Genomic DNA, 70,636 nt, shown 5'->3' with positions numbered 1-70,636 from the left:
GATATGTTTTCATCATCAACTTCAGGAAACAGAGGCAGTTGAGACTCTGGATCAAACCAGCCCTCGCTTCCTTTACCAATTCTTGGTGGGAATGTTTAGCTGACCAAAGAGCATCCCTGGCTGTGCTGGGAGGGTAGGCAAGCTCTCCTCCACTTCCATCATCCCAGGACGTCCTTGGAGGATGCAGGACCCTCAATGGCAGGTGAGATTAAGAAACAGGGCTCCAAATTGTCATTATATACAGATGACATGATACTATACATAGAAAACTTTAAAGACTACACATAAAAACTACTAGAACTGATAAATGAATTCAGCAAGGTAGCAGGATACAAGATTAACATACAGAAATCTGTTGCATTTCTTTACACTAGCAATGAAATATCAGAAAGGGAATGCAAACAATCCCTTTTAAAATCACAGGAAAAAAATAAAATACTTAGGAATAAACCTCACCAAGGAGGAGAAAGACTTATATGCTGAGAACTACAAAACATTAATAAAGGAAATTGAAGATGATTCAAAGAAATGGGAAGTTATCCCATGCTCTTGGATTGGAAGAATTAATATTGTTAAAATGGCCATACTACCCAAAGCAATTTAATGCAATCCCTATTAAATTACCCATGACATTTTTCACAGAACTAGAATGAATAATTCTAAAATTTATATGGACTCAAAAAAGACCCAGAATTGCCAAAGCAATCCTTAGGAAAAAGAACAAAGCAGGAGGCATAACCCTCTCAGACTTCAGACAATACTACAAAGCTACAGTAATAAAAACAGCATGGTATTGGCACAAAAACAGACATATGGCTCAATGGAACAGAATAGAGAGCCCAGAAATAAACCCACACACCTATGGACTATGAATCTTGGACAAAGGAGGCAAGAATATACAATGGGGAAAAGAAAGCCTCTTCAGCAAGTGGTGTTGGAAAAGTTGAACAGCCACATGTAAATCAATGTGTTAGAACACACCTTCACACTATACACAAAAATAAATTCAGAATGGCTTAAAGACTTAAATATAAGACATGACACCATAAAACTCCTAGAAGAGAACAAAGGCAGAACATTCTCTGACATAAATCATACCAATGTTTTCTTAAGTCAATCTCCCAAGGCAATAGAAATAAAAGCAAAAATAAACAAATGGGACCTAATGAAACTTACAAGCTTCTACAGCAAAGGAAACCATAAACAAAACGAAAAGACAACCTATGGACTAAGAGAAAATATTTGCAAATGATGCGACCGACAAAGGCTTAACTTCCAAAATATACAAACAGCTCATATAACTCAATAACAGAAAAACAACCCAATCTAAAAATGGGTAGAAGACCTAAATAGACATTTCTCCAAAGAAGACATACAGATGGCCAATAGGTACATGAAAAGATGCTCACATCACTAATTATTAGAGAAATGCAAATCAAAACTACAATGAGGTACCACCTCACACCGGTCAGAGTTGCTGTTATTTTTTTTTTTTTTTTTTTTTTTTTGCGGTACGCGGGCCTCTCACCGTTGTGGCCTCTCCCGTTGTGGAGCACAGGCTCCGGACGCTCAGGCTCAGCGGCCATGGCTCACGGGCCCAGCCGCTCCGCGGCATGTGGGATCTTCCCGGACCGGGGCACGAACCCGTGTCCCCTGCATCGGCAGGCGGACTCTCAACCACTGCACCACCAGGGAAGCCCCTCAGAGTTGCTGTTATTAAAAAGTCTACAAATAATAAATGTTGGAGAGGGTGTGGAGAAAAGGTAACCCTCTTAACTGCTTTTGGGAATGAAAATTGGTGCAGCCATTATGGAAAACAGTATGGAGATTCCTCAAAAAACTAAAAATAGGTTTGCCATATGATCCAGCAATCCCACTCCTGGGCATAGTCCCAGACAAAACTATAATTTGAAAAGATACATGCACCCCTATGTTCATAGTAGCACGATTTACAATAGCCAAGACATGGAAACAACCTAAATGTCCATCGACAGATGAATGGATAAAGAAGATGTGGTATATGTATATACAATGGAATATTACTCAGCCATAAAAAAGAATGAAATAATGCCATTTGCAGGAACATGGATGGACCTAGAGATTGTCATACGAAGTGAAGTAAGTCAGGAAGAGAAAGACAAAGACCATATGATATCACTTATATGTGGAATCCAAAATACGACACAAATGAACATATCTACAAAACAAAAACAGACTCACAGACATAGAGAACAGACTAGTGGTTGCTAAGGGGGACAGAGGCTGGGGGAGGGAAGGACTGGGAGTTTGGGATTAGCAGATGCAAACTAGTATGTATAGGATGGATAAACAACAAGGTCCTACTGTATAGCAAGGAAACTATATTCCATATCCTGTGATAAACCATAATGGAAAAGAATGTGAAAAAGACTATATATATATGTATAACTGAGTCACTTTGCTGTACGGCAGAAATTAACACAACATTGTAAATCAACTATACTTCAATAAAATTTTAAAAAATGAAAAAAGAAACAGGGCTTCAAACCTTTGGACAAAAAAAGCAGGAACCTGAATCTGCTCTGTGGACCCCAGCAGGCCTGCTGGACAAGAAGAATGGATTCAGCCAGACCTCCAGATGCCACTGATAACTCTGTGAGCACAAGTGAGGACACAGCTGCGAATGGGGCCCAGGCCAGGACAGGAGCTGGAGGCTCACCTGGGGACACCAGTGGGTCACACAAATTCCATCAGGCTGGGTCAGAAGTTCCTGTGCTGAACTGGGACACTGATTCCAGATTCAAGGGAGGTGTGGCGGAAGCCTGAGTCAGAACCTTGATGACAGCTGGGGGAGGGCATGGTTTGGGGCACATGTTAAGGATGGAGATTAGTGAGGTGGGGGAATAGGGAGCCAGAAATAGCCACAGAGTTGTGAAGACTGGGAAACAGGGATGAGAATGGGGATGGGAGTTGACTACCTACTAGGGTTATTGCTAAAGCTTCTGAGTGAGCTTGAGCTGTGATGAGGGTCAGGGGTGGGGCTGAGGAAAGATCTGGGGGAGACTGGGTCACTGGGGAAGACAAGGTGATGGGAGGGAGGAGGAGGGCAGGGCAGGAGGACAAAGACCAAGAGGGCAAACCCCAGGTCCGTACAGATGGACACTCAACAGGTGAGGGTGTCAGAGCCAGGAGAGTTCATGACTAGCCCCCAAATAGAGGTCTGCGGGACAGAGGGGCAGGGCAGAGGAGGGTGGGGTGCGGACATGGGGAGAGGTCAAGAACTCCTGACCTCCTCGGTGGGTTGGAGGGCTGGTCTGAGACCTGCTCGGAAGAAGGCTTGGCTCTCGTCACCAGCTGAGCTCACTGAAGCTGTTGACCCTAGTTAACACACTGCTGTCCAATCCAAGCAACATCGGAGCGTCGTCTTAAAACTCGGGTCTAAAACATTCTGTTCCGACCTGGCAGAGCGCAGGCCCCAGGGGCGGCCCCGGGCGGCCACCCAGCCGGCGGCCCCGCCCCTCGCGGCCTCCGGGTCCAAGCGGGCGCCCAGTCTCCGCCTAGTCGGTGGCGACGGAACAGGCAGTGCGAGATCCGCTTTGGAGCTTCAGGCACGTTCCCGCCGGCTCAGCGCCAGAAGGCGGCGCTGCGAGCGGACAGAGCGGAAACCTTGACCCTGGCCCGTCCCCGGGGGAGAGCGCGCGGGGCCGGGGAACGTGTCCCGGCTCACTCTCCGGCTCTCATGGTGGGGAGTCTGGGCGGCTGGCGGGCGTGAGGCCAGAGTCACGAGTAAGGGGCCGCAGCGCAGAAGGCTCGCGGAGCGCACAGGGTCCTGTCACCCGCCCGGGTTATGGGCCCCTGTGGCCAGATCCCGGAGGGGGACCTGGAGCTGCGCGGCGCACGGGAGTCACACCAGGCCGCGGCGGGGCGCGACAGCTGGGAGGTTGCTCGGTGCTCCCTGCCCAGCGCCTCCCACCAGCCTGAAGCTATGTAGGAGGGAGTAATTTGTACTCCAAAGAGGGGTTTTGCTGGTCCACTGGCGAGGCAGAACCGGTGCCTGCTGTAGCCACATCCCCACCGCCTGCGCGCCCACCTGGAGGTGCAAAGACACCCTGATTGTTACAGAAACATTTGTGTTGGAGCACTAACCCGAGCCCACAGCGCGGAGTGAGGCAGGTTCTTCCGCCAGGCGTGTACACACGCGTAACACGGCATAAAATGTGTCGTTTTTTTAAGCGCGTTACCTGAACCCAGGACTGTGCAAGGCGCATGGGTAACCCAGATTTGGATGTTTGCAGCCTATCTTTCCTCCCTGTGTCGCTCTTGAAGCAGGACTTAGCAATTCCTCTCACCCCTCTCCAAAAAAATCCACTTACACAAGAGCTTTAGTAAATCTTGTAGGGTTTTTTTTGACGGCTTACAGGGGAGACCAAGGAAAGAGGGGATTTTATACATACAGCACAGGGTGCAGCATTTCATTCCGTTAGACATCTCTTCCCTTAGTTGCCTTTTTGGCTGTTCCTCATCCACCCTTTCTCTGAGAGGCCTCTGAATCTTGCCCAACCCCAGGCACTCCCTCCAAGACCTTCCTCTGGGCTTCTGCATCTCTCCCCCTTCCTCAGGCAGAGAATAGCTGGGTAATGCCTTCCTTAACTGCTCATGGGAACACATGCTTTCAACCACACCAGACAACCTGCTCAAACAAGACCCTCTCATCACCAGCATTCACGCTCTGCAGAGATCAGCAACGGTTTTTATTTCTGAAACACATATCTTCTCTCATCCAGTTGTTCCAAAAATCCACATGGGGTTGTTCCCATTCTACAGATAAGGAAACTGAGGCTTAGAAAGATTAAATAACTTCCTCAATAGCATATGTAATAAAAGCTGAACCAGGACTTCCCTGGTGGCACAGTGGTTAAGAATCTGCCTGCCAATGCAGGAGACACAGCTCAGAAATCTGTACGTCTTCATCTTTTGTGTTTGGGGCAGTTTAAGGCTCAATTGGGAAAAGAAAAGAGTAAAATGTATATTATTTTCTGAACCCTCAGAGGGAAGCTGACCTGACCTTAGATGCCACACTCATTTCTGAAGGATCTGGGGGCACGCTGATGCAATATTTGAGATAATGTAAGTGAAAATACTTTGCAAATTAAAAAATAAAATGTAACCATGAAGTTCTATTCACATACTGTCCATGATTTCAGCAGCAGTATCTTCATCTGATACCATGGGACTCTCAAAATCAGTGTTAATGCTATGATGTAAACTTAGGTTAAGTCATATTCCCCTAAGACCTTGTGTTAAAATTCAGGTTTTTATTTCCCTCACTGATTTTCATTTTGAATAATTTCTTACTGAAGTTTAAAATTCTGTTAGGAAGAATAATATTAAGAAGAGCTAACACACAGTACTGACCCTGTGCCAGGCACTGTTCTAAGTGCTTTATACATAGTAACTCATTTAATGCTCATAACAACCCTATAAGGTAAGAGGTACTACTCCTGCTTTACAGAGCAGGAAGCTGAGGCACACACAGGTTACTCACCCAGAAACATACAACCAGTAAGTGGCAGAGCTCCTATCCCCGGTGTCAAGCACCATCCTGCTCTTTGTGGCAGAATGCCCTCTCCTCCTTTCTGCATCCAGCCCATCTGCAGATACTGTTCTCCTTTGGTACAAAACCAGACCCCAGAGGGAGCTCAATGGTCTTTCAACTCCTAAAGCACGTTGTCACTTCCACTCATCTGGCTCTTTTCTTATGCTGCCTCGTTTTGTTAGGTATGTCTACATATATATTTGTCAGCTCTCCCCACCTAGTTCTGAGGACCAAAAAAAGGCTCTAAAACGTCTTTACATCTCCCCTCCATGCCTATGACATCAAGCACAGTGCCTTCATAGTAGATGCTTAAGAAATTCATTCATCTGGTCTACACAAATTTGAGTGTCTACTCAAATTTGACAGAAATATGACAGAAACTCTGTAAGGCAGTGGAGATTGATAGGTAAGAAGACTTGGTTCCAGTTGTTGATTGATTACTACTTTCTCAAGCACAGTGTGTACTTAAAAATGAATACAATAGTTTATTCTCAACTCTGCTCAACCTGTGATCAAGATGTAGGTGGGGGGGGGCTTCCCTGGTGGCACAGTGGTTAAGAATCCGCCTGCCAACGCAGGGGATACGGGTTCGAGCCCTGGTCCGGGAAGATCCCACATGCCACGGAGCAGCTAAGCCTGTGCACCACAACTACAGACCCTGCGCTCTAGGGCCCGCGAGCCACAACTACTGAGACCACGCGCCTAGAGCCCATGCTCCGCAATAAAGAGAAGCCACCACAATGAGAAGCCCGCGCGCCACAACGAAGAGTAGCCCTCGCTCACCGCAATTAGAGAAAAGCCCAAGTGCAGCCACAAAGACCCAGCACAGCCAAAAATAAATAAATAAATAAATTTATTTTTTAAAAAGCTGAACCAGCCTTCAAACCAAGGCCGTCAAGCTCCTTCTCCTGTCACAAGCAGCCTCTTAGAGGGGCAGTTTGAATAGCTACATCTGATGTGATGTCTTTTGGTGCATCTATGAGTATTTGTCATGGAATTCTTGCATGTGTGATGTCCCTTGCATCATTCTGTGGTTCTTTGATATGTGGACTTGAAGCAACATTTCTCAGATATAGAAATTACATCAGAAAGTTAAACTGGGTGACTTAACTATCTGTATTTATATTATTACTCAAATACAAATGTAGCTGAGATACACGGCCCCATTTAATCCTCACAACTCCCTACAAGGTTGGGACGGTGGTAAAGTGATTCCACCTCCTCCAGTGTGAATTCCTCTATAGAAAATTCTGTTGCCTCCAAGTTTAACAGTCTCTTCTGGTGCTAAGGATGAATACCTGAATGAACGTGATGTCCTATACAGTAGCTATTATCCACATTTGGCTGTCGAGCCCTTGAAACATGGCTAGTGTGACTGATAAACCACATTTTAAATTTCATTTTATTATATTTAATTTACAGTTAAAAACTGATACTTGATACAACTCTTGGAGAAATTTTAAGCCTCTTTGGAGCAACTTAGATATGTGAATCTGCTTTTTCAACTGTACCTTTTATAAAATCTACATACAGATTAAGTATTTGTGATGAAAATTTAGTATCCAAATTGAGATGTGATGGCAAAATACACACAGGATTTTGAAGACTTATGAAAAAAGCATGTAAATAGCTCATTAATAAGTTGATGTTGATTACATATTGAAATGAAAATGTTTTGGATATATTGGGTTAAATAAAATATATTAATAAAGTAAAAAAAATTCTGACATATAGTACTTTAAAATAAAATGTCTTTCCCACAATGCCACAGATATCAGATTAATTATTAATACTATATATAAATGCTACATGTATATACTACTATAAATACTATATAAATACTTATATGGTAATATCCATGTGCCAAACATTGCTCTAAACACTTTACATATTCACTCATTTAATAATTACAACAACCCTGTAAGGTAGGTCCTATTATTTTTCCAAAGATATTTTTAACTTGAAGTTTAATTGACATAAAATACAACACACAAAATTTAAAGTACAATTATATGATTTTTGACTAATGTATATACTCAGGTAACCTTCACCTCAATCAAGATATAGAACATTTCCATCACTCCAGAAAGTTCCCTCTGCCCTTCTCAGTCTTTACCATCCAAAGAAACCACTGTTCTGATTCCTTAGACCATAGATCCACTTTGCTTTTTCTAGAAACTTCCTATAAATGGAATCATAGAGTCTGGCTTATTTAGTATAATCCTTTTGAGATTCGCTCATGCTGAACCATGTATCAGTAGTTGTTCCTTTTATTGCTGAGTAGTATTCTATTGCATGAATACATTACAATGTGTTTCCAGTTTACTCGCTGATGGACATTCGAGTTGTTTCTAGTCTTTGGCTATTGTGAATTAAGCTGCTATGAACATTTGTAGACAAGTGTTTCAGTGAACGCAGATTTTAGTTTCTCTTGGGTAAATACTTAGGAGTTGAATAGAGTAAGTGTATATTTAACTTTATAGGAAACTACCCAATAGTTTTCTAAAGGTTGTAAAGTTTGATATTACTATAAAAAAACAGGAAACTGAGTCCCAGCCAGATTAATTAATTGACCCCAAATAGCTTGCCCGAGCATATGTGTTCTAGAGTTTCTCTAGTGGGAAATGAATTAGAAAAAGGGAACCCTGGGGCTGGGAAAAGAAAAGGTTGTGAAGTGGGAGGGAAGAGGGTGCTAAAACCTGGGAATCCAGCCCTGAGCGCCCTCTTTCTGCCCTGGCGGAGGGGCCATGTGCGGCCAGGGGACTGGGTTGTCCAGGCTGAGCCCTGAGGATCCAGCCTGGGGGGTGGCAGATGACATCCTTCTCACCACACTTCTCTGCCCCCCTGGCTCGCTACTGCTCGCCCAGACTCCCCCACCAGCAAGCAGCGGGCGGGCAGGGCTGTAAGCTGCCCTTTACACCCGGACTCCGGAGACGCACGAGGCTAGGACGCTTTGCCTAGAACGATTCTCTGCGGATCCTGAGGGCGGGACCCACTCCCTCCACCAAAGGTAGAGGGCGGGTTTCCACCTCTTGGAGGGGATCCGGGAGCCCCCTCCGCCCGTGGCGGGAGTATTTCAGACTTGGCTGCCTCTGCCGCCGCCAAACCCAGCGGTCAGCACAGCACTTGCTGGACTCTTCATGACTTTTTCTCTTTGCTCTACTAAGTGATTTTTCAGGAAGCAGCTCACACGGAGGAGTGAGATCACATTTATATCGTAAAATCAAACATCTCATCTGAATTATCTTTTGGCTGGAAAGACACCAACTTGCAGATTCTAACAATAGAGTTGTCGACATTGAAACAGGAGCGGAGGAAATAGATTTTTTATTATAGCGAGGAAATAGATTTTTAAATGTTGGCATTTGATATAGACAGCTATTTGAACCAGAAAATACCATCCAACATACAATAGGTAATTGAACAGAAAGCAAACACATTTTCATCAGTGAGATGGAGACTGCCCTTATTTTTAACCTGAAGATATACACTGAGGAGGCCAAATTTACCGGGCAACTTTCTACGTCACTTGTCCTTTCACTCTAATATTTTGATTTACTTGAAAGGAAGAAGTGGAAACGCATAACAGGTGCTCATGATGAAAAAAGACGAAAGTCAGAGGCCTAATCAATGGACAAGTTGTCCTCAGATCCCGGACGGGTGCCTAGGTTAGACCCTGTAGAGGCTCCAGAAGAGGCGAGGGCCGTGGGTTTCACTGGGGAGACAAGATTTGAGCAGAAGAAGTGATCAGTGAGCCATACAAGACGGTCTGTACCACACAGTTATGTCACTAGTCATGAAAATTCACATTTTCCTTAGACCATCATCATCCCACCAAAGCTGAATTAAAAGTTCACTGAGATCTCGTTACTTCTAAAAATTTAACTTATTGCATAGACAATACATTAACAAGGCTAAAACATCAGGAGAAATTTGAAACATTTTCACAGAAGTCTCCCTTCTATGGCATCTCTTAGCCACCGGTTCCCATCTGTTCTCCTCCATTGTTATTAGTCTGAGTTTCTTTATGTGCCAATAAGCACATAGGAATAATCTGTCTTTTACACAGTGTAGCATACAGTTCACACTGGTCTGCATCTTGCTTTTCCCCCTTAATATATAGGTTGAGGATCTTTCTGTATCAGCTCACAGAGAGCTTCCTCATTAAAAAAATGTTTTTTCATAATATGAGAGTGTTTCACTGTATGAATGAGCCATAAATTAATTATCCAGTCCTCTTATCTATGAACATTTAAGTTGTTCCCAACATTTTTGCTGTTACAAACAATAATGCAATGAATAACCTAGTATACATGTCACTATGCACATAAGTTATATCTCTAAGGTAAATTCCTAGAAGTAGAATTGCTGGGTGGAAAGTTAAATGCATTTTCAGTTTTGAGAGATATTGTCAAGTTGCTCTCTGCAGAGGTTGTCCCACATTATCCTCCTAATTTTCTCCACACCCTCACCTACAGCGTGTGTTATCATAAGTTTAAAAGTCTTAGTGAAATATGTTTTCAGTGTAGTTTTAATTTACACTTATTTGATGAATGAGATTGTACATCTTTTCATACATTTAAGGCCCACTGTATTTCTTTTCTCTGTGTGGTCTTTTATATTCTTTGCTCATGTTTCTATTGGGTTATTAGTGGGGTTTTGTTTTTGTTTTATTTCTAAGAGTTCTTTATATAAGAGTTCTTTGTTGCATTTTGCAACAATGCAAGTTGCAAAAATTTCCCCAAATTTTACATTGTTTTATGACTTTGCTTATAGTATTTTTGTCATGTGGGGATATTTTCTTTTCAATGTGGTTAAATATACCAATCTTTTTGGTGTGTGTGGCTGCTGGAATTTAGTTATAGATAAAAATATTTTCCCACTTTAAGACAGGAGCTTATTAAAACAGCTCAACATATTATATTTTTATAAGACTATTTACAACAAGGCATTTATTACGTAAAATTGATCCCCTCCCCTGCCCCACGTTAGTACATTAGATAAATAAGAATGATATGATCAAAAGTGACTACTATTTAAAATAGAAAATGTCTGTATTCAGATATTTTTAGACATTTTTATTTATTATAGTCTAGTCATATATAGAACAGAAATTTAGTACCTTAACTAATTGTCACATTCAGAGCTGGAGAGCAGATTCAAAACTAGAGACAATGAGAAGACCTTAATTTAGGGTACATTTTCAAAAAAATAATAATAAATTAAATTTTAAAAATAAGTAAAAAGGGAATTCCCTGGTGGTCCAGTGGTTAGGACTGTGCGCTTTCACTGCTGAGGGCCCAGATTCAGTCCCTGGTTGGGGAACTAAGATCCCACAAGCCACGCAGCCTGGCCCAAAAAATAAAACTAAAAATTAAAAAAATTTTTTTAGTTAAAAAATAGGGTACAGGGCTTCCCTGGTGGTGCAGTGGTTGAGAGTCCGCCTGCTGATGCAGGGGACGTGGGTTCATGCCCCGGTCCGGGAGGATCCCACATGCCGCGGGGCGGCTGGGCCCATGAGCCATGGCCACTGGGCCTGTGCGTCCGGAGCCTGTGCTCCGCAACGAGAGAGGCCACAACAGTGAGAGGCCCGCGTACTGCAAAAAACAAAAAACAAACAAAACAAACAAACAAACAAAAAAAAATAGGGTACATTTTCACATCAAAGAAAGAGTGTCCATGAAGGGGATTGCTGCCTATAATATATACAAAAGTATTAAAATAAATATTTTAGAACAGAATACTCAGGTAAGGCACAGTCATAGCAAACTCTGGATCCACCTTAATCCATCAAAAATCAATATCTACTTAGCAGGGGCCTGCCGTGGCAAGGCACTGCCAGGCCCTGTGGGGAATATAAAGAGATTGAGACGCATTGTTCATGTTTACCCTTCAAAGTTTCACATTATTTTTCACATATGTATATGATCATTTAGGTATTAAGGCATCTTTCTAAGGTATTTAGCTGGCAAGTCATCCAGAAACTTTGGCCAAAAGAGAACAAACATGAGTAACCATGTGATTTTTGTTACTAAAATTAAAAAAAGAAAACAGTTGACATTTCACTTCTTCTTTATCAACTTGAAGGGCCACAAGAAGGAGACCAGACTGCTGCCTCCCTCACACTGATTTATCTTGCCCTCTCTCTGTATCTGCCCCCCACAATGGAGTGAAGAGAGGTGAAGGTTGGTCATCTTGCCACTCTCTATGGCCAACTCTTTCCATCCTAGGGGTACAGTTTTATGACCATTGCCTTTCATGCAATAGTGTAGTATCCCTATAAAACATAAATGATTACACAGTCTTTTATTATTTCTATTATTTTATGCCATGCATTTTAAGTGTTATTTAATGTGTTTTGTGGGCAGTGATAATGGGTAAAGATTTGTGAAGTCTGAAAATACATCTAGATTATTTTGCATGCATTTTTGCAGCCTTATGGAAATAATTACCATTTAGAAGATAGCAGAGATAGAGAGCTATAGACCAGACTTCATGCTCCTCTTTCATAGTGTAATATATTTCTAGAAAGGGGCTTCCCATCCTGGATCTGTATTTCCAGCTCCCCTTATGGGAGGGACCACGTGCTAAATTTGCATTGGTAGAATATGAACAGAAGTCATTTTATACCATTTTCAGGCCAGGTTTAAGAAATGTGGGTGCCTTCTCCAAGTTCTTTCTTTGCTGATTGGCTGCAGGGAGTGACAAGGCCCTGGGAGATGGCAGAGCCACGTGAGGGAAGGAATCACCAGAGGAAAGACAGGTACCCACTGAGCAGGAACGTTAACACCAGACTGTTTTATGAGGAAGAAATAAACTTCTGTTGTGTTAAACCTCTGAGATGTTGGGATTTATGTGTTACAGCAGCTAGTGTTACCCTAAATAAAACAAAAATCCTTTCATTATAAGTTGAGTTTTTTTTGTAATATAACTCCAGTATGGAATGTAGATCACTCCTCTATTTTGGCTATGTAAGTTTGGTCCCTCTGTCCTTATGGAGGTTATAATTTAGTTGACTGTTCTGTCTTTAGCCATGTTCTCATTTAGTGACCTCAATGAACAATACAGGGTCTAAAAAGAAATTTGCAGACAGACGCAAAGCTGAAAGGGATAGCATGATGTTCAATGAAAGAATCAAGATCAAAAAGTTATCTAGATTGATCAAAAGGAACAAGATGAAATTTAGGCATGCATTAAAATGATATACTTTCATAGACAGTGGTTTGAAACAGTTGTAATGATTCAGACATTATTATGAATCGGGATAGGGAATATTTGATAAGTAATGGAAGAAAAAAGGGATCATTTCTATCATGTGTAAGGAAAAAGCAGCTCTTGTGAGATGCAGCTTACTCTCCAGTTACCTGAATAAAAAATCTGGGGCAGAATGTTTTAAATTGTCATCTATATACTTTAAGTGTATATGGCTCAGACATAGAGACTTCCCTCCACTTGGAAGACCTTGTTTACTTGAAAAACAACAATAAAACACACATCAGAAAGACTGGGTTCAAAAGATTCAAACCTACAGTTTTTAAAATTCATTAGAACTCACGTTTGTAGAAAGAGGAGAACTCATTCTAAGTCAGACTCTGTCTAGGTGTCTAGGGGAAATGGAATAGAGTTCTGTGTGAAATTACCATAACAATAATCACTCATCTTTATAGTACTCCAGAGCAGGGATCCCCAGACCTTGGGGACTGGTACCAGTCCGAGGCCTGTTAGGAACCAGGCCCCACAGCAGGAGCGAAGCTTCATCTGCCGCTCCCCATTGCTCGCGTTACCGCCTGAACCATTCCCCCCATGCCCGCCTCCCAATCCGTGGAAAAATTGTCTTCCACAAAACCAGCCCCTGGTGCCAAAAATGTTGGGGACCGCTGCTCTAGAGCAGTTCTGTCCAGTAGAAATATAATGTGAGTCACATACGTAATTTTAATTTTTTTAGCAGCCACATTAAAAAAGTAATAGAAACAGGTGAAATTAATTTTAGTGTTAGCTCTTATTTAACTGGTCATTTCCACATATATTCCACATACAAAATTATTAATGAGATATTTTGCATTCTTTTTTTCAGACAAAGTATTCAAAATCCAGTGTATATGTTACGCTAGCAGCACATCTCAGTTCAAACCAGCCACATTCCAAGAGTTAGTAGCCCCGTGTGGCGAGTCGCCGCTGTATTAGCACAGTTCTGAAGAGTTCATTGTCTTGTTTAATCTTCACAGAAAGCCTCCACCATAGGTATTATTATTCACATTTTACAGATAATAAAACTTTTACAGGAGTGAAGTAATTACCCCAAGACACCCAGCCATAAGGGAAGATTCACTTTCTGATGGGCAGCGTATCTCAGGGTTAAGTGGGCCAGTGTGAAGTCAAACAGAACTCCGGCTTCAAATCCTGGCTCTGACATTTTCTTAGCTGTGTTACCTCAGGCACATTTCTTTCAACATGTGATTTCATTAATCGAAACCTGGTGATAATAAGAACCCTCATAGGCTATTGTGGGATTAAATGAGATAATGCCTGCAAGGTCCTCAGCCCAGCACCCACCATAGCAAGTGCTCCCTGGATGTTAATGGTTATCACCTTGACAACAAGCCCATTGCTCCTCCCACCTTCCCACACTGCTTCCCGGGAGCCTCATCTCCATTCACCCAGGGTTCATTCTCCATGTGTGCCTTTTACCAGGAGCCAGGGAACCGAATGTTGGTTCTGACTCCAAGACCAGACTCATCCCAATACATCACAGCTGCTTTGTTGTCGTTTTTTTGGTCAAACATATTGTTGTCATCTTCCAACAGCACAGGGTGTGATGACTTGACAAACCACAAAGTAAATCCGGAAATGTTGAAAGGCAGCCACGGAGTCTCATTCTGAGACCCCTCCAAAGCAACCCCTCACAACGGCGGGCATTGTAGGAATACCTGTCACTTGGTTCTGGGACTGTTCCACCCCTCTTCATGCCCTTTGCAATCTGCACAGCTGAAGGGAGGAGATAGAATGTCTCTAGGCAGGAGCTGGGGCGTTCTCACAGCCTCCTCCCTGCCTGGCACCAGTATCCCCACTTATCTGTAGTGTCGTAACATGACCCCTTCCCCCAGAGCCAGGTTGAACTTCCCGCAAGCCAGTAACAGAGTGTTTTTTACCACCCTGAACGAAATACTTTAATAAAATATGGGGTTGGAGTATTGAACCCACAAATAGTAATATGGTGGCGCTCACACATGCAATGCACGCGGGTTAGTGACTGCCCCCCAAAGTGCTTTCTTTGCCGTCGTAGAGCAATGGTTTCACTGAAGACAGGCTCTCAAAAGATTGACACATAATGAAGTGAATCTTAGTTCATTCACTCATTCAACAGATATTTATTGAGCCCCTACCACGGACCAGGTGTCGTGCAGGGTGCTGGGGACGCGATGGTGGGCAAAAAAGACAGAATTACCGCCTTCAATGAACTTATCTTCTAGAGGGGGATGTAGATAGAAATCAAATATAGAATTACAAACTGTAGTAAGAGCTGGAGGAGAGGGAGCAAACCGCAGAGAGATCTGATCTGGTCTGCAGGTCAGAGGAGGCTGCCCTGAGAAAGTAAGGACTGAGCTGAGGAGGCTTAGACTGTGTGAGAGCCTGAGGGGATAGGGGAGGTATATTGGCAGAGGGGAAAGTGTAGCAAGGATTATGCTGGGGTCATCTCAGGTCTAGGATAATGGAGCTGGCTATCAAGAACCTCTTTTATATATATATATAGTTGTTTTTGTTTTTGTTTTGCAGTACGCGGGCCTCTCACTGCTGTGGCCTCTCCCGTTGCGGAGCACAGGCTCCGGATGCGCAGGCTCAGCGGCCATGGCTCACGGGCCCAGCCGCTCCGCGGCACGTGGGATCCTCCCGGACCGGGGCACGAACCCGCATCCCCTGCATTGGCAGGCAGACTCCCAACCACTGCACCACCAGGGAAGCCCAAGAACCTCTTTTATACAAAGGCCCACTGTGTATCCTGCGGAAATGGCAGAGGGATTTGGGGGTTCAAGGTTGGACTCCGGAGGTTCCAAAATCATCTCTCCTATGGAATTCCCTGGTGATTCAGTGGTTAGGACTCCACATTTCCACTGCAGGGGGCCGGGGTTCGATCCCTGGTTCAGAAACTAAAGTCCTGCAAGCCACACAGCGTGGCCAAACAAAACAAAACAAAACACAAAATCAACTCTCCTAAATAAGAAAGAGAAAAATGCTGCCCCAAACTTCTGAGAGAAACAAACCTGGTGGGCAGGTATGAGAGGGTTAGGCCACTTGAACACACCATCCCGGGGCACTAGCTGTCCCACTCGGTTCAGGGTTTGCCCAGACGTGAGAAAGCTGAGCGTGGTGACAGTGGAGGAAACATCCTCCCACCCCTGCCTTGATGGCAGCAGCAGTTGAATGTCATGAGGGCCAGGGTGGTGGCCCTGGCTTCTTTTTGTCACCGGGTGGCTGGAGCAATAAGGAAATGGCAGCTACAGAATGTAGTAGGGTGGGAGAGGCAAGCACAGCGGGGGCAGCTTCAGCTGAGCTGAAGAGGGTGGATCAGAGGTGCTGGGATCTCACCCAGTGATGTCAATGTATTGGGAGCTTGTCACGAGAGATCATTGCATTTTTAATGCCTATGACTGACCTCCAGGTTGTCAGGTTGTGAGAACATAATGATAAAGCTCAAAAAATGTCCAGACTCGGGAGGTGTATTCCTCTTCTCCCCCGCTTCTCTCTTTCTCTTCTCTTCTTTTCCCTTCGCTTCTCTTTTCTTCCTCCTTCTCCTTTTTCTTAGGGAAAAACCATGAGTTTTGGACATGTTGAGTTGGAAGTAGCTTTGAGACATCCAAGTAGTGATGTTAATTACCAGCTGGACATGTAACTCTGTAACTTAGAGGGCGAGACCTGGGCTAGAGATCTGTGTGTGAGCTCATTGACATACATGGTATTTGAAACACTGGGCATGAATGCATGGCTGCGGGAGAAAGCAAGAGAGAAAGGGGCCCAGGAAAGGTCTTGAAGAGCCTCAACGTGCAATGACTGAATGAAGATGAGTCCACAAAGCAGCCAGAGCAGTAGGGTCAGAGAGTGAGGAGGGACACCAGTAGAGGGAGTTGTCCAGAAATCTAAGGGAGGAGTGTGTTTCAGGAAAGAGTGTGGTCCACAGGGTTGAATACTCCTGGGAGGTCAAGAATGGAGCCTGAAGATGCCCACTGGATCTAGTGAGTCAGAGGTCATTGGTGATCTTGGGGAAAGATGTTTCTATGGAGTTATGGGGGCTGGAGTTTAGGAATAAATAGGAAGTCCGGAAATGGAGACAACAGGTGTAAACAACTCTTTCTAGAAGCTTGATTATTCTGTTAGAGTGTGCAGTTGTGACGTTGAAATCTGTGCATTAGGATTCACTGAAGGAGGTACCATATTTCAGTGGAAAGAGAGTCATCATTTGTCCATGGGAAATCACATACTAACAGAATTGGCGCCCCCCTTAATGAATCTGTGGAGCATCGACTCTGGTGGGATTGCTACATATATCATGGCAGCAACAAGACAAATGTTCTTCACTTTGGGTATGCACCTGTAAACCTAAACAGCATGATCTGTACGTGCAGATGGTTTTGTAAACAATTACTGATATAGGGACATTTTTAGCCCATTGATCTACTAGGAACAGGAAGTGACAGGAAAAGAGACTCATCACGGTGACGGATGTGTGCATCAGAATTCCTGACTCACAGCATGCATCAGCACCCAGGTCTCAACACCATTGCCTGTGACACTTCAAACGGCACTGAGGCCACCTTAAAGCCAAGGGGGAGGGTCTGCCATGGCAACACAGGCATGTGGCATTCATTCAACTCTGACAAATGCGAACTGCGAAGGCGAGAGTGTGGGACCAGATTTTTGGAGACTGAAACATTTACTAACACCCACAGCTTTGATGCCCAAAGTCAAAGGCAGAGGATTATTTCAGTCATTTTTGATCGCAGTACTTCAGACATTTTGACCTATTTGAAGACACTGACAACACTCGCTTGGTTCTGAATAGGAATCAGCACTTTTTAAAAATCTGTGTGCATACGCCTCAAATCTCTTAACTCTAATTTCTGACACCCAAAGCGCCCATTTTAGAGGAGGATACTCCTCTTTCTATTTTATCCTTTTTACCTGGAAAGGATTGGATCCTGAAAAGTTGAAATACATGTCAGAAGAAGGGAGAATGTTTGAAACTTTCAAATCAGTGTTCATTAAGGTAAGTATCTTGACGGCACATCATACTGACGGCAGAGACGCCATACACTGAGAGCGTTGGTACTCACTTAAAAATGGCTTCGGGCACATTTGAAATGTACTTATTCATAGACTGTGCATAAATTAAAGGGAAGGGTTTTCAGAAACAGTTATCTGATGGTGACAGTTATCTATGTTCAGACATCTGGTGCTTGTCTCTCCTCATGCCTGAGCTCCTCGTTGGGTTTAAGAAAGATGCCAAAGCTGCCAAAATCTCTCTTTTGCGCCCAAATTCACTTTAATAAATACTTACGTCTCCATGTCTGCGGGAGGAAGGGAATGAAGCAGGTGGGCTGAGGCAGGACACCAACGTGGGCAGCACCAGAGGAACCTGGGGTCTCCTTATTACCAGGGAGAGAAGGTGACCTCCTGCCTGGGGTGATTTTAGAATGCCTGGCAAGGACCCTCGGTGGGGGAGGGTGTGAACGATGACGGACTGCAACCACAAAACTCCCCCACCTGTAAGTCAGGAATCCCTCTAACAGGAGCTAGAGATAGAATGTAAATGCTTATGGCTCTGCAAGAGATAGTTCAGAGATTTTAATTCACCCTCAGGTGTAAATGGTGCTTCCAGAAATCTGGTCAAGCCTGAAGGAAGGAGCGTGGGAGAAAGACCCAGGCAGTAGGGCAAGGGCCGAGGTGTCCTCCGGGGGCAGGCAGACAGGATCCCCATTTTGGCTTTGGTTCAGGGCTGGGTCTGACTGGGAGGGAGGCGGAGACAGAGAGAAACTGTGAGAGATAGGAGTGGGTTCTTTGTACTCTTGGGAGCAGGGTGGTGGCTTGTCGGATAGTGGGCACGTCAAAAAGATACCACACTTTGGCTGCCTTCTCTGCAAGCCTCGGGCACTTCTCTCACAAGGACGCCTCCAATGTCTTTTCATCACTCCTGACAACTGCCATGTCAACACAGGACCTTAAAATTTGTTGCAGGACACCATTTTCGGGTATGCTCAGAAGGATCAATCCTGTCCACTACCTTCACTTTCTGAGAGAATCAAAGTGATAGTTGGTGGGGATCAAACCAGATTTAGGGGAAGGACCCCACTGAACTCTTCTATCCCTAGTTTAATATTATGGTTTTAGCATTTGCATATATCTTCTTAAATAACATTTAGGATCGTAAGTGTTTGTGTCAGTGTATACACGGACTTACCATTATTAACTTATAACTTTTATTTCTTTCAAAAAACACTTTTTTCTGAGAGGCAATATAACTTAGTGTTTAAGGGAGTAGGTCCTGGAGCCAGACGGCCAGAGTATAAATTCCAGCTCACATATTTGCTAGCCATGTGACCTCGAGCAAGTGACTAAACCTCTCTGTGCCTCACTTTCCTTATCTGCAAATTAGGCATGATAACTGTACCTGCTTCCTGGGGGTGTTATGAAGATGAAGTGAAATCATACATGGAAAGTCAGGCCAATGCCTGGCATGTAGTAGCACCTAATAAATGTCAGCCAGTTTTGTTGGTGGTTTAGGGTTTTGCTTCCTATATCCTTCCAGCTCCTTAAGCCACAGTTCAAGATGTTCCTCTGTCTCCTGTATTTCCTGCAAATTGGCCGCTGGTTATCTCAGGTTTTGTGATGTTCGTGGCTGTTGATGCTGAGTGCCTAGATCCATTAATTCATTGGGGATAGCGAAATGGTGACATTCTATCACTTATTTTTTATTTATTAATTGGGGTACTTTATTTTAAAAATGCTTCCCTTCCGCTAATACTTGGTTACCCAGTGGTAAAAGTCAATAGAAAGGCAAAATAAATGCTTTATTCTTTCTTTTTATTTACCAGTTTTGAAAAGAACAACTATCATTTTCTGAAGATGACTTTTTTTTAATTTATTTTTTTAAAGGTTTTTTTTGATGTGGACCATTTTTAAAGTCTTTATTGAATTTGTTACAACACTGCTTCTGTTTGGCTGCGAGGCATGTGGGATCCTAGCTCCCCGACCAGGGATCCCCCTGCATTGGAAGGCGAAGCCTCAACCATTGGACTGCCAGGGGAGTCCCTAAGTTCACAGCAATATGAACTCAAGTTTGAACGCATTTAAGTTTTAATCAGTTACAATTATTATCCTTTTTGAAGTTAAAATTGTCCCATCTTTGGCTGGTGGGAGGCTGTTTAAGTTGGCTCCTGGGTCTTTTGACATGACTGAAGTAGACTTTGATCACTTCCTTGCTATCCAATAAAACAAGATGTCCAGGCTGATCTTGTATACCTCTTACCCCAGACCTGGAATCAAACATCTCTCCAAGAAACTGTAGTTTCTTTTAGTAGAAAATGGTATTTCAAGACTACAGTCTGGGTACTATAGATGCTCATTGCTCCTAGGTTGGTCACTGTTTCTAGGCCTCTTCAGTTGACAGAGCTAGGATGGATAGATCAATTGATAGATCAATCAATAGACAGATGTAAACTATCTCATGAGTTCCTACTGATACTTCAAATTCAGGACTAAAGGGTTTTTTTTTTTGTTTGCTTTTGTTTTTGTTTTTTGGCCACACAGCTTGCAGGATCTCAGTTCCCTGACCAGCGATTGAACCTGGGTCAAGCAGTGAAAGCCCAGAATCCTAACCACTAGGCCACCAGGGAACTCCCCTGTTTTTTTGTTTCTTTAATCTTAGGGGGTTTTATTAGTCATGTATACTTTAGTAAGAATTAGCTAGACCCTTTCCAAATTGACAGATGAGAACAAGTTCTCAAGTAAGCTTAGGCAGAAAAGGGAAATTTAGTATAAGGATACACAGAGCCCGAGGACAGAAATGCAGACAGACCTCAGGAAAGTGGTGAAACCAGGGACAAGAAAGTTATCAGGGATCAGGGCAGCCCTTCTCTATGGGAAGCTTCTTGTTTTTCTTTCATCAGATCTACTTTCTCCACTTCATCATCCACGTGGTTGGTAAAAGGTGTCCAAACACTTCCAGGAGATGGGCATTTTCCTGTGTTACAAACATGGCTACTGGGGGTGGAGACTAGGGAAGGAAAAGGAAGGGCTGTTCCTAGGCAAGAGGGAATCTCAATCACCTGGAGTCCATGTCATGAGGGGTGTGAGTACATAAAGGCTGTGGGCACAAGGGAAGGTAACCATGCTCGTGAAAAGAATACAGGATGGGGTTTTCACTTAACCTTTTCTGTATCACATCTGTATCTCTTTTCTTCCACTCCAAGAAGCCTGGTTCACAAAGACACAGGGCAGGATAAAATTAGAATATCACATAATTAATAATCTACTTTAGGACTTCCCTGGTGGCACAGTGGTTAAGAATCTGCCTGCCAATGCAGGGGACATGGGTTCGAGCCCTGGTCCAGGAAGATCCCACATGCCGTGGAGCAACTAAGCCCATGCGCCACAACTACTGAGCCTGTGCTCTAGAGCCCGCGAACCACAACTACTGAACCCGCCAGCCACAACTACTGAGCCCGCATGCCACAACTACTGAAGCCCGCTTGCCTAGAGCCCATGCTCCACAACAAGAAAAGCCATTGCAGTGAGAAGCCCACGCACCACAACGAAGAGTAGCCCCAGCTTGCTGCAACTAGAGAAAGCCCGTGTGCACCAATGAAGACCAGCACAGCAAAAAATAAATAAATTAATTAATTAATTTAAAAAATATATAATAATCTACTTTATCTCACTTCACACACACAATAGTCTCAGAGTAACATTAATACCACCACTATCAATGTAATTACTAAGAACAGTTAAAACTCAGTTTTCACATATGTTCTCCCCATTCTCCCATTTTTACAGTTGTCTGTAGCTACACTGTATGAGCATATGGCCTTTGTGTCCTATATTTTCTGTTTTAACCCTCACTCAGTCTTAGTTCTATGAGTAGCCCTTTATTTAATGCTCACACCAGTCCTTAGGCTGATGTTTTTCTAGTCATTTTTATTGTCTTAATTGTGAAAATTTAAGAATATCCATCAAAATTGTATTAGTATGGTTCTCCAAAGAAATACAACCAATAGAATGTGTGTGTGTGTGTGTGTGTGTGTGTGTGTGTGTGTGTGTATTTATTATAAGGAATTGGCTCAGGCAATTATGAAAGCTGAGAAGTCCTAAGATCTGCAGTTGGCAAGCTGAAGACCTAGGGGAGATGATGGTGTAAGTTCCAGTTCAAAGCCAGCAGGCTCAAGTCTCAAGAAAAGCTGATGTTTCCGTTTGAGTCCAAAGGCAGGAAAAGACCAATGTCCCAGCTTAAGGTAGTCAGGCAGGAGGAGCTCCCCCTTACTCTCAGGAGGGTTGGCCATTTTTTCATTCAGACCTTCAACTGATGGGATGTGGCACACCCACATTAGGGAATGTAATCTGCTTTAATCAGTCTACCAATTTAACTGTTAGTCTCATCCCCAAACACCCAGAATAATGTTTGACCAAATAGCTGGGCACAGTGTGGCCCAGGCAAGATGACACACAAAATTACCCATCACAAAAGTAGAGGGCAGGAAGACTTTTTGCTGCCCCTAAAATCAGTAAGTCATTCATTCTGCCTGCTAGTTCACAAGGCCAGACCTAGTAATGGTGCTGGTATTATATGAAAGGTTGCCATTTACAGAGCATTACATGTATTATACCATGTAAATCTCCAAAACAAACCATAGTCTACAGATCCAGAAACTCAGGCTTCGAGAACTAAAGCAGTTTACCCAATGTCATACAGACAAGTAATGAAGTGGGGATTTGAATACAGATCTCCTTGATTTCCAACCCTGTGCTCTTACCACTATGCTAGATCTCCTGGAAAGAACACAGGCTTATAAGGATAGAACGCGAAGTTTTTTACTCTGTGGCACACAGTTCAGCTGAGTGATATTTACATGTGTTCCAAGCCTCACAGTCTCTTTAAGTATCCTTGGAAAAAAACAGGTTTAAAATAGTAGATAACTGAGAAAAGAATAAACCTGTCATGACCATTTTTTTTTTGGCCATGCTGTGTGGCTTGTGGGATCTTAGTTCCCCAACCAGGGATTGAGCCTAGTCCCTTGGCAGTGAACGTGCCGAGTCCTAACCACTGGACTGCCAGGGAATTCCCATGACCAATTTTTAAATTTGCTTACTACAATTTAAAACTTCAGGAAGCTCATTTCTCCATTTCTAGAGTTCACACAAAATACCAAATAGTGGTATGTGGATTGTAAAAGCTATGATACTTAGAATTAAAGCAAGAGAAAAATAATTTTTGACAAAATATATATATAAAAGAGCATACATAAAATATATGTACAGTTCAAAGAGAAATAAATACTCATGGAGGCATCTTTCTACCTGAATTATATCTACTAATTTCTACTACTTCTGGAAATTAGAAGTAGATGGAAACATTTAGTACATGTGTTTATCTGCAGGAGAGAGTCAAAATTGCAAAGCTGATTTAAGAACTGGTCTGAACTTCCTAGAGACTTGTCTTTCCCAAAATGGACTCAGAGGAACCCCAGACCTATGAAAAAAGGGATTCTATAGTCAAATAAGTTTGGAAGAGCAGTGCGTATTCCCCTGTCTCCACCTTCCACTCAGATCTACAAGGGACACATTAACATATCAGGAAAAAAAGCCCTGTAGTAATCTTTTAAATCCTGTGTAACACTGGATTTCCCCAACATATTTGACCACCAAAACTTTTCAGGAGGCCTGTTACCACCTGAATGCAACTTGTATTCCCCTGGGGAAATGCCAGCACAGGTGCCCACTGGTGACGGGGGCATGAATGGAAGCTTTCCTGACCAGTGATGCTGATGAGAGCACAGTCTGAATGGTCAAATACCTCTAGACTCCTGAGAAAAGTAGAGGTTCAGGAGTTAGTGGGGAATGGGAACAAAGTCATAGCTACTCTAGTCAAAGAGACGGGCAGAGACGGGAGCTAGCACGAGATGAGCAAATTTGCTTTGCTGCTCCAAGTCAACATTACCTTCAAGTTTGCAACTTAGGTGGTGGTTTCCAGGAAGCCTATGAAAAATAAAGCACAAGATCCTGTTATTTGACTTGTGTTTTAACCGGTAAGAGTCTCTGTCTTAGTTCAGGCTACTGTAACAGAAAACAATAGACCACAGGCTTAAACAACAAACTTTCATTCCTCACAGTTCTGGAGCCTGGGAAGTCCAAGTGCTGGCAGATTTGGTATCTGCTGACGGCCCTTTTCCTGGTTTGCAGATGGCCACCATCTCACTGTGTGCTCACAAGGCAGAGAGGGAGAGAGAGAAAACTCTGGTCTCCATCCCATCATGGGGGGCTCCACCCTCATGACCTCACCTAAACCTAATTACCTCCCAAAGGCCCCACTTCCTAATACTATTACATTGGGGATTAGTGCTTCAACACATGAATTTTGAGGGGAGTACAAACATTCAGTCTATAGCAGTCTCATTAGCAATGATTGCATTAGCAATTATTGTACAAAACTTTGTTGTCCCATTATGCAACAAAAACAAAAGCAAAAATAGACAAATGGGACTACAGCAAACTTAAAAACTTCTGTGCAGCAAAGGAAACAATCAGTAGAGTAAAAAGGCAACTTACAGAATGTGAGAAAATATTTGCCAAGCATATATCTGATAAAGGGTTAACATCCAGAATATATAAAGAACTCATACAACTCAACAAACAAACAAACAAAAAAACAAATGACCCTTTAAAATGAGGAAAGGACTTGAATAGATGTTTCTTCAAAGATGATATACAAATGGTCAACAAGCACATGAAAAGATGCTCAACATCACTAATCATCAGAGAAAGCAAGTCAAAACCACTATGAGATATCATCTCACATCCATTAGGATGGCCAATATGAAAAAGGAAACTCACACAAACAAACAGAAAATAACAAGTGTTGGCAGGGACGTGGAAATACTGGAATGCTTGCACACTGTTGTTGGGATTGTAAAATGGTGCAGCTGCTCTAGGAAACAGTATGGAGGTTCCACAAAAGAATAAAAATAGAACTACCACATGACTCAGCAATCCCACTTCTAGGTATATATCCAAAATAATTTAAAACACAATCTTGGGACTTCTCTGGTGGTCCAGCGGCTAAGACTCCATGCTCCCAATGCAGGGGGCCTGGGTTCCACCCCTGGTCAGGGAACTAGATCCCACATGCCACAATTAAGAGTTCACACACCGCAACTAAAGATCCTGCATGCCACAACTAAGACCTGACGCAGCCAAATAAATAAAAAAGTAAATATTTTTTAAAAAATCAACAACCCCCCCCAGAATCTTGAAGAGCTATTTGCACACCCACATCCATTTCAGTATTATTCACAATAATCCAAATGTGGAAGCAACCTAAATGTCCACCAACAGATGAATGGATAAACAAAATATGGTATATACATACAATGGAATATTATTCCACCTTACAAAAGAAGGAAATCCTGGCATACGCTACAACACAGACCTACCTTGAGGATATTATGTTATGTAAATAAGCCAACCACAAAAACACAAATGCTGCATGATTCCACTTATATGAGTTATCTAAAGTAGTCAAATTCATAGAAACAGAAAGTAGAATGGTGCTTACCAGGGGCTGGGGGGAAGGGAAACAGGGAGTAGTTTAATCAGCATAGTTTCAGTCATGCAAGATGAAAAAGCTGTAGAGATCTATTTTACAACAATGTGCATTTATTTGACAAGATTGTATTGTACACCTAAAAAATAAGAGGGTAAGTTTATGTTATGTGTTTTTTACCCACACACAAACAAAAAAAAAAAACGCTTTGTCTAGGAACCTCCTCAGATGCTGCTCTGAGTAATATTCCTCAAGCAGTATCCTCCAGCCAGGCCCCGGGAGACTTATTTTCCAAGTTTCTTCTAGAAAAGGAATGTAAAACTGAGTTTTCTGGGTACTTCAAGAGCCAGAATGATGGAAGAGAAACCATCCTGACCTCAGGGAGTCAGGCAGGGCAGTATGGGGAGCTGTATTTGCAAGTACGGACACGACAGCCCAAGGTACACACTGCTGGGGTGGGGAGGAAGCTGCCCTGAGGAGGGGCAGAGCTGGGGCCAAGAGCCACTCTACAGACTGGTGTGCGGCCTGGAAGCAGAGGAGGGTCACCAGGACAACTGGAAAAGCCCCCGCAGCAGTGGAAAGGCAATGTGAGCAGCTGGGACTCTTAGAGAGGGAGCCTTTAGTTCTGGGAATGACACTGCTAGAATGAATGGGACTCAAGAGTCCAACAAGGGCTACACACCATTTTAAAATGCCAACACTGGTAAATTGCTTGATATTTAATCCTCAAGAGGGTCAAAGTTAATCACCATTTTTGACTCCTTTGAGACAGACCTTAAAGTTGAACCCTTTGACACTGTAGGTTTTCAAATTTTTAGGTCTTACTACAGGGAAAAAAAAAAGTATATATATACACACACACACACACACACACATATATATATATATATATATATATATATACACACACACACACACACACACACACTTTTTTCTGTAGTATATATATACATATATATTATATATAATTTTTAAACTATGGCACTATAGAAAACATGACTTAAATGCCTTCCAAAGTAGATTGGGAAAGGAGGAATATTTCATGTATACCAGATGCTCAGCCCGGCCTACCCCCTTGACTCCATGACAGGAGGGCACCCCCAACTGCCACCCATGATTAGTGCTTACATCACGAGGAAGCCATATCTTGGGAAAGTCAAACTGTCCAAAGCGCTCACCGGAATAACACCACCCACACACTTCAGTCCTCGCAATATGGGAAAGTGACTTTGAACAAATCAAGGAATCATACACTTGACATTTCTAGAAATTACTAGGTAATTTGCTATTTAATCCTGTATCCGGGAAGCCTTTGAAATAGAGTCACTCTAATGCTTGAGACCCTAACTCAGTTACTCTTCAAAAGAAAAAGGGGTAAGCTAGAGAGGGAAACATGAAGAGTTACCAGTAAGTGCCGGAGCCCAGCATTTCCCACCCTTGAGGAACATACCCCCCTTAAAGGAGAAGAAAAATTGCCCAGCTCTCTGGTGTCCACTTGTTACTCAAGGAAGTACAAAACCTGAAGCTGAGGAGACTTATGCTAATACTTATTATACTGATGTTAAAAAAAAAACAAAATTACAAGTTCAAACAAAATCACAACTAAAAACCATTCAAATTAAAGTCATTAATTTTATGTGATAAATGATATTGTGTTGCTACACTGAATTCTGCCCACCTGACTATGGTGCCGACCGCAGGACGCAGGTTCTTTGAGTTTACCTTATTTCCTTCTACCAACTTCCACACCATTTTTTTTCTTTTTTGTTTGTACTATCATCAGGGAACAGTTCTGGTGGAGCTGCTTGCGTCACCTCTGCTGTAAACGCAAACTTGGAAGCTGAGATGACATGGCAGTACTGGATTATAAGGTAGTCATTCAAACCATCAGGAATGTTATATGATAATTCGTGTAGGTTAGCATCAAAGCTGAACATTCAAAATTAGAAGATGTCCCAGAATACATCCTTGTGTCTTAAATATTTTGACAAAAACTCCCAAAGCCTAAACATGAGGCTCTTAACTTTTTTTTTTTTTTTGCGTTACGTGGGCCTCTCACTGTTGTGGCCTCTCCCGTTGCGGAGCACAGGCTCCGGACGCGCAGGCTCAGCGGCCATGGCTCACGGGCCCAGCCGCTCCGCGGCATGTGGGATCTTCCCGGACCGGGGCACGAACCTGTGTCCCCTGCATCGGCAGGCGGACTCTCAACCACTGCGCCACCAGGGAAGCCCGAGGCTCTTAACTTTTTTGTACCACAGCTCCCTTTGGTGGTCTGGTGAAGCCTCAGAATAATATTTTGCATAAAAAATGATAGGATTGCAAAGGAAACCAATTATATTGACATTTGGTTATCAACATATTAAAAAATGAAAATGTGGTATTGATATATGCTTCTTTATGAATATATTATTCACAGGATCTAGTGGCAGATCTGGTAACTCATAATTTCTAGGTAGTGATAAATGTAATTGATAGTTTGTGATCTCTTCAATAACTGTAAAGTGGTATTAAAAAGTGCTATAGGGCTTCCCTGGTGGCGCAGTGGTTGAGAGTCCGCCTGCCGATGCAGGGGACACAGGTTTGTGCCCCGGTCCGGGAAGATCCCACATGCCACGGAGCAGCTGGGCCCGTGAGCCATGGCCGCTGGGCCTGCGCGTCCGGAGCCTGTGCTCCGCAACGGGAGAGGTCACAACAGTGAGAGGCCCACGTACAGCAAAAAAAAAAAAAAAAAAAAAAAAAGTGCTGTATACATTACCAAATGTAAAATAGATAGCTAGTGGGAAGCAACCGCATAGCACAGGGAGATCAGCTCTGTGTTTTGTGACCACCTAGAGGGGTGGGATAGGGAGGGTGGGAGGGAGACGCAAGAGGGAGGAGATATGGGGATATATGTATATGTATAGCTGATTCACTTTGTTATAAAGCAGAAACTAACGCACCATTGTAAAGCAATTATACTCCAATAAAGATGTTAAAAACTAAAATAAAGTGAGACCTCTTGGAAAGTTAAAAAAAAAAAGTGGTATTAAAAATATCTGTGGGCTTCCCTGGTGGCACAGTGGTTGAGAGTCCGCCTGCTGATGCAGGGGACACGGGTTCGTGCCCCCGTCCGGGAAGATCCCACATGCCGCGGAGCGGCTGGGCCTGTGTGCCATGGCCACTGACCCTGCGCGTCCGGAGCCTGTGCTCCGCAACGGGAGAGGCCACAACAGTGAGAGGCCCGCGTACCGCAAAAATAAATAAATAAATAAATAAATAAATATATATATATATCTATGATTTCTATAAATGACAAAGTCACCAATTTTACTAATATTTCATAAAACTATGAATTTATAATATTTTATATATCTCAGAAGAAGTTAGAGAAAATAAAGATGTAACTTTCCCTCAAGTTCTTGAATTCTGTCCACAGACCTCTAAGGGGTCCCAAGGACCCCAGTCAAGGACCCTTGCTCTAAATCTTACCCAAATAAAATGGTTGCAATTATGCACACATATTCAAGATTCACTGCAGGCTTAGATGATTAAGGAGCTGCCCAGGTACATGGATTATCCATCTCTCTCCCTTCACAGAGCAACTGGCCAGGACCCAAACCCAGCAGACCTCTGAACCTCTGTGGCACCATACCATGAGAAGCTGGACTGTCCTGGCATGATGATGTTCTTACCTGGATCTTCTCCTTTCACCCTCTTCTCTTTAAAGATTCACTGCAGGGTGAGATGTGTATCCTCCCCTTAGCTCTCACGAACTCCTCCCTGGGAGGAGCCCCACATTCTATAGTGCACTTGTGTGGCTTCCAAGACAGCAGGAAAGGCCCTAAAGAGATTCTGCTAATCTCCTATGAGGAAGGGAGTAACCACACAGAGCACAAGGACCACCTTAGTCGTTAGGCAACTTAGTCAAGAGGAAGTAGGGTCAGGAGACCTCCTGAGCAAGAGACACCCAACCAGTCACGTGGTTGCCCTCTCTACACACCCTCTGGCTGGGAAGGGCTGAAATGCCCTAGGATTGCTAGGCAATAGGAAAGAATTCACTGATGATGGTACCCGGAAGACTGTTACACCCTTGGTAGTCGGTGGCATGTGGTATGTGTGTGTATGATGTGCCCCATCACTTCCCCTGGAGGTCTAGAAGGGGGCAGAAAGAGTCAAATTTCTAAAACAGCTTAAAGGGGCTTTTGGGTGTTCCAGCCAGGCTATGAAGGCTAGCGTTCACCACAGTATGTTGAAGGTGCCCCTCCCCTGGGGTGTCCCTCTTCTTCCCGTACTATTCTGACTTCCTGTCAAAATCTGCTCTCCATTCATGGTCAAGGCGCTAAAAGGGACTGGTAAACAAATCCATCATAAGAACCCAAGGGATAAGACTTCCCAGCTGCTCCCTGCAATGTGGAGAACGAGCACAGACTGAGAACCAAGCTCTCTGCATCAACCCCGGCTCAGCCTCTCAGTAGCTGTGTCGTGACAGCCCTCTCTGAGCCTCAGCCTCCGTTTCTGTAAAATGGAGCAGTAAAATCCATCAGAGAGTCACTAGGAGCGTCAAGCATGCAGGCAAACCTGAATCTAACCAGGAGGAGACCATCCGAAAATCCAAATTGAGGGACATTCTGCAAACGACTGATTCGAATGCTTCAAAATGTCAATGGCATGAAAGACCAAAGAGGGGGAAGAAAGGTGGGAGACTGTTTTAGATGAAAGCAGACTAAGAAGTCATGACAGCTAAACACAGGGCATGATCCTTGATTTGGTTCAAAAAAGAAAAAGTCAAAAGACATTATCCAGACAATTGGGAAAGTTTGAATATGGATTTAATACTGTTGTATTAATGTAAAACGGCTTAGGTTTGATTGTGGTACTGGGTTACAGAGCAGAATGCCCTTTTCCTTAGGAGATACATGCTGAAATATTTTGAGAGTGAAGTATTACGACGTCTGTAGTCTATCCTGAAATGATTCAGCAAAACTTATATACACAGAGAGATAAAGCAAATGTGGCAAAATGTGAAATGATGAATCTAGGTCTATGGGTGCTAACTGTACTATTTTTTACAACTTTCATGTAGGTTTGAACATTTTCAAAATAAAAGATAGGAGAAGAGGTATACAGACATCTCTTCACAGAGGGCCTGGCACAAGGAAATAGTTAATCAACTATGATTGTTTGACCTTTGCATCTACAAAGGGATGATTTCATAAACCAAAAGAATGACTATAGAAAATGGAATGACAGGCTCTGGCCCGGGATGGTGGCAGGACTCCGTGTGCTGGGGCCTTCCTGCTCTGCCTGCCCCTCAAGGGGTGATGACGGTGTCCCTGACACAGAGTAAGAGCTCCTCCTCTCACCTCTGGGAGGAGGACATCCTGGCTGGCCCAGCCCAGGCCATCGGCCATGTTCACAGCCTGGCCTTGAGACTTCTCTGTGGAAGGTAAGAGATTAGAGCTGGAAAGGACACTTTTAATCCCAGGCTTGATGGCTGCAGCCTCCCAGGTGAGGAACTTGGAGAGCAGACGGTACCTTTGTGAGAATGAGAAAGAGGTGCTCCTTCCTCTGGGAGACCCAGCCCATGTCCAGGCACTGGCCATCCAGTCGCACACAGCAGCCCTGATTAATCCCGTGTATGTAATATTAGCTTCCATTAATTGAACGCCAGGCATGTTCTGTGACTTATTTTGAAACCTCACAACTCTTCAGGACAGATGTTATTTTGCTCATTTCAATTGTGGGGGAAAAGGCTCAGAGGCTTGTTCGCTTGGCCCAGCTAGTAAGTGTCTGAGCAAGAGAGCAAGCATCTGAATCTAGGACTACTGAGCTCTCATCCCACTGCCGCTCCCCAGCCTTCTGTTTGTGCAGAGTTTTATGCCATGTCGAACTCCGTTCCTCGTGTGGTCTGCAAGTCCCCATAACTCCACAAAGTAGAGAAGGTAACAAGTGAGGAAACTGAGAGAGAGGGGACTTGCTCCAGATCATCAGAGGCACGTGGCACAGTCTGGAATGTAGGAATCGGGTCACTCTGTGTCCTTAAGGGACTCCCTCCCAAATAACCATTGGAGGCTGTGACCCACCTCCTCCGGAAGCCTGAATGGGTTAGGAACAAATGAACATGGCCCCCTTTCACCTCTGCTTTAGGGAAGCCATTTGACTGTTGAAAGTTCCTCCCTTTGGGGAATTCACATGGTCACACTTTGACTCCCAGGCTCCTCTCTCCGTTTTACTCTTCATGACATCTGTCCCTCACCTATGTTCCTGCCAGCCTGCATGGCACCCCTTCCCTCCTATATCTCAGCAAGCCCAGGACCCAGCCCTGCCTCAGCTGCTTCCTCCATCTCCCAAACCTGTGCTATTGTTTCCTTAGTGGAACATCTCTCCTCCCTTCCAGGCTTCTCCTTTTATGAAGCAATATGCTAACCACCAGATAGATGTTCACTGTGATTCTTGATTTCTCTTCCTACAGAAGTTCTTCTTCCTCTATTCCCCTTGCTGCCCATCTATCCATCCATGTACTTCCTCATCCATCCATCCACCCATCCATCCATCCAACTACTTATCCTTTTAGCCATTCATCCTCCCATTCATGTATGTACACACACACACTTACTCACACATCTATCCATCCATCCATCCATTCATACATCCATGTATTCATCCATCTAATCATCTGACTTTTCACTTATTCAACCTTTATTGAGCACCTACTATGTGCTACAAATACAAAGAGAAACAAAGTCTGGCCCTTGTCTTTGGGAAACTCCCGGCCTATAGGGCAGGGGTAGACAAGTATCACCATGGGTTGAAAGCTCTCCTAGAAGTATGTATTAGGGACCATGGGATTTCAGAGGAGGAAGGGGCTAACTGGCCAGTGGCTGAGAAAAGCCTCAGGGAGGGCCAGGCATCTGAGCTGTGACTCTGAGTCCCCTTCTTTGTTCTCTTCCTCCTCTGTGCCCATCGTTCCCCCAGTTCTCCATCTATTCATTTTGTTATCTGTATGTACTTGGGCTGAGGGCAGTTTCAGTGGATAAAAATCGAAGACTCCGCCCCTAAAGTTGCACAGGTGCTGGCTTTTCCCTCCTGGCTTTCCTGCTTTAGTTAGGCCAGTCTTCTGTTTCATCTGTCAGACCAGGTCTCTTTTTATTGCTGGACACTTGCACCCAGGCACCACCACCCCCACCTTCCAGGGGATGAGCCTGCCACTGAATCCAGCAGTTTCTGTAGAAGAGGCTCATTATAGCTCCTCTCACTGGGAGGCAGGGAGGGGTGTGTGTGTGAAGGAGGTATGCCTGGACTTCCAGGGATCAGCTGGCGCCCGGTTTGGCTTAGCTCCTCAACCGGAAAGCCTTGCCCCATTCCCCCCACCCCTGCCTAGCCAAACCCACTGTTCTTGGGCCTTCCTCCAGGGAGCCTGTGGCCCTCAGCAGCACTCAGGGGCCAGCCTGGACCCCAGCTCCCATGGACTCCTCTGTTCTGATGGCCCCTCTGGTCACAGTGCCTGGACTCTTGGGACTCTGCTGGGGCTCTGGTGGCGGTTTTAGGGGCAGCTCAACTCGCCAGGGCTGCAGATGGAGAAATGATCCAGTGGATAGTTGATGACTTCCTGCCCCCTGGGCTGCTGTGAGATTGAAACCTGGCTCCCTCTAGCTGCAAACAGTCACTGAAGTAGTGGCCCAGCAGGTCTGGGGGCACTGCAGGGCCAGTGGTAGGAGTAATACAACAGGTTCCTCCTTCCTGAGCTCCTCAAGCCCCTCATGTTTTTCTGTCCCCCAAGCCCCACCCAAAGGCTGAGGCTGGCAAAGCTTTCCTGCTGGAGGGTTGAGGGGCAGAAGAAGACCTGGCGTGACCTTGGTTCTCCTTATCTCCTCACAATGGCACGATCAGGACTAATGCTGTGATTCTCTTTGTTTCTGTGCGGACTCCTGTGCAGAGGGGTCCAGGACCAGGCAGTATGAAGAGCTCAGTAGGGGGATTCTGCAGAACACCTGGTGCTCCTGGGCGTGAAGATCCCTAGAAGCTCCCTTTAGGGGAATTTTGCTTCCCTCTCAGGCTGCCTCTGGCATTTAAGTCCAGCTGGATGATAATGTTGGGAGGAAGCCTAGACTGTATCCCCTGGGAAGTCTGGGGCTCTAGCAGCCAGACTCAATTTTGGGGTGAATCTGCTCTCAGCTGAAAGGATGTGAGCCTATGAGAGATGGGAGCTAAGCTAAGGTGATCACCAATATCCACCCAATTAATCACAGTGACACAAACCAAAGATAATCAAAACCTGCAGTGAGTTGGGTAAACTGCAAAGAAAACATCCTGAAAATGACAGTATGGGCATTTGGGCACGATGATGGTACATGTTTTCCAAAGCGCAAAAAAAGAGCAGGGTCAGCAGTCCTGCTATAAAGCCAAGGAATGACCATGGGGAAGAGTTTAGTTCAAGATCCCCCAGACATCTAGAGGCTCTTGCTAGGCTAACAGCTGTTTTCTGTTTGTTGAAAAGGTCGTTATGTCAACAGAACCTATGGGACCAGTGCCCGTAAGCTGGAGTAGCCAAATTGGGTCTGTGAGGCAGCCGGGGAGGTGCCCTGCTCACATCTCCTTTCAAGAGAACCTGCTGTGAGAAGTGTTATTGGCGGATAGTCCCCAGCCGTTGCACCTTTCAGTCTGCTTCAATGTTCATGTCCCCCATTTCTGCCCAGTGGAGGACTCCTCCAATAGGCAACCTTTGCCGCTAGCCTTGCTGAGATTTTTAGAGCTGCACTGTAATCTGAGACTCTTCCCACCCAATTCTTCCTTCCCGCTCTCCTTTCACAAGTGTCAGGAGACACTTCCTGCCTATTCCTGCTCCCTTCCCCCTTTATCCTTCACAGCTGTTTTCTCCTATAAATCTGTTTTATTTTATTTTTGGCTGCATTGGGTCTTCGTTGCAGTCTTAACCACTGCGCCACCAGGGAAGCCCCTCTTCTGTAAATCTCTTGCACGTCTAATTCTGCCTTGGCATCTGCTTCTTGGAAGACCCGACTGAACATCTACTATATTCATGGTCTAGGGCTTCCCTGGTGGCACAGTGGTCGAGAATCCGCCTGCCAATGCAGGGGACACGGGTTCGATCCCTGGTCCAGGAAGATCCCACATGCCACGGAGCAACTAAGCCCGTGAGCCACAACTACTGAGCCTGCGTGCCACAACTACTGAAGCCCACGCACCTAGAGCCCGTGCTCCACAATAATAGAAGCCACCGCAATAAGAAGCCTGCGCACTATAACGAAGACTGGTCCCCACTCGCCGCAACTAGAGAAAGCCCACGCACAGCAATGAAGACCCAACACAGCCAAACATAAATAAATTAAATAAATAAAATTTTAAAAAAAGAAACAGAAATACTATATTCATGGTCTGGATCTACTGGAAAGTAGATTCTCAGGGTGGGCAAATCTGGGGAATTTTATAATAGCTGGAGAGGTCTGTGGAGTGTTGGGAAAGAGGGTTGGAGAAGGACACCAAAATTAGAGAAAATGAACAAGATGCTTATCAGCAAATGCAATGAGCTGGATAGTTCGTGATGCATTCGACGGAGCTGGATTTTCATCTCAATGCCACCACCTCTTTGGACAAGTCATTTAGGATTACTTTCTTCATCTATAAAATGGGAATACTTTTACTTACCTTGCTGGGCTGTTGTAAGAAGGAAGAGGATGATGCATGTAAAGCACTTCACAGCACGGCTGGCACAGGGGCTCTCAATTCAGAGTACCTATCGTTAATTCTTATTTCCCTTTAGGAGGAGAAAGAATTTCTCTCCTCTTGTTTGAAGCCAGGCAGGGACTGGTTCGATAAATAAAAGCACTGGATCCATCCTGGGAGGGGGCCCGCAGGCTTGGTCCCCTTTCAGCCTCTGGGAAAGGTGAGGGCTCTGTATTTGCCCAGAGGGCAGGTCAGCGACTCCATTTGGACCTTGTTGCTTCCTGCAGAGGGTCCGTGCGGTGGGTGTGGGACAGAGGTAGGAGGGGGAAGGGGAGGGGAAAGGACCTTAGAATCTAAGGGGAGGTGGTCTCTGGGCGGTAGCTTCAGACGCCTCCAAAGATGACCCAGAAGTGGAGCCTGGAGGTGGAGTCAGGACCCAGACCTGGAGGGCTGGGCCCCTCTGGGCTCCTCCCCTCTCCTTGTTCATCACCCTCAGCTGAGAGAAGTTAAGCTGCTAGCCTCATCCCCCTTGCCCAGGAGGACTCAGTTGTCTGGGGACTTCTTCAGAGTCACCAGGCAGTGGCGTAGGGCTTGGCTCCTGGGGATGAGGGCAGACCCAGTGAAAGGGAGAATCCCAAGAAGAAAGAGCCCAGGCATCTAGTCCCGAGAATGCCCTTGCCCCGCTCCTGGTGACCCAGAGGCTGTCACACACCCCCAGCTCTGGCCCGGGTGCCCAGTGTAAGGCAAGCCCCACTAGGGTTAGCTGGACCCGCACAACTCTCTGCCACCTCCGCGGTAGCTTCTTTTAAGAAGTCCATTCTCCTGAAAGGAAAGGTAGATGACAAATTAAGTCCCTCAGGGGCTGATTCGAGGGAGAAGAACGACGGTAGGTTGCAGTTCACCTCAGGAGGCCCTCTCCCTCTTACCTCAGACCTTCCTCCCCACACCACAGGTGTCTGGTTCTGGCTGTCAGGGTGCTCTGTGGCCTGGCACCCTTTTCCGCCTGGCCGAGAGTAGCCAAGAAGCTAACCACATCAAGCACTTCATCTGTCTCCCACTCCTCCAGGGCAGGGACTGGTAAATGTCAGCTGAGCTGAATTGGGTTCTCTGCAAATGAAGGAATGAAAGAACTGCAGAGGGAGAATGTGTGCAAACACCCCTAAATCCACCCCCATTCACCCTTCTCACCCTTCATCTTCCTTAGCCTTTCCATCCCCTCTTCTCTCTCCCCTCACCTTCCATATCTCCCTCTCTCTCTCTCTCTTCTTTCTCTCCCTCTCTCTCTCTCTCTCTCTCTCTCTCTCTCTCTCTCTGTGTCACTCTCCACACACCCCCCATCCCCATAATTTGGGAGGCACACGGACCTGGGTTGCACCTGCTCCCATAATTGGGAGGCACACAGACCTGGGTGGGACTTCGGGCAGGATACTTAACTCTCTCTGTGCCAGTTTCCACGTCTGTAAAACAGGATGACACCTGTAGAACCGGGCTGTTGTGAGGTTGAAAGGAGATGAAGCAGACACAGCAGCTGGGCTCCAGGCTGCAGGGCTTTGGGAAGGGGGACTGAGTAGCCGCTATGGGTCCGGAGTGGCAGTTCCCAGCAAAGGAGGAAGAAGCTGGGGGCGGGGTGGGGGTGGGAGGCTCCTGAGGGGCCAGAAGCTCAGAGAAGATCTGACTGGTTAGCAGAGGAAGTGGGTCATGGGTCAGAGAAGCCCTGCCCAGAGGAAGCTCCGCTCTCCAGTGCTGGGTGGATGCAGTGTCCTGGCTTCTCCCTTGTCCCCACTGGTCTCTGAGGGATCAGGTGTTCAACTAGCATTTCAGAGAACACCTATGGAGCCAGCTGCTGGGATGGGCCCTTTAACTCATTTTGTCTTCATTCTCACAGCGATCTACGTAAGATAGGCATTATTATTCCCACAATACAGAGGAGCACACGGAGGCTCCGAGAGATAGGCAGCTGGTGAGGAGTAGAGGTGGGACTTGATCGGTCCAGAAGACTCCAAGCACAGTGCCGTCTCTAATACAGCGAGATGTGCACTTTGGTTCTGCTGGGTCATCGACCTCCTGCCAGCCCCCTGGGCTAGGTTCTGGGAATGTCACGTGAACAGGACAGACACGGTCTCAACTTCCCACAATTCACATTCTTGGTGGGAGAGAGTGACAAGTAACTGGATAGATACAGCAGCGCATGGTAGGTGCTATCTGAGGTGAAATCCCAGGACCTGAGGATCAGGTCCTGTACAGGGGATCAGTTAAGGCCTCCTGGTGAGTCATGGCAGAGAAACATGAGTGACTATAGGAGCCCCCTCCCCCAAATTTGGGGAATATGGTTGCTTTACTCCTCCAAAGTCAGGCCAATAGCAAGGCTAGGTGTAAGTGACATTGGCAAGGAGGCTCTTCCCGCCTCCGTCCCTCACCCCCTCTGGCACCACTTCTCACCACAGCCCCAGGTCCCTGAAGTACAGCAGTTCCCACTGGGGATGTATGAAATAGGACTAACAGAGAAAAGCCAGCTCTGACCTTGAATCTCTCCCATGGGCATGGCTGGCACAGCCTCCTATTCTCCATCTCCTGGTGGGTCTGGGATCTCTGGAGAGCAGTGGGGAACGGTCACACTGAGGCCTGCCCTCTACTACCCTGACTGTATTCCTCCCACATTGCCCACAACTTCCTCTGAATCTAAGTCAGCAAAAGACCGCCCCTCACTCAACCTTCTTGCCTTCCTTATAATTCTCAATGCCAGGAATAACCTCCCCTTGTTCGCACGATGATCCCCCTTTTCATCTGAGAGCCTCCTCAGTCAAGAAGTATTCCTGCCTAAGAGGAGGAATATCTCTTACCTAGCTTCAGGGAATAATCGTGTAGATGTGCTCTAGACCTGGAGCCATTCCTAATGGGGCTTGCCCTTTGGTGGCATCCCAGAAGCTGAGTCAGTGATCCGGTATGGCTTATGGGAAGCTCCCAAAGGCTCCATGGTATGACGATGGCCCACTGCAATAGCCCTAGCAAGTTACAGCTTGTCTTACCTGCTCTACCTTCAAGCTCCCTCTCCTGACCTGGGGAAAGAGACATCAGGGGGTCTTGGTGGACACACAGGAGCTCAAAGGGAGAATCAGAGATGTTGACTTTGTATACAAAATGGCTTTATTAAAAATTCAGCTATTAGGAAAACAAAGCCTTCTCAAAGGTTCCATCAAAAAAGTACAAATTTTAAATAAATGCATCAGAAAAGTGGCAGCCAGATACATAGGCCACAGTCACAATCCTGGGGGATGGGAAAGAGTGCCCAGAGTCCCAAGAAGAGGCTGGGCACAGGGGTCTTTGGATGCTGCAGGGCCAGGTCCTGGAAGGCCCCTTTCAGTTTTCCTTTCCTTGGAAAAAAGGGAAAGAACCCGGCAAGTGTAGGAAATTCTAAGTCTGAAGCGGAAAGATACAAAAGTCATTTAAAAAAGGCACGACTGCTGACTCCAGTCCTGAGGCACATGGAGTGGATGAACGGGTGATCAGAGCCACAGGGCCCCCGGCTGTGGTCATCTCCTGATTGGTGCCTCCTCTGGGTTTGGCTACAGGTTAAGTTAAGGTGGCTCAAGTGGACTGCACAACCCCTGCAGGCAGGGCCGTGGAGCCAGTCTTGAGAAGAGGTGTGTTGCTACACTAGCAAACTGGTATCTAGCCCTGCCAGGGCAAGAAGGATCACACTGGCTCCCAAGAAATCCCCCTATGGAGAGCACCAGGCCATCTGTCTAACCCTGGCCTCTGAAGCACTGTGTGCACCCAGCCTGGATAAGGAACTTCCAAGGGCAATTCTTCCCACCTAGGCATCTGGAGAAGCCCCAGGCCCCAGAGCCAGGGTTTCTCTCTATGGCAACACAGAAGGTGGCATTGTCAAAACCAGTCCCCAACAACTGCTGGCCCACACCCATGGTCACTTATGACAGGCCTCCCTGGTGACGTTAGGCAGTGGGTAGGCAAAGAGGGAAAAGTCCAGGATATACTTAGGCAGCACGTCCTGCAGCAGGGCCCGTGGGGCACTGCACAGGTGGTAGTGCAGGCTTTCGGGGCTGGCCGGCCGGTACCAGGCCTGGCGAGCTGGGAATCGGACATGGGGCGGTGCCCGCACCCACTCCAGCACCTGGTTGGCATCTGCCTCCAGTCTCTCATAGGAGCCCACAAAGTCGTAGTGCACGGCACAAGGCTGGCACAGGTGGTACACGGGCATCCAATGCTCGTTCATGCGCTCAGGGTCCTCATCCACCAGGTATCTCAGGAACTCGGGGAAGGTGACATCGTCCCCCGCAGGGCTGGGCCCCGCTCCAGCCCTGTACCGCCTCACTATCTCAGCCCCATAGCGCTGCTGGTACTCTCGGATCTCGCCAAACTTGTTGCGGTAAGCAGAGAGAAGGCGTTCCAAGGGGTCCCGCACAAACAGGAACTTGAAGTAGTGCTGCAGGCGGTAGCGAATCTCATCAGGCCTTAGGTCTGCCAGGAACACCAGGTCGCTGCGGTGGTCCATCTTCAGGCGGACGTCCACGTTGTCCAGGACGCCCGCCAGCACCTTCAGCACCCGCTTCCAGTTCGAGCAGGCCACCTTGGGCACGTAGCAGTAGAGGAAGCGGTAGCGGTCATTCACGAGGATGTGGCGCAGCAGGGTGCGCCGCTGCCCCACCGGCAAGTCCCAGGGGTCCCGGGGCATGCCTGGTTGTCCGCACACTGCTCGCAAGGTCCGGTTACGGACGTCCTGCCTCACCTGTAAGTCCGAGTCCCCCGCATCCAGGGACAGCCTCCCAGGCCTGGGGACCGTCCCACGCCAGACCGCGTCCTCGCGGTTGGGAGGGTGCAGGGGAAGGGGCTTCATCTCGGCCAGGATGCCACGCTCGATCATGAGCAGCAGCCCGCTGGAGGCCACGATAACCGCGAACATCAGCATGGACGGCAGCAGCAGGGGCGGCCCGCCCAGCCCGGCCCGGGCCCTGCCCAGTGGGGCCCGCCTCAGCGCCCGGCCCAGGGGCTCGGCGCCATTTGGGGCCGCCAGCGGGGTCAGCGGGCGGGGGAACATCGTGCTCCCGGGGCGGGGGCCTGCGCGGGCCCGGCCGATCCGAGGGCTGCCCGGGAGGCGGGCTCGGGCTGGGGGCGGGCCCGAGGGCTTGGGCCCGCGGAGCCGGGATGGGGTAGGGGAGCGGAGCGCTGGCGGGAGGCCCCGGCGCGCGCGGGGGTAGCCGACTCCCGGGCTGCGGCACCGGAGCGGGCGGCGGGCAGCCGGCGGGCGCGGCGAGGGACCTGGGCCGGATGTCCCGCCCGGCCGCTCTCCGCCCCCGGCCCCGCCGTGACACAGGCGCGGGGGCGGGCCCAGGCCGGGGGCGTGGAGAGGGGCGGGTACCCCTGCAGCGAGGGGGCTGGGAGGGCGCGTGCGGACCCCCACCCTGGAGAGGGCGCCTGAGCCAGGGCCGTCCCGGTCCTCCTCGCTTCGGGTTCAAAAGCTGCCGAGGCCCCGAAGGCAGGAAAGACCCAGGCCGCGGTTCCCTCTCCCGCGCAGCGCGTGCCCTCAGGGAGCTGGAAGGAGAGGACCTGCACGCAACGCCCTGCCGCACACTCTGGCCCGGCCGAGCCCTTACTCCAACAGCGGGTCTGGAGGCAAGGGGCTTCCGCAGTGCCCTCCACCGACTCCCAAATTTGAGTCCCAAATTTCTGGAGGTCTTAATTGCTGTAAGCAGAGTCCCCAGTGTGCTCCCCCTACCCGCCGTGTCCTGGCCACTCCAATAAAGAGGAACTAGACGGCCAGGCACTGACAATGGCTCAGCTCTATGGTGACCCTTAGATTTAAGACAGTACCTAGTGGTTACAGTGTTTATCCACTGGGGAATGCTGGAATGTCTGGAAATGGAATCTTCTCTCCTCTGTCTTCCCTCTTCAAGGCCTGAAGAGGTGGGACACTCTGGTGAGGGGCCAGTGACAAGTTGCTGCCACGTGACCACTAGTGTGGTCAGCACACATTTTGAAGGGTGAGGAGCTGGGGGCACAGAGCAGCAGCCTCCTTGCCTGGAGTCAGACGTGCTCACGGGCACCGGGCTGGCCACGTGGACTAGAGACAGACATGGGGAATGCCTCGGAAGTCAGTAGCCAGCCTTTACTGATATGAACTGGGCACCTAGCTAAGTGTCCAGACTTCACCCTGTTACATGCGGGGAGCCCGTGAGGCTATGCAACAGTGTCCACATTATTGAGGCAGGTGTCATCTGTTGTATTCATTACCTTCTTTAGTGGTCACAGTCACCCGGGGTGGTAGGTACTATGCGCATCCCCGCTGCACAGCTGAGGAAACAGGCTCAGGGAAGCTGAGACTTTGTGTGAGTTGGTCTGATTCTAAATCCTAAATTCCTAATCATGATCCTTCAGAGATGAATGGAGCACAAACACGGAGGGAGAAAGCAGCTGACCCCAGAACACACTGTACTGAGGAGGTGATGGAACAGGAGATGCCACAGGCTTTGAGTTTAGCAAGAATGGAGTTACCACTGATGAGAGGAATTCAGAGGATGAGGGCTCCTGAAGGATGAGATGAAGCTAAAAGACTCACGCATGGCCCGCCCAATCCTAGCAGTGTGAGCACAGCACATGCGCAAGGGGAAAGAATGGGAAACCTGGTGGCCTTCCAGCTCCTCAGGACAGGCTCCCTACTCTGTCTGAATGCTGGGGTGCATCTCAGGACACCATTCACTGATTTAGAAGTCTCCATCAGGGTTTAGCCCTCACCTAACTGCTCCTTGCTTCCAATAGCACTGAAGGTAGATTTCTGGTCATGGGATTATTTCCACTGAAATCTTTTATCTTTTTTCTTTTAAACGGTAAATACGTCTTCTATACTAGGAGAGGAAAAAACAACTTTGAGCAAGTTTTTGGTAACTGCACCACATGTGCTCATTTCTCTGAGCAGTTTTCTGTGTTAGCAGTCACAGTGAGGCAGTCTGAATACAGGAATGGCCACTTACTCTGGGGGAGTCCTTAGACAAAGTACTTGTCTCCACACCAGTTTCTCGTCTGTAAAATGATGGGATACTGCCCATCTCATGGGACCCTTGTGGACAGCACACTGATGGCAGTGCTGCAGTATGTCCACGATGCTGCCTGTGCCACTAACAAGCTCTATGGAAGTGCAGCTGCCCAGATGTCCTTACAAAATGCAGGAGCGGGTTGGGCAGCATATCTGCCTCCTAGGAACCCCGAGAGCCTTAGGTCCACCCCACCTTGAACACAGTCAACACTGAGGCTTTGGGGCTAGGGCTAGGTTGACTGAACCAAGCGTCCAGGCCGTCTGAGCCCTTGGCCTCATGATTCAGCCTTCAATTCCTCAGCAAGGAGTGCCAGTTGCAAGATACCAAGGCCCTCGAACAGTTTCTGCTGGCCAGTTCTCCAGGGGCATGATCCAAGGTGATGAGGCGGTATCTTCACTGCGCAACCACTTGGAGACCAGTTCCCAAGGATTTCACTCAGCCCACCACGATGCGAAGAAGTCACCTCAAGTTCCCATTCCCTCTGTCTCCTCTCCTCCCGCTGTTTCCCCGCACATTCCTGTGCTCTTTGCTTACTGACCTCAGTGAGCCCTTGCACTGCAGTGGTTAAGAGTGGTGAGCCCCTCTGCACCCACACACAAAAAGATGACACGACACACAGGAAATGGTCCTTTTCTAAATCAATACAATTTCTCAAATTTATTATTTTTTTTCTTAAAGAAGTACTTCTAATCTCTGTCAAAAGGGAGGTGAGGAAAGGTCCTCCCTCCCTTGTAAACACTGAAATACAGATCTGAGAAACCAGGGTCGACACACACAAAAAGTGCATTTTACAAAATATCAACTAAAATATATTTTACATGAATTATGCTTCCATTGAAATTCTACCAGCTGCATTTTCAGGTTCGAAAAAATATTTCCACATCTAAGAGATTTCAAAAGCATTTAAGTTGTGGGCAGTGGACCCTGCCTCCTGGGAGACGAGGGGCCTGATCTCCTGCTGGGTGAGGCTGGGCTCCTTGGCAGCAAGGGCCCAGCGCCCTGGGAAAGAGCAGGCTCCAAGGCTGGGTCTCCAGAGCCACCACGGCCCCACCCCACGGCCACTCTGCCAACCTCTCTTACTGCCCCGCCCTCCTGGACTGATGATGCCTTCCTCCGAACAGCTTATTCAATACAAGGGGACCCAAGTTCCTTCCCTTCAGGTTTGGGGTTGGGCTTCCCAAGTGTAAATTCACCTCTGAATGGTCCAGGCCTCACCCAAGCCCAATGACCAATCAGGAGCAGCCATCTGCTCAGGGACAGCACAGGGTTGGGGGATCGCTGGGAGTGCCCTCAGGATTCACTTCCACCTCCCGCCCAACTGTCCTCACCCAGTGCCACCTCCTCAGCCTGCAGGGTCTGTCTGCCCCTCCCTAGGGGAGGGGGACCCAGTGCTGCCCTCCTTGACTCCTGTCCCCAGGGTTGTGGCCTGTGGAATCACTCACGAGCATGTGCCCAGCGCCGGGCCCAAGCCACACTCCCTCTCCCTACCAGGCTCCTCTTTGGTACAAATAGGAAAGAACCAGACTGCTCCAGCCGCCACACGGAGTGCCCCAGGGCCAGGGCCAGGGCCTAGTTCTGGCAAGGATAGCAGGGGGCTGAATCTCCTAATCTACTCTGGGGAGCAGCATGAGGTGAGAACAGGGCCCCTGGGCAACAGGAACAAACTGAAAATGCAGGTCCTTAGCTCCTAGAGTGAGAGGCTGCAGCTCAGCAGGTCTGTGGACTGATACAGTGTTGATTCTCGCTGGGATGTAAATTAGTGCAATCTACAAAAGACTAGGGTAAGAGGTGGCAGGGCAAGGGGAGCCACAGCACTCCTTTGGTTTGATTGCAGGTGGGTGTGGCTTGAAAAGTCATGTGTGAAGTTCTGCAAGAGGTTTCCTAAACCTCTAAGTGTAAGGCAAGAGGAAAAGTCTTCAATAAATCAGGTAGCAATTTTCCTTGCCCCCTGCCCCCACCCCCTCCCAGCTCCCTTCTGCTCTCCCAGACATGACAAACCCCATGTTGATCAGTTAATTTCTGGGAGGCCAGACCTGCTGGGTGGCCTTCACCAGGAGGTGGACAGGAAGCTGACTCCCACAAGGGGGCCACACCCATGACTGTGAGGGCTGGTAACTTGTCCCAGCACCAGGGGCTACTGCAGGGGCAAAGGAGGAATGCCAGAGAAAGGCCCCAAGTCCAGGAAGAGAAAGTCAATGCTCTGGGAGCCAGACTTTGGCTCCCTAGGCCTCAAAGGAATGAGCTCGGAGCTGTGCTAGAATCTGGGAGAGCCTGGTCCCAGGCTAATGGGGAAGCAGCGGGTCACAGTGGGTGAGGTAAAGCTGGCTCCCACTCCCCCCTGAAGGGCCCAGGGGAGGACAAAGAAGGGCCTGGTTCCTGAAGGACCTTCCCCCAATCCCCCCAGGGGCCATGCCCCTGAGGCTTCGCCCAGCCTCAGGGAAGACTACTTCTTCAGGAGCCTCTGCCCAGGGGACCACAGAGAGGTGCCCTGGGCCAAGCTGAGGGCTCTGATGCTTTTCATATACCCTGGCCTCCCCTTCCCTCCCATGGGGCCCAAATCCATAGGGGCCCCTGCCCTCCCCCCACAAGAGAACCACAGGCCAGCCACCTCAGGCTCCTGTGGCCCCTTAACCAAGTGCTGTGCTTCAAGCAGTGCCCCCTGCCCTGAGCCCCACTTGCCCGTGGGCAGCCCCAGTGTGGGCGTGAGGGGGCTACTGTGGGTTCTTGAGGATGCGGCCATGGCGGAAGTCATAGACATGGCGGCAAAGAAACACCAGCTCAGGGTCCGTGTCCTCGGGCACTGTGCGGTGTGGCGGGGTGGAGTAGTCCGCAGAGGGGGGCACCAGTGCTGTCTTTCGGCTGGGGAGACCCTCGCCTCGACGCTTGGCCATGGCACAGAATCTGCAGTGACACACCATTCGCTGTCTTTACCACAGCTATCTTAGCAGGAAGACCAATTCCTTCCCTACCCTGCCCAGAGGGCTGGGACACCCCCTCCCACCTCCACAAGGGCAGGTGCTGCCTCCATCCCTGTCCTGGGGGCCTATGCCCTCTCTGCCAACCATCTTCTCTGTCACTGGGGAACCACACCTACCAGGGCCTCCCTCCCAATCACCTGTCAATTCTCCTTGACTTTTTCTGAGAGCAGTACTCTAACTATCCCCGACTCTGCAACTCTGCCCCAATCACTCTGCCTCAGAGGGGGAACAATTTTTCTTTTTTTTTTTTTTCCATAAAAATTACATGATGGAAGCAGACTGTGGGAAGAAAGTTCTAGGAGGTCAGGCCCAGTGAGTCAGATCCCCTTGGGGATCACAGGCAGCACCCAAATAGCCCTGGGAAGTCTGAGGGGAGAGGCTAGCCAGAGGTACAGGGCACCACCCACCTGCAGTACTCAGCAAAGGTCAGCACGTAGCACTTCTCTTCAATGCAGGCCACACTATTCTGGTCCTGATGTCTCGATGCAAAGACTTCATTCTGCAAAGGCTCAAGGGGAGGGAGGAGGAGGTTGGCTACCAGGGTGGGAAGCACCTAGCTCCAGGAGCAAGGCAGACATTAACCACTCTGCTGGGACTCCTGACCTGAGATAGACAACTCCAGCTAGTGCCCAGGAAGCTAGGGAGCTTCCCTGGAATTTCAGCCTAACTGCTCCTCATCAAGCAGCCCAAGGCATTCCTCCCAGGTCCTGTCCTACTCAGGAGCAGCCAAGTACCCGCTCCAGCCTCTGACTGACATCAGCCTCCCGACCCCCACCCCAGCCCAGGGGAGGAGAGGGGAATTGGTGTGCATTCTCCCATTTAGATGAAAAGTCCCAGAGAGGGGAAAAAAAGTAAAAGGGAGCCCAGACCGGGGGTGGAGCAACCCACACACGGCTTGGTAGATAGCAAGGGGTGTCAGTAGAGACTTTTCTCCCCTCCCTCTCCTGCTGCAGACAGTAAAGGTGTGCAGTTCCACCTCCCCTTTCCTGTCGCCAGGAAGACACAACTACTTGCTCCCATTCTGGCACCCTGCTCTTGGGGGCTCCCTTTCTGCCCCACCTTTCAAGACAAAGGTTACTATTCCCTTCAAAACATGAATTGGGGCAGTGTTGGGAAAAGAGGCTAAAACTCAGGCCTTTCCCCAGGTTCTCTGGTGTCCAAGGTAATGAGTCCAGGGACTTGAATGCCCAGGCTGCCCCACCCCCCCATACCACGTTCTCAGTGCCCCAGCCTCTCCCCCACCAGGCAGCTCACCTCGTGCATGCTGGGACTGCGGCCTCCCTGTAAGTGCTCTGGTCTGTAATACCACAAGAGGCTCATCATCAGCTCTCCTAGGGGGGAAAGAGAAGCAATCAGGGCTTGAGCTGGCAGCTCCAGAGTTACTTAGATAGGCAGGCGGGCTGGCCACCTGCCCTGGAGGCTCATCCAACTTCAAAGCCTAGGCCAATTCTGCAGGCTCTGGCCACCCCTATCCCCTGCCTTGGGCCAAGTCTGGCAATTCAGTGGCCTAGAATGCTGTTAGGCATGGAGGAAGGAGGAGGAAAAGGCACTGACAGGTGAGGCAGGGTGACAGGCGCTCAGGCCCTGATGGCTGGAAAGGTTAATGAGCTGATCCAACCCAAGCACAAGGCCGTCTGCAGCCCTGAGCACCAGACAGACGCTGGCTTAGTGGAAGGCAGACTCTGCCAAGGACGCAGGACACTAGTGCCAGGTCCAACTCTAGACAAGGGGTACCTGATTCCGGGTTCTCCCAGAGGGCAGAGATCTTGGCCACATAAGGTGTGGACGTCTTTCGAGGGCCTGACTTGAGCAGGACAGTGTCCCGGACTCGGATCGTCTCTCCATGCCGCTGCACCGCCTGGTAGCTCTTTCGGATGGCTGGTTCCGGTTCATCCTGAGCAACAAACCAATGACACAAACAAGGCTTGTGGGGCCGCATTCAGCATGCGGAGGGAGTGACATCCTCTCTGTGCTCTCCTCAGGGCAGTCAAACCGCTGAGGATGGGAGACTGCCAAAGTGGTTTGCACTCTGGCCCCTCCTCCCTGAGCCTGGCTTTCAGGGGCAGGAAAGGGAATCCTCACCGTTGGAGAAAGGAAGAGAAATGGGAACAGGGGTAAGAAAGTGGCTTGAAACTTCTGGGCCTGCACTCCGACCACCACACCCACGACAGCCGGCTCTCGTGCTCCAAGCCCCCAGCACCGGGCAGGTCCTCAAGATTCCTAATGGGCAGTCTGGGTTTGACTCTTAAACCACCATGGTATAAGCAGCAAAGCCTTATCACAGGCAAATGACTTAATCTACTGCTAAGCCTGTTTCCTCGTCTGTGAAATGAGGGTAGTTCTAGGACCACGGGGTGTGTGCGTACCTCACGGGGCGGCGGTGATGATGAAAGCGGATAATGCATGTAAAGTGCTTAGTTCGGTTCTGGCACCTAAGACGTGCTAGATACATTTCAGTCTACATTCTTTTCATCATCCCAGATGTTCCTGTATCACCAATTTTCTCTGCCTATCCCAATTTCCCCTATACATACTTATCCAAAAAGCCTCCAGGGAAGTCCTCCACTTTATAATCCGGGATGAGAGGTGAAGACACTTCAGGAGGCTTCCCTAAGAGTCGGTGACAGAGATGGCAGCCACCAGCTGTGACTGACTGTGCATTCCGTGACTCCCCAAGGCACAGGGCACAGGATCAGTACGGGTTGGGGGAGCAGGCCGGGCCAGTGTGATCAGTTCCTGGGGTACAACTGAGCTTGAACCCCTTGTCACTTCTCAGAGTGGCTAGAGCCAGGGGTTCCTGGGACCCAACTCACTGCAGGTTCTATGTCCCTAACCGCCACCCTCCCTTCTCCCCATCAGCTGAGAGCTGGCACTCACCAAGACATAGACGGCTTTCTCACAGGCAGCCCCAACGGGCACCCAGCCGTTAGTGCGGCGGCGGCGGCGGCGGCGGGGGCGTGGGCGCTGGACGCGAGGCTGCTTGGGGTGGCTGGGCCTGCGGGCAGCCTTGCTCCGCGCAGTGTGCCTACAGCTAGAGCCCGTGCGCAGACCTGACTTGGAGCCGCTAGGAGGCTTGGCGCTCTGAGGGCACGCGCGAGCTACCGTCTGGGGCTCCGAGGTGGGTGTCTGAAGATGGGGGACAGGCTCTGCTGCAGGTGGCACGCTGGGCACAGGGCATCCCAAGAGGGGGTGGGCAGGTGAGGCAGGGTGGCCGGCTTCTGGGAGAGGAAATTCCAGCTGGCCCAGGGACCTGCAGCCTTCTGGGAAAAGGAGAGAGGGAGGTCAGGGCAGGTAAGGATAAGCAGGGAACCCCCAGTCCCTCTGCTTTCAGAGCCTTCTTCTTTTAATTCTAAGCGTGAACCCAAAGGCCACTGAGGTGGCAGGTGGCGTCAGAGGCTGTTAAGGGAGATGATCAGTGACTGGCCAAGGGTTTTTCTTGACCTTGGAGACTGGCCCACAGACATCTCCATCTCCTCTTCTAGCCTGAGAGAAGGGGAAGTAATGGGAATGGCATCTCTAAGCTCTGACTTAATCTTCCTTCTCTAAGGTTTCCACCGTACTTAGGAGCAGGGGATCTGGAGTGAGACCAGGATATGAGTCCCAGATCTGCCACTTACCAGCTGTGTGACTTCAGGCAAGTCACTTTACCTTTCCGTGCCTTGCAACAGAAGTAGTAGTTGTGAGTACCATATAGTGTGTCCTAGGTGTTTTCCTATCAACATATTAATTCTTCACATCCTTACAACAACTCTATGAGGTAGGTACCATTTACCCCCATTTTACAATTAAGGAAACTGAGACACAGGGTGGTTACTGGTTTGTCCCACAGTCACGTGGCTGAAGAAGTGGGGAGAACATTTCAGTCTGGCTCCAGAGTCTGTGCTCAATTAACATGCCACATGGCCTCCCATATATAAAGCACTAAGAACAAGCGCCTGGCACATGGTGCTTACTGGTGTCCCAGGGCAAGGGGCTAGGGGTCTTGGGTCCCACAGTTTAAGTGACTAGACTTAGAGAGTGGTACGGAAGAAAAAGAAGAGCCTAGAAAGAAGCTTGTTCTCATTTCTTAGAGCTCCAACTCATGCGAGAACCTGAAACAACCAGTCTGGCCAGAGTCAACCAGTTTATAAAGTTGTTTTATGGACCCCTTCAAGAAGGGCTGTGCAGGGGAGGGGAGAGCCCTGAGAAGGCCTGGCCCCTCACTTCACCAGCAGCAGGGCAGACCTGCTGGCTAGCATGGCTCTGGTCACCTCACTTCCACCCAGGAGCCAGGAAGGGAGCCTGGAGAGGCATGTGAGGACACTCCTGCCAGTCTGGGGAAAGAGAGATCACTTAGGGATGTCTCAACAACTACAGCACGAGACTCTCAGGTGTCTGGATCTTGCCAAGAAGGTAGACACCAAAGCCCAGGCCCTGATGGCAGCCTGTCTGTTCTCAGAGTGTGCCCACCCGGTCTGTACCTAGCAAGGTGATTCTAAGTCTGAGCATTACTTCTCTTTCAAGGCCTGTATGGCCAGGACGAAGCTGTCCTATTGCAGCTGGTACCACCTACGGGGCCTGGTACCCACCACCCCTCCCGTGAATGCTGAACTCGGTTGGCATGCAGATGGTCTGGGTTCCCGGGAAGTAAGGAATTCTAGTTTTCCTCGAGGAAGGCAGAAGGACATGGGAAGAACTTGGCAAAAGTGCTAATTTCAGCATCTAACTTGCTACTCAGAGTCTAAGAATGGGCATCCCAGTGGAGAGGGAGGAGAGACACACCCTGCCCACTTCACCACCACAAAGCTACCTAACTGCCATGCCGAGAAACCTCCATAGACAGTGGGGACGGAGCAGGGCTGCTAAGAGCTAAACACGGGCCTCTTTCCTGGGAATCTCCTAGGCTGGGGGCACAAAACTAGAGGAATCCTCCCTTCTCAAAACCCCCGACTCTCCCACGCGGTAGACAGACGCCAGTGCGCCCCACCCTCCTGGGACACTGCTTCTCAGAGACTCCCTGGTGTACCCCACCTCCAGGAAGGCATACCTGCTGCAAAAGGCATTTTGTAGGGGCAGCCGCCACAGGTAGTGCCGATGTGGGTAAGAGACGGGGGCAACATTTCACAGATGCTGTAGCCATTCACTCCAGTATCCTCACTGGAGCAGTAGCGAGAACCCCATGGAGGGTGCTGGAAGTGGGTGCCCGTGGCGGGCACTGAGCTCGGGGCCAAGAGGAGCCCCGCGTTAGCTGCAGCCACTGGGGACAGCTTGTCCTCGGGGAGCACGGAGCAGGAGGGGTAGCCCCCACACCGCAGCCCGGCCTGGCTGCAGTACAGGTAGAAGCTGCGTAGCGCGGTGAGCTCAGGCCCACCACACAGGCCACTGTAGTCGGCGGGGTTGCCAGGCATCGGTAGCGGGGAGAGCTGGGGTGCGGGGAAAGAGGGCTGGTGCAGTTCCTGCTTGGGGGCAGGTGACTCCTCGCCTGGGCGCCCGGGCTCCGGCTTCAAGGCTGCTTGCCCACCCATCAGTAGGGGCAGGTGAGGGCGCAGCCCCAAGGGGCTCTCTAGAGCCTCGCTCAGGGGCTGGTAAGGTGGCTGGCTGGACGGCCCACGAGGGGTGGCAGATGGCCATGGCTCCTCGGGGTATCCTTGCCAGCCGGGTGGGCCTGCAGCCTCCCCAGAGCCAGCCCCCTGCCGGGCCTTGGGATAGTTCTTGCCATTGACCTTGGCCCACTTTGGCCTCGGGGCCCTCAGTGCTGGTGGCTCAGTGGAGTGCCCATCTGCTTCTGGATGGGCACGAGGCGGCCGCAGGGGTAGCTCCCGCTCCTGGCTCAGCTTTAGGAAGGCAGCTGCATTCAGGCTGGCCAGTCTCTTGGGAGTTGGATCGCCATCTCGGCGGGCCCCTTCATCCGGTGCTGGCTCTGGGGACAGGTCCCGACTTCCTCCGAGGTCCCCCAGCCGGGGCCGCTTCTTGGAGGAGGCCCAGCCTCCAGTGGCCCGGTCACGGTCCCGGCTGCGGTGGGGGTCTCCCCCTCGGCTGCGGCGGGTGCCCATCAGGCTGCTGGTCTCTTCCCGCTCCAGCAGCAGGTTATTGAGGGCCTCAGCGTTGAGGGAGGCCAGGCGCCGCTTGCGGGGCTGGGGGAGGCCAGTGTCCTCACTGGATGGGGCCGGGCTAGGGGGCTTGGGCAGGTCGGGGGGCAGCTCATCAGCCTCATCTGCGCTCCGTGGACCAGCCACATTCTCCAGGCGGGTCAGCAGCACTTTGCAGGCCTTGGGCTTCTCGGGAATTAACGGGCGCTTCCGCAGTGGGTAGTTCTTGCGGCGCCCCATGAGGTGCCCTGGGCTCTCAGGAGGACCTGGCTCCACACCCTCTGCCCCCTGCTCCATACTGCTGCCTTCCATCTGCAGGGGCTCCTGGCGGCCCGTGGGGCCCGAACTCAGCATGGAAAGAGACTTCCTCCGAGTGTGTGTCATGGAGTACCTCCAAGCTGCAGGACATAAGGCAGGCAATGAGAGAAGCCTGCCCTGGCCTGCTTTCTCCCCCACTGCAGCCCATCCCGCATCCCCTGCAGTAACTCCGGCCTGCATCCCCTGCAGTAACTCTGGCCCGCATCCCCTGCAGTAACTCTGGCCACTCACTCCATCTCCAGCTTGGATGTTCCCGGGACACCCCTTTCCAGAGTGCAAAGGTCTAGCGGGGTCAGGCTACCAGCAGCTGTGCAAGGACTGGCTGCCCCACTCTCCTCTGAACCAAGCCCCTGGGGACCCTATGGAGCAATGCAAACCCCAGAGCTGGAAGACAGAAGAAGCTGGGGGCAAAGCTCTCGGTTGTCTCCACCTGTTCTTCTCCCACTAGATACTCATCGTAGGACAGGAGGAGACTGTCCTGAGGACATGGATCCAGGATAGGGGCTTGGGTGGTGGGAGCCCACCAATTCCTTCAAAGACATTATCAGTCCCCTCCCCCTTCTCGAGGCTTCTGAGATTGGCCACAGGAGGATAAGGAGATGGACAGCGAGGAGCTGAGATGAGGAACCTGCCTGCTGGGCCGTGGAGGAGGCAAAGTCCACCTGTGAGGACACCTGCCTGGCACATACAGTAGGACAGCCATAACCTGGGTATTGCTGGAAAGCCCCCTCAAGAGTGAAGGCCTGGCTGTGAGGAGCCTGTGGGGGGAGGTCTCAGCCAGCCCGTGGAGCCAGCCCCACCTTAGTTCAGATTCCAAACGGCCCAGTGCCCGTGCCTGGGGGAGGGATGTCAGTAAGGCTGGGGCCAGCATTCCCAGGTAGGAAACCCAGGGACCACACTCTAGACCTGTGGTACAGCTTTAAAGGCCCACCAGCCACTAAGAGCTGGGAAAAGAAAGTACCAAATAGAAGAACTAACTCAGGCGACAAACCCAGGCAGCCCTGTTAGTCCTGCCTTATTCCTCAGGACTCCCTCCTTGTAGGCAAGATGCCAGGCAGGGGGCAGGATGGGGGTGAGTCACAGGAAACCCAGAGCTCCAGACAGAAAATGCCTGCGACCAGGCATCATCCCTTAACTTTGCTTAGCAGACACCCTCCCCACCTCCAACATACCTGGGCCCCCCGGGCACCCCCGTAAATGAAAAAGGCAGCAGGCTGTGTGCAGGAAGCTGGCACAGCCCAGGCAATGGAGAGCTGAGGGGCAGGGTCGGGGGGACGGACACTGCCGGCATCGGTGGTCAGAGACTACTATGCTGTTCACTCCCTACCTACACCCCAACAAAGCAAGATGCTGCTGAGTAAGGTGTCAGACGGAGCTCTGCCCTCCCCAGCACTCTGGGACCCCTCCTGCCCAGCAAGCTTTTCAGCTTGATTTCTCCGCTGCTATTGTTATTCACTCTCGCTCCACCAGAGGAGCTGGGAGCAGTCCCTGCAGGGCCAGGATTTAACCCTGAAAGTCCCAAGCCTGAGGACTCCCAGGGAATCCAGAGCCCTTCCAGTAGCTCCTGTGGCCTTGGGCCAGTGGCTGGGGTCACTGGGTACCCTCTACCCTCTCTCCAGAGACATGCCACTAGTTGAGAAAGAGTGCTCCAAAAACCAGGCTGAGGGCAGCAGGGGTGTCCCTCACCCCTGAGAAAGAACTTGGAAAACTGGAAAAGGGAGGCGGGGTGCCAGGCATTGCTCTGGCCACATGCGGGGACCTGCATACCCAGAGACTAGGCCCCAGGCAGGACAGAGAGTCACAGAGGCAAATCCATTCATTCCTGAAGCACAGACTGGAGTGCTCCTGAAAAACCTCAGGCATCTGCTAGGCTACCTAAGACGCTTTCTTTCTTCTAATCAGGGTGTCCACCCATCCCTGATTGCTCAGCACGCTTATCAGCCCTCAAAAGAATCCCAGTTGCTTATAACCCCAGGCCCTTCCCTCAAGGGCAGGGCACCCCTGTGCCAGAGGTGAAGGAGCAGGAACAAGGAGAAGCACATCTTATTTCCTAGGGAAGCCTGCGCCCAGCCCTCCCCCACCCCCAAAGGGCCTGGAGAAGGAGGACAGTGAATAGACCACACAGTTGAGCAGGGGCCAAAGCCCCTCAACAGGCCCCAAGTTACCAGAGGAGTCGGGCCTGGGAATGGCCAGTGGCCAAGGCTGAGGTCACCTGGGCTTATGGCCTTTAAGGACATGGACACCAAGCAGAGTAAGGAGGAGTGGATGGGAAAGAGAAAGCGAACACAGGGAGGTGTTTCCAAGCCTGGCCAATGAAGAGCTCTTAGCAGACCATGGTCGTCCTTGGTCTGCCCTCGCTTTCCCCCACCCTCAATTTGCTGGTAGACTTGCTACATGGATGGATGGCCCAGGGATTCTGGGATACTTGGTCCCACTCAGTCTTTCCCTTGCAATATGAAAAAGATTCGGAGAAAAGCCTTCCACTTTCGGGAGTCTGTCCCCAGAACCTGGGAATTTGTTTCTGGCAGAGTATCTCACTCCTTCACCTCCCTCTTCGTCCCTCAGGGACACCCACTGTCCCTGAGGCTGATGATCCCAGGAAGCTTCTAAATCAAAGGGTGCAAGTCACATTTTCAAATCAAGCATATTGGGCCTCCTGCTAGCCTCCCTTGAATTTGCCAAATCCCATCACCCGCAGAACTCCTTGCTTTCACGTGGTGCCTAAGGCAGCAATGTCACTCACGCTCCTGAGGAGAGGCTGGGGACTCTGCTGCCTAGCGCACTGCACTCCAGGCTGAAGAGAGTCAGTGAGTCATGCTTTGAAGCCAGATGGACGTGTGAGAACTTCGGCAGCAGCTTTTCCCTGGGGTGGGGCTGGGTGGAGGGGCGCCCAGCCTGCCAGGGCCCCTCCAACCTGCAGGGGTGGCCCAGCTCAATGGGGGAAGAAGATCCCGGGAAAGCAGGAGGCTTGGTTCCCATTCCAGCTCTGCCAACCATCCTGCTGTCCTGTCCCTCCCACTTACACACCAGCTCAACCAGGAACTTTCTGCCACTACCAACAGACAAGAGTGCCCTGCTTCTCTCAGACTACCCTCCTCTTCTCTGGGAAGCCCTGTCCTCCCAGGGGCAGGTAGTTCAGGCACCCTCGGGAGAAGGTTCCTAGGAGGGACTCCCCAGGGCGTCTTAGAGCTCGCCTAGACCATGTCAAGCAAGCCCTCACTGAAGAAAACCAGTCTGAAGCACAGTGGCCGGCTGGTGGTCCTCCGAGCCAAAGACCCAATGAATCAAAAGTTGAATCCAAAATCACAAGCCTGACCAGGGCTGGGAGAAGTCATCTCCACAGAAATAGAAAAGGAGGGAGGCCTTGTCTTTTGCCCTCAAGCTGCAGCAGCACCTTATACGTAGCCCCCACGGCCCACCAGGGCAGGTGGAGGACACCCAAGGTACTGTGTGCAAGAGCAGGTCAAAGGCCTGGAGGAGATGGGCTGTGGGCACCAGAGGAGAAACGAGGGCAAGGGTGGGGGCCTGGATGAGCAGGTCGAAACCAGATCACTCCCCCAAGCAGAGGCTGCCCTGGGGTAGAAAGAGGCCCTCAGCCTTGGCCATGGCTCTCCCTAACTTACCCAGCTCTAGGCCACACCCACACCCCCATCATTAGGGGTTCAGGACCCAGGGCTCTGCCCCACTGCTCTTCCTGAAACCTCTCTTACCCACTGCACTTGAAATTATGCTTTTCAGGCTTTTTGGTTTATCTGTAATGGGAGGGAGTACTTGGGGTTGGGGGGGCGGTCTTAGGTAAGAGCAGACCAGGTGGTCCCCTTGGGTGAGGGTCAGGAAGGGCCCTGACCCAAGCCACCTCCCTCCAATTACCCCTAAAGCCACACAGTAGGCACCGAGTTAAGTAAGCACTGCCCACTTCTGCAATCTCTCTTGGAATAAAATAGCCCCCTCTGCCACCCCTCAACGGAATAATACTTTTTCACGAACACTGAGTTTCTTGACTCTGCTATCAGAGAAGAAAAGCAGGAAGAGCACAAAGGCAAGCTCCTGTTCTTTTAAATTTAGTTGATGTTACTTCATGGAAAAACAGAGAGGTGAAGCTCCTGAAATTCTTGTGATAAAGCCAGATAAAGATGCGGCTGGTATCTCTTGAACCCCCTAGAGCCGGTAAAATGGCAACAGCCAAAGCTTTAAGTCAGCCAGACCTGGATCCAGCTCTGGCCCATGAGCAACTTACCTAACTTTGCTGAACTTCAGATGCCTCATCTCAAAGAGACACATCAGAAAGAACTTTACTTAAGAGTGGTGGTGAGAATGACACTAGGGACCAAGCAGGAGCCTAGCAGAGTAGGAACCGGGCAGGCCAACATCCTGGGGATCCCCCTCTTTCAGACCCACAGACAGTGGAGGGTGGCCTGCCCTCAGCCCTCGAATCCCCACATTAGGAGGAGTCCAGAGCCACCGGGAGTGGTGAGAAATCTGAAAACGCAGCCTGTACCTGACCCCTGCTCTGCTACCGTTCCATTGAAAACACCCGAGTGTCCACCCCGGGAAACGCAGCCGTGCCACCCTTATCCCACTCGGGACTCAGTCTGGGGTGAACTCTGGGGGGCTCGGTTTACAATGCAGCGAAGAGGGCAGGGGCAGAAACTGTATCCCACAGACCCTGAATAACAGCTCCACGCCTCCAAGAAACAAGAAAGGCGAGATCTTCAGATGCTAAAGGCCCAGGGGATGGGGTCAGAGGGCACTCGCTCTGCCTGCTGCTGCCATCTGACTGCAGCTTCAGTGCAGGCTCCCAGAGAGAGCAGAAGCCGTGGCTCCAGCAGCTCAGAGCTCAAGCCCCAGGGTACTGCCCCATAGAGAGGGCCTCCCTGGTGCCCATTCAGCCTCACTTGCTGTGGGTACTCAATTTACTCTGCAGTCAGGCTGGGACCCTACAAACACCTGGGCAGGAAGCACGGCGCCTGACCAAAGGGAACTGGCCTGACCCGTCTGGATGCGGCTTGTTTTATAGACTGCCCTCGGGTCGTGGCCATCTGAGGAGCTGGGCCCGCCTGCCCCGGAGGCACCAAGCCTATCTCTGGCCTGTCGACCACCTGCTCCTCACACTTCACACTGGGGGCTCCCAGGAGCCCAGAGAGGCAGGAGCAGCAGTGCAGGGGAAGGCCCACCCCCACCCCACACAGGGTCCGGTGCAGCCACAGGCCCAGCCCCACAGCCAGGCCCCACCTTTGGCTACTCCTGTCCACGCTGAGCATCCCAGCGGGAGCGCCCAGACACACGCGCCCAGAGCTACACCTGAGCATCCAGAACCTCCACGTACTGCTGGCTCTGGACCCAAAGCCAGATATCACACCTCTTGTTAACATCTCTGTGGGGAGGGAGGGGACTCAGACTATGAAATGGACCTCTCCATTTTACATTAGAATTGCAATTAAGTACAGGAATATAGTAACAGTAGAGTTGGTGGAATCTCCTTCACCTTCTCACTGGAAACAGCCAGTCCCTAGTCTCAGGGCAAGGCCCTTCCTTGCAGGTAGGGGGGCTGAGAGTGAGGGAGACAAGACTTACCCCTGGGACCTGTAAGTCAATATATACACACAGACCCCTGAGTGAGGACAGTGGGCAGAGAACACTGTATTTTAGTCATACCACAGTGCTCTGCTCTAAGAAACTCAGCCCTGACAAATTAGAAGGTAATCACATGCAATACAAAACTAGTCTGTAGAGGCTTCCTCTAAGGCACATGTCCCTACTGAAGGCAACCTACCTTCCCCCAGCTTCTTCCCAGTGCCCAGCTCCTGTGTGCACCAGGCAGACCTCTATGTGCAGGTGTCGGTCCAGCTAAGCCAGAGCACCCGTCGCTCACTCCCAGGCACACGGCACCTCTTGTGACCTTTGCTCATTCAGCCAACGTTTGCTGGCCCCTCGCCACAGCTCAGCAAGGCAAGACCCACACGGGGCTGGAAGCCACTTCGTGCCACTGCTAATCCGAAGTGTGTTTGGTCAATGGCTTGAACTTCTCTGAGCCTTGGTTTCCTTACCTACACAGCAGGGTTGTTACGAGGATCAAGTTAAATAGGAGTGTGTGTCAACTGCCTAGCAGAGTGCCTGGTATACAGCAGGCGCTCAACACAAGCTCATTCTTTCCCCATACATGTCAAGTATCACGCCAAGTGCTGAAGAAAAATGCAAAGCAGACTGAGGAACTGGAGCTTGGGCTGGTAGGAAGACAGAGGGCAAGACAGCGTGACAGGGCTGTGACTGAGGGCTCGGAGCTCGGTACAGAGAGCTTGGCTCCATGGCAGCTTCCCAGAGGGCACATTTGAGCCAGGACTTTCAGACTCTTACTGAGGGTCTACGATCTACTTCTTGCCAGGTGTACTAAGCCCAATGGGAAATGGGCAGCACTTTGAGAAATGTGCTTCCTAAACATTTGGAAAGGGCGGGAGACAAATGCAGCTTTCCCGACTCACCACCATTGGCTCCATACAGGATTACTCCAGGCTGGGGGACAGGGAGCGCCAGGCTAAGGCTCCCTCAGACCCTCCCACCCAGACTCCACAGTGCACAGACCAGGCCAGAAGCAAATCTCCTCCTGGAGCAGGACCCATTTGCTCCCGGCAGTTAAAGTGTGGAAAAAATAAAGCAGGAACAGGGACAGGGAACCTCAAGGCTCAGCAACAGGTCAACCAGGAGGAAACCTCGTGTACTGATGCACCGTTCTTCAAAAAACGCAACAGCTCACCAGCCTGCTCCGGGCACCTGCCCAGGAGTGGCAAAGGATATGTGCTGGTTCAACCACCAGGACACTCCAGGAACCAGTAACTTGGATTTCTAAGATGGCGTGCCAAGACTGGAGGTGCAATCTCTTGTCCTGAACACAAGAAACTGGCCAGCCAGGCCAACATGGGAGCTCTGCCCTTAGCCTCCCCAGCAAAGTGCTGATGTCCTGAATGAAACAGCCATGAGGAACAAGACCCAAGACCAGGGCTTCCCAATACTCCCACAGCACGAACAGAAACACAGGCAGCCAACCTGAATATCTCACGCCTAACCAATTAACTGTTTAGTAACACCCTCATTATGCAAGCTCTGCAGGGACAGGCAGGCTCTGCCTTCCTTACCAATAAATCTTATCCACGGGGCTTAGTAAGAGCTTACTGAACAAATGAAGATCTGGGTGCCCACCTGCTCCATCCCATATAACATTTCCACCCTAGACTGATGGCCCAACTTACAGCCCAGAGAAACTCTGACCTCCAAACTATCCCTCATCCCCAGGAGTCCACCTTGCCTCTTCAATATAATCTACAGTTCAACAGGCTACTTTAGGAATTCTCTCATATTACACAGCACAACCTTCTTCCACGACTGTCCTCTTTCTTCTCTCTTCCAACCTGCCTAGCTATCTCAGGAGACTATTCCTCTCGTTCCACTTACTTCTTACAGTCACCGTCACTCTCATTCATCCTTGCCACCCCCCACTCCCGGTGGCTGATATCATCTCACTCTAACGTGGAGAAAACAGAGAGGCAGAAGAACTTGCCCACACTCCCACACCATCGAGGGCAGAGGCGGGGTGGCTGGTGGCAGTCCCCAAGCCCACGCCCCAAACCGCAACACAGGACGGCTGCTGAGTCACAGACCAACATTCGAGATCAACTTGCATGTGCAATTCTGCTTCTCTGTGCTGTTTTAATTATTGGCATTAACACATTATTAGTTTTTCCTGATTTTTCACGACAAAAGAATTGAAAATGTACTACGATTAAGAGCCATCTATATACTGGCCAGGGAACATAAACATAATTTTACAAACTGTTTCTACAGAAAAGTCTCTCAAAGTTCCCAATATGCTCTTAGATGCACTTCTGAAACAAACCCATTTTATATCCTCGAAAGGGGTAAGGGCTGCAAAGACATGTTTTCTTGATTTTAACAGTCAATCCAGGAAAGGAGTCTACAGACTGCCCCCCCACCCCATGCATCTAACCACGTCTCGAATCAGATGAAATCTCCATCACGGACTGCAATGAAGACAGAAATTTGGTCATCACACTCCAAACAGCCATCTTAATATTTGAAGATGTATTACCTGACCTCTATGGCTACCTCTTTGGGCCAAATAAGTCCAAGTCCTTCCAATTTTCTCTGACGATTATCTCTTACAGTCATTTCATCTATTTTACAATTCTTTTCTACACTTTGTCCCAACTGTGTGAACGCCTCCAGGGACACCCCTCACTACTGAGGAGGGCCTGCTGACCCTGACTATAGTGGAATCGTGACTCTATCTTCCATTCTGGCATACACATCAGGATATCCTGGCATCAAGCAACACCCTAATACCTTTGCTGTGGTATCTGCAAAGATGCTCTAAAAACTAATAATTCACCTCTAGGGAATTCCCTGGCAGTCCAGTGGTTAGGACTTGGCGCTTTCACTGCTGAGGCCCGGGTTCAATCCCTGGTAGGGCAACTAAGATCCCACGAGCTACAAGACACAGCCAAAAAAACAGTAATAATAATAATTCACCTCTAAACCACCTGGCCGGATGAGAATGTGATTAACAAACTGAATTTTCCCCAAACATTTAGACAGGCAGCTGCCGTTGAAGGAGGGCTACCCCTCTCCTCTGCAGGTAGGAAACTGAAAGAGCTGCATGTAAGGAGGGCTGGGGCCCAAACAGGCACTGAAGATGGAAGGGAAGTATGGGGTGGTAAGTACCACTCCAGGTGAGACCCTGGGGTCACAAGAGGCAGAGACACACCAGGTGTCTTAACACACCAGGTGTGTTAAAGCCCCCACCCCCATCCCGCAAACCTATTGGAACAGAAACATAAGAAAAAAGATGCAGACCTCAAGTTTCTGCCTGGCATTGATCCTGTTAACTAAGACCAGTCACTTGTCATTTTTTCATTCAGGTAACGTGGTTATGGTGCCTCAGAAATAAGCTCCTATTTCAAACCTCAGAGAGGCTGAGAGACAAACCCATTCTCTTATTCCTGGTGCCTGCAGAAGATCTCAAGGGCAATGTTATTATTATTGTTATTATTACTGGTGGGATGCTGAGACAGGTTAATAACAAACCATCTTTGCAGGTGTTTCCCACTGGGAAAAATGGAATCTGGATGAAAATGCTTCCCGGGACATCACACAAAGTCCTGGATGTGACTTTGCCCTGAGGCCTGCTCACCAAACCCACCACAGTTAGATCCCCAGCCGCTAGACCAAGTCACCTAGGGCAGGACACCAACACCTCCACTGCACCCCAGGGCCAGGCTAGTACTCAGCCACTCTGCAAAGCCAGCTCATTGGAGCCAAGGGCACTTGTCTGGCCCTGAGCAGAGCGCCTGCAGCCTCAGCCTCACGGCCACTGCTGCTGTTACTTCTCCCTATTAGCCGGTTTACTGCTCATTAGTGGCAGTACCAGGAGGTGAGCAGGGGAAACATAAAGGAGCTGAAATTCAAACCAGTCTATTTTACTACAGTTAGGTGTCTCCCCTAAAAACAGGCAGGATTTCATCATCCAGGACCTCCCTGTCCCCTTCTCCGGGGAGGCAGAAGCAGCCTGAAGGGTGAGGCGCTGCAGAATCTCAGAACCCAGGTGCCAGGAGCCTATGCTTCTAATCATCACAGGCTCTTGACTAAATGCTGTATTGTCCACCTTTTCAGGGTTAGCACGCACTTCCAGCCATGAGGTGGCCCATCATGTCAAGGCCGGGGACCTGCAGAGCAGGAGCACTGGGGCTGCCCTCCGTGTCAAAGCACACTCTTCTTGTCCCTCCAAAGTCCCCAACACAATGGCAAGTTCACAAAGGAAGTGAGTTCTGCCAGACTATGCTAGCAAATTCCCATAAATACTGGGGCTGGGGTAGTATTGCTTATGTAAAATGCTTCCCCATTGAAAGATGCTGCTTTATTTACATTCTTCACAACCCATTCATAAAAAGGAGGCCCTTTAATGTTGGGGCTGTTCGTATAATGCTCCATAAACCCGGCAGCTTCAACTGGCGGCCTTAGTTCAACACAGGCAACTTCTCAACTCCAGAGACATTTTCCCCTTAAGCTTTTTTTTTTCTCTTTAATGACACCTTGCGACAGGGCGCTGAGGCCAGATGTTGCCGGAGCAAGGCCAAGAGGAGTAAGAACAGATAAAATGAAAACACACAAGTCCTCCTGAATGCTGGGACAGAGGTGGGGAGGAATGAAAATAAAGAAATCGAAAATCTCCACAGAACTCCAATGTGAACTCTGTATGCTGCGAGGCTTAATTCCTTCCAGGTTTACTGAAACTTCCTTTATGGATGTCAAAACGCTCCCCAACTTACACCTCTATGTACCAGAGACAGTGTGGAGGGGATTTTTTTTTTTTAACCCCAAAGGAAAAGATAGAAAAAGGCTCTTTTTGGTTTTTAATCTGCATTGTGGGTGAATTAAAAAAGCAGAAATTTTCTCTGCTTCTTTGTAAAAGTGTTCCAGGAGCTGCTAGATCCAAGAGGGGCACAATTTGCTTAGAGTGGAGCAACTCAGACCATCCTCAGAACGAGAGGAAGGGCCGTGTTCTAGGACACACAGCACAAACAGCCCAAGCAGCTGAGAAGAGAGGCCAGGAGATGCATTATGAGGTAACCTGTCTCCTACTACTGTAGAAGCAAGGAGGAGAGAAGTACTGCGGATTTTTTTTTTTTAATTGACGGGGGAGCGGTCTGCATTGCCATGGCAACTGTGAGGGGTGGCATTCCTGCTTGGAAGGGAAATGCTGGTCCATTAATCATCAAACTGGGGCACAAAAGGGAGGTTTGGGGGAAAGGGGATGGATGCGGAATTTATTTTTTCAATGTCTAGACTCAAACCAGTCACCAGTCCTCTCTCCCATTTCTCCCATGGCCCAGGGTTGGTGGTAAACAAATACGGAAGTTCCAAGAGAGCTGGGATCATAAGCTCTCCTTTCTGATAGGTCCAGTGTGGGACTGATGGTGCCTCCCATATCAGCGATGCCTCTATAAACAACTCCTCCAACATCAGTCCCCAAAGCCCTGTCCACACGCCAGACCCAGGAATCTTCCTTTTCTGTTCTCAGAACCGTGTTTTCTCCCCCATTTACACCCAGGATTGAGAAGGGATAAAACATATGGATTCATTTAGCACGGACAACAAGGAAAATTGCATAAGAGCAGCAAAGCCGGGTAGCGAGAATGGCCTGGTAAGGTAGGAGGAAAACAGGATTACAGTCCTTTTCCAATTCATGTCTATATGGTATCATGTGAGCAATCCACAGGACAGACACTTCACCAGCTGGAATATCAGAAGCAATCATTTGCTCCCCACGCTAAAGCACCCCAAATACACCCTATGTATATGCCTTAAAAAGGTCAGAAACCACCAAGAACTCCTATACTAGCATTTCTAGGGAAACAGAAGGGAACGTTTCCCTTCCGCTCCCACTCAACTAAGCAGCCAACTGCATTTATTCATTCAATAAAAACGATGTGCACAGCACTATACCAGAAATCCTAGAATACTCACACACACACAAAGGTTTAATACTCACACTGTCCTTGTCCTTAAGAAACTTCCAACTGACAAAAACACTCAAGAAGACACCATGTTATAAAATCCAGGGTCACAATCTCAGAGGCAAGCAACGCTGGCCTGGAGTGGTCTGAGATGAAGGATGAGAGTAGGGTTCAGGCAGGAGAAGAAGAAGGCAAGGGGCTCCTAACTGGGGACAACTGGCGAAATCAGCAGGAGCAAACATGCAGGGAGATAAACATGCACAGCGCAGCATGGCTAGGGGAGAGCCTTAAGGGAGACTGTCTAGGATGAGACTGCAGGAAGAGGGGAGTCACTGCAAGTTTGTGGGTAGGGGAGTGACATGGGGAAAGGAGTGCTTTACAAAGAATGATCTACCAGCTGTGTACAGACTGGATCAGAAGGGCCAGAGGAAGCAGGAGGGACAGGGAGGTCATGATAACAACATAGGCCTGACATGGGAACAGCAGGGCAACAGAAAGGAAGAAAGGGAGGGAGATATAAAAAAGAGAGAAACTCTTCATTGGCTAAACTCTCCAGAGCAAACCCTCTTAAACACTTGATCTGACTGACATGAGTCTCCTGCCAGGTAAGAGCCTGTCAAAGAGGGAATTATTGTTTTGGCCATTCTCCTTTAGGTTCTGGTGGCCAGACAGGTCACCCCCTTCTGACTGCCACCAAAAGAAATCACATACATACTGGAGAGCCCCTCAGGAGACATAAAGACCTTGAGATGCTGCATCATCCTCTGGATCTTAGACATACAATTAAATTCTCTCAGAAAAACTTTAGTCTCCTGCATGAGGTAATACCTCCCTTTCCCACAAGCCTCAACTCCACCCAGGCTGGGGTCTAGACCCTCTTGGGGAGGGGGATGGAGGGTGGCTATGAATTAACTCCATGCTCAGACTAAGCAAGGGTGACAGGCGGTTTTCCCAAGGAGGGATTACAGTCAACCACAGCTGGGAGCAGCTCATAACCAAAACCTTCCTGGGGTGGGACCCAGATTTTATCAAATATATACATTCTAAACACCCTAAGTCTCCCTGTTTTTATGGTCCCAACTCTTCCATTAAGTATGGGATCACAGGAGAGGGCACAGGAGCTCTGAGTGGGTTTTTACATATGCAAAAACAGCATCCAGCTTACAGCTGGTAACTGGTGGGGTCAGAAGCACTCATGGCTTAAGCCACTGGTTCCCAAATGTCCTCTACTTGGCCAAGGACAGTGGTGTTCCTCCAGGACATGTGGTCTCTCTGGGGTCCTTTTCTCCTTTTTGCAGAAGGCATGGGGGTGGAAAAGGTGGGAGGAAAGTCTCTCAGGTGATAGAAAGGAAACCTTTTTTATTTAATAATTAAATTCCTGCCTGGGTTTATAAACTCAGCTTCTCATTTCTCTATGTGAGTACCTTCTTTCACTAGTGCTGAAGGCAGTTGTCCATGGATTGCTGGAGCACTTCTGGGAGGTATTTCCTAGTCCCCAGTCCAACTGGTCTTCTGCCCTCTTAAGACTAATGACAATGGGCGACTGGGAGATGTCCCAGGTGGGATTAACCCTCTCCCTGTGGACAGAGTCTTCTTGCTGAAACCCCTCAGTCCTGGCAGGCTCTAGAGTTGCTCACCGGACTCTCTCCTGGTAAGTCCAGCAACCCGGTCGCCACCGGCCAGGCCCACCATGTGCACACCCCCACCTCTGTCCCTCTGCCCCACTGGGTCGACCCCACTCTTCCCAGAACAGCGAGGTGATCCGAGGCTGGAGCCGTGAGCCAGTGCCGCAGCTCCTCCCGGCGGTCGTCCCGGCCCCCGCAATCCTCAGGGCAGAGTCCGGCCCGGTCGCCCTCCCCTTGGGGTGGGTGGCTCGGACCCGCTCCCCTCCCCGACGCCACCACCTGCGCCCGCTCCGGCGCCGCCTTTGTCCGGCGCTTCGCCGCCAAGCGGGCCCCTCGGGCCCGACCTGACCCGGCCCCCGGCCCTGGAGGAGAGGCGGCGAGGCAGGCAGGGCCAGGCCCGGCCGCGAGCACTGGGTCCCGCTGTCACTTAGAGGCGGTCTGACAACTTCGATCCCCCGCCCCACCTCGGACTCGGCCGCTGCTCCGCACGGTCCCCGCCGGGCCTCCCGCGGCCCACACTCGCTTCTCGAACCGGTTCCCTTCCCTCTTCGGCGCCTCCCTTCCTTCCAGTCCGATCGGGTCTGGTCTACACTACCCCCCGCCCCGGTGTGGCCCCCATCCCCTGCCCCCCATCCAGCAATAACCGGTCAGCTCCCTGCGCGGGAGGGCGCCCCCCACCCTGTGCTGGCGATCCCGCGGCGCCGCCCCCAGCCGCGGCCCCTTGCCTCGGGGACCTCGATGGGGGGAGGGGGCACGGGGGGGCGGGGGCCTCGCCGCCCGCGCACTCGGAGGCGAGCCGGCTCTGCCTCGGCGGAGAAACGACCGGCGTCCTCCCGCCCTCCGCCGCCCGGGACGCCCGCGCCGCCGCCGCCCGGCCAAGCTGCCACACTGCGGCCCCCACCCACCCCGCCCCCGGCCTGCGAAGCGGGCGGCCCCCAGGGGCTGTCACCTCGAGGCGCTCCGCACTCCCCGATGGCGGGACCGTGGCGCCGGACCCGGGGGAGAGAGGCGGCACGAGCGAGCGGGCGGCCGCACCTGCTTCGCGTCGTCCGTCCGTTCGTCCGTCCCTTCCCGGGCTGGCGGGGGCGGCGGCGCGGCGCGCTCGGTGGGGCGCGCTGACGGGCGACCGGTCCTCTCCCCTTCACTCGTCTGCCTCCCTCGCTCGCTCCCTCCCGCTCGCTCGCCCCTTCCCCCATCCTCGACCGCGGCCCCTAGCTCACCGGGACGGCGGCGCGGACGGCGCGGCTCTGGGCTCCCGCAGGCCCCGGCCGGGCTGGAATCCGGCGGCTGGAACCCCCCGGGGGCGCTCAATTCCCGGGCTCCACGCTGCTGCGTCAGCGCCTCCTCCTGGGGGCCGGGGCCGGGCGGGCGGAGCGGGGGCCGCGGCCGGGCGGGGCCGTCGGGGGGGCGGGCGCGCCTGGCCGGGGCGGGCGGACGGCGGGGGCCGGACGGGCGGGGCAGGCAGCCGGACGGGCGGGCGGCGGGGGCCGGGCTCCGGGATCCGCTACGCCGCTCGCGGTTCCCCCACAAACTCCCCGAGAGCGGAGCCTCCGCCGCCCTCCTTCCTGCTTCCTCGTCCCCAGCCAATCAGCAGCGCGCCCCTCGGCCAGCTCCGCCAATCAGCCGCCCCGCCCTGCGCTGGCCCCGCCAGCCAATCCGGCCCTCGGCTCCCCCTCCCGGTCTCCAACCAATCAGAACCGTGGGTCGGTCGTCCCAACGCAGGGGGCAGCACGAGGCGGCCGCGGGAGGCGGTGCGGGGAGTGGTGGGGCCTGGGGGGAGGGGTACGATGCCAAGGGTGGTGGAGGGGGCGGTTTTCTTTGCCGGCTTCTTGGATTTTCTCCTCGTCTCCAGAACATGAGCCCGTATCCCATGGTGACCCGACCCTGGAGCCCCAATCCCCTAGCTGCTACCCGCGCCCCCCCCCCCGAGAAATCTAATCTCACCCCCGCCCTGGCCGTCACCTCTCTACATCCCTCGTCCCCCTTCTCTCCAGCACCCAGTGCAGAGAACTGCGAGCCAAGGAACACCCCCACGCTCGCCAGCGGCTGCTGCCCCCAGGGCAAGGCTTCGGGAAGACCAGCCGAAAATCAAGCGAGGACAACCCCCCTTTCCTGCAGAAAGGGCCCCAGACTCCAACGAAAGGGCCCCGACTGCTGAGAAGCCCCTCCCGCCCTTGCCTCATCTTTCCGACTTCCCTGCCTGCCACGTCTCCTTTCCTTTCAAGCAAGGTCGGTCCTGGCTCGGTAACCCCTCACCCGCATCTCTTTTTCCTCTTTCTCCCCTTCACCTACCGCCCCCCACTCCAGCTCCTAATTCACCCTTCTCAGAAGCAGAGTGTGGAACCCTCATCCATTTCCAGCCGACAGCAGAGCCTGGTCTGTGAGTCCTTGACACCCACACACCCTCTTCCACCACCGCGGGGAACATCAGAGCTCTCCGGGGGAGGGAGGAGGGGGTGGGCAGCCTGACAGCCCAGGCTGGACTCCCTCTCTCGCGTCCCCAAGCCAGGATGGGACCAAGTGTGGACACTTACCTGGCTTCCCCCTAGTCACCGAATGCTGTGGCTCCGTCTCACACCCACAGACGTGCCTTTCCAAGCCCGAGCACGCTCGCGGGGTCAGCGGGGTGGGTGGGCACAGCAGGCTGAGGTCACCCGGAGGTGTGGGAGGTCCCTGTGAGGTGCGGGAAGGGGCTGTGTCTTCGGCACCTTGTATCGCCAGAGCCGGCAAAGGGCTTCACTTCAACATGCACTGGATGCGCACATAGTAGGTTCTTGAGAAATGCTGAGTCCAGTCTAGAACAAAGCCTCATTCCCAATTCAGGCGGGGGAGGGGAGCTTTGGGAAGTAAAAGGAGGAGCGGCAAAAAGGGTAGTGTCAAGTCACCAGAGCCTGGGAGCAGCCCAGGGAGGGGCTGAGTGGAGGAACACCTCTGGCAGAGAGAAGCACCCCCAGTGCTGGGGCTGCCTAGGCAAGAGGAGAAACCCAGCCTTGGAGTGTGGCTGAGGGACTCCTCCTGCACCACACATAATGCCTAGCCTTTCCTAGACCTTGAGACTCAGTACTTTAAGAAAATCAGGGCTGTGAGCCCCTATGGCTGGGAAATAGAACCCTAAAAGACGTTTTGCCATCTGCCTCTGGAGCTGTCAGTGGGGCCCAGACAGTCTTAGCTGTGTTGGGGGACATGTTTAAAGGAGAGGGTCACCCAGGAGGGTGTGAATGGAAGCTGAACACTAAGACTGTGGCACAGCAACTTCTCAAAGGGCCAGGGTCTCTTAAGACAACTGCCCCTACTTCTCCCACCTCCCACTCTTAGGGAAAGCAAAATCCCCAAACCTATAAAAGAACACTAAAGGATTTCTTCCCTCCCTGAGCCTCCCAGGACAAAGATTCCTAGCAGTACCCCACCACCATCAGGCCAGCCCTACCCCCACCTCACAAAATACCCCCTCCACCTGTCTGTCCCGTGAGCTGATGTCCCCCACCCCTCATCAAGAGACTGGTGGTAGAGGGTAACAGCAGAGGTGGCTGCTGGTGCTGAGCCATGCGGTCTGGCAGACTAGAGCCAAGGCAGAAGAGGGGAAGGGGCCCCTGTCAGCAGCCCAGCCTATGGTGACCTTGGCTTCATGCCCACTAATGGGCAGGGATTGAGGCCAAGAGGGTCAAAAAAGAAATGTACCTAGTCACAGGAAAAGGAGACCCAAAGGGCAGGAAGCCCGTGCTCGGCCTAGGAAGTGGTTGCAGGGTGAGGTTGGAGGACTGGACTTCTCCCCAACATCCAGGAGTGAAGATCCAATGGCCCTAGGCTGGGGGAGTGGGGAAAGAGTTGTCTTTATTTGGGGCCCTGGTGGGAGGAAAAAAAGGGAACATTGATTGGCGAGGAGGCAGAGTGGTCATGAGAGCTCATTCCAGCCTGCCCAGCAGCTGGAGGAATTCTACTCTCAGAGCATCCCCCATGTGGGTGGCTGTCTCCTTTGCCCCAAGAAGCTCTCACTATGGTTTGGAGAAGAGGCTGGCTGAAGGCACTTGATGTTCCTCCTATTCCAGCGCACTGATCTACCTCTGTTCCCCATCCATTTTGTTAGTGCCGGTCAATGAGCCAACAAAGAGACCAGAGGCTGCACACCCTGCCTGTTCCCCAAGGGACCTTTTGGTCTCTCTTCTTCACCCCACTTCCAGGGACCTCTTCACCTGGGCTTCCTTCCTTTCCAGTCCAGAGCCGATTCCAGGTGTGGAAGGGCTCCACCTCTTCCTCTAAACCTTTCCTGAATGAATGCTGCCCCCACCCCACTCCACCAAGGCAGCTGTGCCAACGCCTGGGGCCCTCACCTTTCCTCACCCTGGCACACCCAGTAGCCCAGAGGTCCCCCACTGAAAAGGATCTGCTGCTTCATCTGGAGAGAGGAATGGATTCATCAGGTCTCCAGAGCCACCCCTTCTCTGCCTCCAGGCAGGGGACTCTCTCTACCCAGTCGCCACCAGACCCATCAGGAAGGGTTAACTGCCTCAGAACGGGAGAGCAGAGAGAGAGAGAGAGATGCGGCTGAGAGAAAACACGCTGCACACCCCTCCCCCACCACGTACGACCAGACTGACAGCCGGGACAGACTGGCTGCTCCGTCATCTCCAGTCCAGCCGCCAGGCACCTCCCCCACTGCCCGCCGCAGTCCCTGCAGACCGCCTGCCCTCGGGTCCAGCCACCTGGCACAGGGCAGGGCACCACAGCGGGGAAGCGCAGTCCTTGCGGTGGTGGCGGTAACCACTTTCCCCTTCCTCCATTCCACGCCCTGGTCCTGTCTTTCCTGGGAGTGGGGCAGCTGTTCTCTTGCCTCCCCCCCCAAGAGTGCGTGAACTCTAGGTGTCAAGATCACTGACTGAGCTACCTGGTCCCTCATCCCCACTGGACAAACTGGAGGTTACGGTGCCTTGGGGCAGGGATACCAGGACACCAATTAAATGCGGCTGCAGCACTTGCCCCCCTCCCCCGTCGCAGGAAGGGGGGTGTTGGGGAATAAAGAAAGCTGGACTTTTATAGTCCTTTTATCTGACCCACTCCCTCTTAAAGGGATCGAAACCCCCTGCTTAAAGGGATCTCCAGAAATTATTTGCCCCCAGGCAAATCCAAGTGCAGCCGTCTGTTTGGTCTTTACCTGCTGGGGCCCCTTTCCCTAGGGATGGGGGAAGCAGAAGTGCTCTCCCTGTGACTCTGAGCTGGAGGGGCAAAGCCCCCTCCTGCCGCCAAGGAGCCAGCTGTTGAGCGCCCAGCACGGAACAGGACCTCTCTTTCCTCTAATGGCACCCACTGCCACAGGATGAGGGGGAGGTCAAGTTGAGGCAGGAGCCTGTGTGGGCCCAGTCTCTGCATAAGAGGGAACAAGGGGGGCTACGTGTACTCAGACCTTGGGGAACACATGTCCATGGCGCGGTGTCCAAAACCCCCATCTGTCCAGTGCTAGCCTCCAGATTGCTGGCCAGGGGAAGTCTTTGCAGGCTGCCTGCCTCCCCCCGACCCCCGAAAAAGCTGTTTCTGCGTTCTCCTTCCTTCTCACAACTCCCAACTCCCACCCTTCTTAGGGCCTCAGGCCTTCCCCTTGGGGTGCCCTCTCTGCCCCTTACCCAAGTTGCCTCCACCGAGGCCCCAACAACTGCAGACTAAACCCCATTTCAGGCTCTTTCCTGTCCTTGTCGTTGAGTCCCCGGAGTTCGTCTCACCCTCGTGGGCCCTCCAACCCCCCTCCCAGCCAAGAGGGTGGGGGATGGGCACACCTCGGCTCCCGGGAGCCCGGCGGAGCTGCATCCTCGCCCTCCTGCTAACGCGGCACCTCAGTCCTACCCGGCCCTTGCGGCCGCAGGGTTCGAGGAGGGTGGGTGTGAAGGGGGGAGGTGGTTACGAGGGCACTCCAGACCGAGAAGGAGAGTCGGAAGCAGGCTTCCAATGAAGCCACCCCTTCTGCCCCTCCTCCCTTCGCCCGTGGAGGGTCGAGGCTGCCGCCGGAGGGCTTCCCGGGCGCTTGGGAACCCGCCAAGGCCCCCAC

General features: G+C 50.4%; 2 protein-coding genes and 1 long non-coding RNA gene across 8 annotated transcripts; 1 reads left to right on the top strand and 2 right to left on the bottom strand.

The window, feature by feature from the left end:
* The first annotated feature begins 26,396 nt into the window (after positions 1-26,396).
* LOC109550008 (uncharacterized) lies at positions 26,397-35,017 on the top strand. The gene is made up of 3 exons (XR_002176408.3): positions 26,397-27,250; positions 28,956-29,097; positions 30,442-35,017. It is a non-coding gene; the product is annotated as an uncharacterized lncRNA (long non-coding RNA).
* A 3,143-nt stretch (positions 35,018-38,160) lies between these two features.
* On the bottom strand, positions 38,161-40,343 carry CHST14 (carbohydrate sulfotransferase 14). Its single transcript, XM_004321782.4, has one exon. The coding sequence runs from the start codon at positions 40,093-40,095 to the stop codon at positions 38,965-38,967; it is 1,131 nt and encodes a 376-aa protein (XP_004321830.1). The 5' UTR covers positions 40,096-40,343; the 3' UTR covers positions 38,161-38,964.
* Positions 40,344-42,714: 2,371 nt separating this feature from the next.
* On the bottom strand, positions 42,715-66,209 carry BAHD1 (bromo adjacent homology domain containing 1). Of its 6 annotated transcripts, none has more exons than XM_033851474.2 (7): positions 65,823-66,209; positions 50,093-51,532; positions 47,944-48,326; positions 46,801-46,960; positions 46,321-46,397; positions 45,474-45,574; positions 42,715-44,989 (listed from the first exon to the last, which is right to left on the bottom strand). In XM_033851474.2, the coding sequence occupies exons 2-7, from the start codon at positions 51,516-51,518 to the stop codon at positions 44,800-44,802; spliced, it is 2,337 nt and encodes a 778-aa protein (XP_033707365.1). In that variant the 5' UTR covers positions 51,519-51,532; positions 65,823-66,209; the 3' UTR covers positions 42,715-44,799. The 6 variants fall into 6 exon arrangements, with proteins under 6 accessions (XP_033707365.1, XP_033707366.1, XP_073656846.1 ...); XM_033851475.2 differs by lacking the exon at positions 65,823-66,209 and adding an exon at positions 65,638-65,775; XM_073800745.1 differs by lacking the exon at positions 65,823-66,209 and adding an exon at positions 65,552-65,574.
* Positions 66,210-70,636: the final 4,427 nt, after the last annotated feature.

Source organism: Tursiops truncatus, chromosome 2, assembly GCF_011762595.2.
Source record: "Tursiops truncatus isolate mTurTru1 chromosome 2, mTurTru1.mat.Y, whole genome shotgun sequence".
Taxonomy (NCBI): domain Eukaryota; kingdom Metazoa; phylum Chordata; class Mammalia; order Artiodactyla; family Delphinidae; genus Tursiops; species Tursiops truncatus.
Note: the sequence above shows the minus strand (reverse complement) of the source record. Positions and strands in the feature narration are given on the sequence as shown.

Coding starts and splice junctions, on each gene's coding strand:
- BAHD1 (XM_033851474.2), bottom strand. CDS start 51,518: ATGACACACACTCGGAGGAAGTCTCTTTCCATGCTGAGTTCGGGCCCC. Junction 48,327..50,092: donor CAAAATGCCTTTTGCAGCAG/GTATGCCTTCCT, acceptor TCCTTTTCCCAG/AAGGCTGCAGGTCCCTGGGC. Junction 44,990..45,473: donor ACCTTTGCTGAGTACTGCAG/GTGGGTGGTGCC, acceptor GTGTCACTGCAG/ATTCTGTGCCATGGCCAAGC.
- CHST14 (XM_004321782.4), bottom strand. CDS start 40,095: ATGTTCCCCCGCCCGCTGACCCCGCTGGCGGCCCCAAATGGCGCCGAG.